Here is a 60,948-nt window from a genome sequence, read left to right on the forward strand (position 1 = left end):
CTTCTAAAATAAAAAAATAAAAATAAATACGTGTCTGTCGAGTAAAAATTAAGTTTAATAATTAGCATGCCCATTTTGTGGAAATAGGATGGTTGGAATATATGTTGGATAGTAATTCATTGTAATTGTACACAAAGATTTATTTAATATTATTATTTATTTTTAGATGCATTACATCACATTTATTTAAACTATATTTTCTAAGGCTTGAACAAGATGATTCACTTTCCCTGTAAAACAAACGAAGCAGTATATTTTCTTAATTTAATTGATATTAAATCATTATTTTTAATTTAATGAATGTGTTTCTATTCAATAACATAAAGATAGTTTATTATTCAAGTAGGCATGTTACAATGCGCTTATGAACGTCAAATAAAGCTACACCGGCTCTAACACTAACGACCCACGGACCCGAGTGCTCCCGAGAGTCGGTCAGGGTCTCCGTCTCCGGCGTGTCTTCGTCGGTCGGAGTGGACCCCAAGGGGACCCGCAGGACTCTCAGCTCTGGCTTGCCTTAATTGGCCGTCCAGAGAGGAGTCGTTAGAGCTATATGCTCCAGGGGTGGAAGTGAAAGATGCATAAGACGCGAGTTGGCACAGTGGCTGGTAACAGCCACTGGGTAGAAAGCGGCGCACACCTCTCGACACCCCTGAGCCGCTCACACCGATGTTGCTCCTGGTCGTCTTCGCGACGGCAGTTTCAGGGGCCCATCTAGTCAGCGGCAAGTCACCACCTGCCTCGATAACAGGTTTTAGCATTGTTATGGCAGGTGTCCGGACTTCTCTACAATAGCCCAGTCTCATTGTCCATCCAAACTTCAATCCATAGACCGGTATACTATTCACTTTTTCTACAATAGTCCCAATGCCTGCTGCGACCGGTTCATGGGTGTTTATTGTTGCGCCTGTGAACGGGTTCCAGCAGGCGTTCTACATGACATTAAAGCTCTCCAAGGGGCCTCTACGTGTTGGATCTATATCCCCACGCAAGCCTATCAAAAGACCGGGATTTGTAGGCCCGTGAATTCCAAAATGGAGAAAAATAAAAAATAAATAATAAATAATAAATGAATAATAAATAAATAAATAAATGTTGCCCCTGGTCGTCTTCACGTCGGCAGTTTCAGGGGCCCATCTAGTCAGCGGCAAGTCACCACCTGCCTCGATAACGTGTGTTAGCATTGTTATGGCAGGTGTCCGAACTCTTTACAATAGCCCAGTCTCATAGTCCACCCAAACTTCAATCCATAGACCGGTATACTATTCACTTTTGCTACAATAGTCCCAATGCCTGCTGAGACCGGTTCATGGGTGTCTATTGTTGCACCTGTGAACGGGTTCCAGCAGGCGTTCTACATGACATTAAAGCTCTCCAAGGGGCCTCTACGTGTTGGATCTGTGTCCCCACGCAAGCCTATCGAAAAACCGGGATTATAGGCCCGTGATATCGAAGGAGATACAAATAAATAATAAATTAATAATAAATAATAAATAATAAATTAATAATAAATAAATAATAAATAAATAATAAATAAATAATAAATAAATAATAAATAAATAATAAATAAATAATAAATAAATAATAAATAAATAATAAATAAATAATAAATAAATAATAAATAAATAATAAATAAATAATAAATAAATAATAAATAAATAATAAATAAATAATAAATAAATAATAAATAAATAATAAATAAATAATAAATAAATAATAAATAAATAATAAATAAATAATAAATAAATAATAAATAAATAATAAATAAATAATAAATAAATAATAAATAAATAATAAATAAATAATAAATAAATAAATAATAAATAAATATTATAGGACATTTTTACACAAATCTTATAATTAACATGCATTACGAGCAAATAACAAAATATACAATTTAAATTACCATAGAATTTATGCAATTACATACAGTAGGTATTTTTCTTTATAGTAATTTGATTTTAAAATATATATGTGCATTAAATTTTAGAAATACGTACTTAGTTCTTTCCGAAAACATATCAAATTCTTACAAAAGCAAGAGAAAATTAAATAAATAAATGATGATATATATAATTACCTATATAAATCTGTCTGATTGTTTTGAAATAGGTACCTAAATCAAATATTATGATTTGTTTTCTTACCTGGGCTGTATCACCTATAACTTTACACATAATACAATAATTTTAATTGCTATTTAAGTTAGGAAATTGCATGTAAATTATTTAAGTAGATTTTAAGATTGACTTTGATTTGTATTTGATGAATTAATAAACTGGATTAGATTGCTATTTGTAAGAATTATATGAACTTATATGTATCTAAAATTACAATATTTAAATTAAAATCTTAACTTACTTTTTTTATTGTCACCTTCACTCTACCTGTAAACAGTAAAAAATCATACATATTTAATGTTCCCAGAAATTATACAAAAGACCTAATAGAAAAATTATGTAATATAAGTGTTTCTACACTTAGGTAGCGAGGCAATAGAGAGTAAGAATAGAGAGAGGCTTGGAGACAGAAACTAGGACCAATGAAACAGTGTTATAGTAATGGATCCAATCAAGAGAATAAATTGAGTATTTTTGATGTTTTGCTTTAGCTTCGACGTGTTTTAAAAATAGCAGAAACTAAAAGAAGAACGACCAATCTACTCTAGTAGAAATTTTAGTTGAAATTAGTCTCCTATTCATTATTTTGAAACTTACCTCGTTTATCAACTGTAAATAACAATTAAATTAAATACCCTGGTGACTTAAACTCGCTTGTGGGCAAACAAAAATATTTATTTATTTAATCTTTATTGCACGAAAGAAAAATCCTATAGTACAAAAGGCGGACTTAATGCCATAAGGCATTCTCTACCAGTCAACCTTAAGGCTAAGCAGAGAGATTGTGAGCGTGTAAATATATAGCTGGGGTTCTAAGGTCCACCACCTTGCATTTTGGAGACAAAGCAAACCGCTTGGAACAGGTGTTCCTGGGGATGATCTGAGCCGATTAAGCCCGGTTGCCAAGAGGTTCCACCCAGCAGGTGGGCAGGGGAGGGGGGGAAAAAGTGGCTCCGGCGCGCCTCACTCTAAGCTATATATCTGCATACATCTAGCAAGTATATCAAGTTTGGTGTCTTTTTCGTGTAATTCGAGGATGAAAAAATCATTTCTGTGACTAAATTTTCACTCTTCCATACAAAAAAATCGAGAAATTAAAAATTCCAAAAAAATCTTTTCACTTTTTTTTTCGAAAATCCTCTACAAAATTAAAACTATGAGGATTTGCTCTAGAAAAAAAATACCTGTGAATAGCCCAGTTATCCTACTATATAGAATAGTAAACTTGTTAAACATTTTTTTTTCATAACTCTGATAAAAAAAATGTTTTGTGTCGCGCGGCGTACCTGCATTGTAAGAGCGGTATGCAGCGTTTAGGATTTTTAAGTATGTTTCGATGGTTTCTGATAAGTTGTTATTCTTCTGGTTGTAGAAAATTACTTCTGGACGTGATATATATACAAATATAAATTAAATGTATAAATATAGATGTTGGGAAAACTTTCGCCAATAGAGTTATTATAAATGTGATAAAATTAACAAAGCAGATGTTGGTTAAAATGCGGGTTAAAATACGAGTAAGATATATATTGTTCGCAATTGCCACTATATGCCCATGGGTCCGTGCATTTTAGTTTTTTCTTAACGCAGTTGCACCTCCCTGCGCATTTTGTTTTGCAGTGGCAACGAATAAGCTCTAAACAAGCAGCAGCCGCCGCAGGTAGGCTTGTACATATGGGCTCCCAATAACCATTTTGTTTGGACCAGCTCCAGTCAGCAGGACATGGAAGCTGTTGCTGAGGGGCTATAATCTGTCCCCAAACATAGCCTCCTTGGTAAACTGCACGGAGAATATGTTTACGTAGGTAGCGCATCTTCCATTGGAGGCAGATTCTCTAACTGAAGATTATTTTTTGTAAAAAGTACTTTTCGGCACTCTTTTACACTTGTACTTGTACCTGATCCGAACACTGTAACACAATGCATAGTATCAAAATAATGTCTAAGGACCAATTCACATCTCGTAATTCAAATCTGTTCAGATTTAATATTGTAAGACTCTTACTTGTCATACAAGACAATAACATTTTTTTCCAAAATTGGCTGCTCAATGTTGTTTTGTTTACCGTATTTAAATCCCTCCAGAACATTACAAGGACCACTAAAACCAGGATTGTCAGATCCCTCATATTTCCCACTTTTCTGTATGCTGTATGTCTCACATGGACACTAAGGGCATCCGAAAAACAGAAAGTGAATGCACTAGAGATGTGGTGCTGGAGACGAATGCTGGGCATATCATGGACTGAGCATCAATTATTGAGGAGCTTGGCATTAAAGAGCGGTTGCTTTCTACGGGCAAAACTCGGTACTCAACTTCTTTCGACACGTGTCTCGTCGAGACGGAACATCTACAGAACGTCTAGTTGTGCAAGAAAGAGTAGGAGGTGACAGGGCTAGGGGAAGATCTCTAATGAGATGTACTGACCAAACCAAATCAGTGTGTCGGTCACAGTAAGCGAATGCTTACGGAAAGCAGCTCTACGGGAGGAATGGCGACGTGTCGTTAAATGAGTCGCTCAAAAGTTTTCATAATGGCCACGACCACTCTATCAAGAGTGTAACGAAGAAGAAGGCCCTCCGTTACAGCAGGATATGCGCTTTAAGCTTGAAATACGCTTTTTTTCCCTTTCCACACACAAAAGAAACTGTGTTGTAACCTGAAAAGGCGTGGAAGAATGGCAAGACTACTATCCTTTCTGGTCCTGTAAAATAAATCATATATCTATGAGTTACAAATAAAATCATATATTTAAAGAAAGTTTGCAGAACGTGACCATTAGCCCAGTTGACCTGTCTCTTATTGCGGTGACATATTTATTTATTTTATTTACAATTAATGGAAGAACTACAAACGTTAGCTTAAGAAAATGCAATAGCATGGCACGAGAGGAACAGGTGATTCTTTCCTGTGCCAATCCTCCATTAATTGTAAATAAAATAAATATGTCACCGCAGTATACGAGACAGCTCACCAGGGCAATTGGTCAAGTGCTGCAAACTTTCTTTAAATATATGATTTTATTTGTAACGCATAGATATATAATTTATTTTACAGGACCAGAAAGGTCAGAAGTCTTGTCATTCTTCCACACCTTTTCAGGTTGCGACACTGTTTCTTTTTTGTATGGACAGGGAAAAAAGCGTATTTCAAGCTTGGAGCGCATATCCTGCCGTAACGGAGGGGTTTAAATACGGCAAACAAGGCAATATTGAGCAGGCATTGCCAATATTGATAAAAATTGTTATTGTCTTGTATGGCAAGTAAGAGTCTTACAATAGTAAGTATGGACAGATTTGAATTACGAGGTGTGAATTGGCCCCTAGACGTTATTTTAACAAAATGCATAGTATTTTGTTACTGATTTTACGAGTACATCAGGTACAAGTACGAGTGCAAAAGAGTGCCGAAAAGTACTATTTACAAAAAAAAATCTTCAGTTAGAGAATCTGCATCCAATGGAAGATGCCCTACCCACGTAAACATATTTCTCCGTGCAGTTTACCAAGGAGGCTATGTTTGGGGACAGATTATAGCCCCTCAGCAACAGCTTCCATGTCCTGCTGACTGGAGCTGGTCCAAACAAAATGGTTATTGGGAGCCCATATGTACAAGCCTACCTGCGGCGGCCGCTGCTTGTTTAGAGCTTATTCGTTGCCGCTGCAAAACAAAATGCGCAGGGAGGTGCAACTGCGTTAAGAAAAAACTAAAATGCACGGACCCATGGGCATGTAGTGGCAATTGCGAACAATATATATCTTACTCGTATTTTAACCCGCATTTTAATCAAACATCTGCTTTGTTAATTTTATCACATTTATAATAACTCTATTGGCGAAAGTTTTCCCAACATCTATATTTATACGTTTAATTTATATTTGTATATATATCACGTCCAGAAGTAATTTTCTACAACCAGAAGAATAACAACTTATCAGAAACCATCGAAACATACTTAAAAATCCTAAACGCTGCATACCGCTCTTACAATGCAGGTACGCCGCGCGACACAAAACATTTTTTTTATCAGAGTTATGAAAAAAAAATGTTTAACAAGTTTACTATTCTATATAGTAGGATAACTGGGCTATTCACAGGTTTTTTTTTTCTAGAGCAAATCCTCATAGTTTTAATTTTGTAGAAGATTTTCGAAAAAAGAAGTGAAAAGATTTTTTTGGAATTTTTAATTTCTCGATTGTTTTGTATGGAAGAGTGAAAATTTAGTCACAGAAATGAATTCTTCATCCTCGAATTACACGAAAAAGACACCAAACTTGATATAGTTGCTAGATGTATGCAGATATATAGCTTAGAGTGAGGCGCGCCGGAGCCACTTTTGCCCCCCCTCCCCTGCCCACCTGCTGGGTGGAACCTCTTGGCAACCGGGCTTAATCGGCTCAGATCACCCCCAGAAACACCTGTTCCAAGCGGTTTGCTTTGTCTCCAAAATGCAAGGTCCCCTTAGAAAACAGGACCTTAGACCTTATGCTAATATAGGATACCTATACAAAAATACAATACAACTGGCTACTTACCGTCAATATCTTTTATTTTCACTTTGTGATTGCGTTCCAAAACTGAAAAAATATTATCTTTAGCAAAAACAGACTGACTTCAAAACACATTTTCCCGCCATTATTTTAAATACAGAAATATGAGCTAAACTATGGCTGTACCGATAAAAGATAATGGTTCGGATTCCACCAAGATCCTATCATCAGATCCTATGTTTACGACATTCGGAACTAATGTAGTGAATCATCATCATCATCATCTCAGCCATAAGACGTCCACTGCTGAACATAGGCCTACCCCTTGGACCTCCATACGTGCCGGATGGTCGTGGTGGATGGGGGTCCGGATGGGGTTTTAATGTACTGAATATCCCCATCTAATATACAGGGTGCTTTTGTCATCACTCACCAAACACTGAGGGGTGAATATATAGGTCATACTGAACAACTTTTACGATGGGGCCAACCCCGAAATCGCGAAAAAATATGACCAGCAGCAGGAACCCAATTGGTGAAAATATCTTACCTTTGATCACAGGCTTGATGTGGTTGATCATGCCATCCCTTGGGTACTTTGATGATAGGATTCTTACGTATCTTTTTAAGTCTTTCGTCCATTCAGGAACTAAAAATACAAGAGTTCGTCAGATATGGACACATATAGGTAAATATATCGATAGATGGGCGGACAAACCTGATAAATCGACATATTATGTCAGTTAAATAGGAACTCTACGCCCATCAGTTTTAATTTCAAAAAACCCATTTGATTTTATCGGGTTTTACCGCCCGCCCCTCGATATAGATGGCACGTGGGCGGAGGTCAGAGGATCTTGATAGAGTTGGAGACAAACAAGCGTCTGGTTCTTCGTATCGCGTATATTGGGAAAGTAAGACAAGTATACAATTACTATATAATGTTCACATAATTTCAACTTTAGTAATGGCTTCCAAAGCGATACAGAAATGGTTACGAGTATATTGTAAAATTTTAATTACCTCCTTTTTTAACGCAATTATGTGGTATTTTATGATTCGAAGGATCTTAATTAATTCAAGAGATTCACTCACACAATTATCAATACACCTTATAATTAGAAGTATAAATTCACTTATCTAAGGGCTCATCTTATGGCTCCTCTACATGATGGGCCAACGCCGGCCACTCCAAGGGACGCAGCCATGCGGTAGAATGAGAGAGCAATATCACTTGCTCCCTCTAACGCATAAATGCGTCCCTTGGAGTTGGTCCATCGTGTAGAGGAGCCATTAGACGATGCGAGAACTCGCATGCAACGTCTGTACTCTTTCTTTGGTTGGGTGGTTCTGGGTTTCTCCTTGATTAAGAATCTTTAGAAATAATAAATTTCTTACCCTTTTTTCTGTCTTCTTTTTTTTGCCTCTGGTAATTATCTGGATTTTCTGTTAATTTTAGGTTTAAATATTTAAATACTCTATTCTCTACTCTTCTCTACTCTTACTCTACTCTACTCTATTCTTTTTCTTACTCTATTTTTACAGTAACTATAAAACTGAAATAGAATTTTCAATCACATTCAGGAATGCCGGTAGGTATACGGACGACTTTTTGTCTTACCCCTCACAAAAAACCCTTTCAAAATTACATTATTCTTACCCCAACCCATCTTACATAATTTTTTTAAACAATCACACTATTTTTCCTGTTGCTCAGATATTTTTTATGCGTTTTTATTGTTAAATTTAACAAACCCTCACTTTTTGTTGAAAAATCTGTGTTACATTTTTTAATAAATGATGCACTGATATATTGTGTGTAAATTTGTGTTATATTGTGTGTGTTATTGTAAAAGCGAGTTGTGAAGCGTTGATGTATAATTAATATTGTGTGTGTTGTTTTATTAATTAGCTTCCTTCGGTTATTCTTTTTTATCGTTTTAGGTACTCACCATCCGAATCTGAAAAGAAACAGCATTTTTATAACAAAATATTTTTTAAGAAAAAAAAACCGACTTCTATGGGGCCCGGTGAAAGAATATGGTAAATGGTGCACTATGTAGAAAAGGAGGTAAAACCAGTACCTACTTTCTAGTAGCATTTCGTTTCCGTAAGGGTCGTAGTTATCTAGCCTAACCTAACCCACTTCTCTGATAGCAGTTCGGTTCTGTGAGGATCGCAGTTCGAACCTAGTCAAACCCACTTTTCTAGTAGCATTTCGTTTCTGTAAGACTCGCAGTTCTAACCAAACCTAACCCACTTTTGTTCGGTTCTGTGAGGATCGCAGTTCAAACCTAACCTAACCCACTTAACGGCGCATGCGGTGCGGTGTACGGGAGTTTGAGCGGGAGGGGTTTGGCATCATCATACCCACATTTTATGGTCGGTAATCATAGTGGTTTATTTAGTTTAGGTATCATAGTGGTTTTCCGGGTCAAGGTCCGGGTTTCTGAGTCAGAGTCCGGGTCCGAGTCCCGGTCCAAGTCCGGGTCCGGGTCCGAGTCCGGGTCCGAGTCCGGGTCCGAGTCCGGGTCCGGGTCCGAGTCCGGGTCCGAGTCCGGGTCCGGGTCCGAGTCCGAGTCCGAGTCCGGGTCCGAACCGGATCCGGGTATGAGTCCGGGTCCCAGTCCAAGTCAAAATCGAAATTCGAAATCACCAAACATGTACTATGCGTCGTTGAAGAGTTCTGTTCTGATCATCATCAGCAGTTCCACTTCATCAAATGCGACAGTTTTTAATGTAAATGCTTGATTTTATGATGAAAATACAAAAAATTCTATACGTATGCCTTTAAGATTTGAGGAGTTCCCTCGATTCCTTATGGATCCCATCATCAGAACTCGAGCTTGACAGAAATGTGGCTTAAAAACTAAACTTGCTTAACAAACATAACGAAGAGGACAAATCGCCAAACGTGAACTATGCGTCGTTGAAGAGTTCCGTTCTGATCATCATCAGCAGTTCCACTTCATCAAATGCGACAGTTTTTAATGAAAATGCTTGATTTTCTGATGAAAATACAAAAATCTCTATACGCATGCCTTTAAAATTTGAGGAGTTCCCTCGATTTCTCATGGATCCCATCATCAGAACTCAAGCTTGATAAAATTGTGGCTTAAAAACTTAACTTGCTTAACAAACATAACGAAGAGGACAAATCGCCAAAGGTGAACTATGCGTCGTTGAAGAGTTCCGTTCTGATCATCATCAGCAGTTCCACTTCATCAAATGTCACGTTTTTGAATGTATATGCTTGATTTGTTGATAAAAACACAAAAATCACCATATGTATGCCTTTAAGATTTGAGGAGTTCCGTCGATTCCTCATGGATCCCATCATCAGAACTGGATTTTGACAAAAACGGGACCAATCTGTATGCATATACATACAATCAAAAAAATAATTTTCAAAATCGGTCTAGTAATGACGGAGATATGGAGTAACAAACATAAAAAATAAAAATAAAAATAAAAAAAAACATACCTACAACCGAATTGATAACCTCCTCCTTTGGGATTTGGAAGTCGGTTAAAAAAGGGATTTCATAAGTTGGCGCCTATAATATAACAAATAAATTATAAAATAATAGTTATTTGTTTTACAAGGGGTCAAGTTCTTGTTTAACCTCTCGTGCTAATATTGATACCCGAGCAAGCGAAAGATTTCAAACTTGAACCACGGGCGCTATGAGTTAACCGATTAACCGGTTAAACCGTTAACCCTGTGTCAAATTGTACCTACTGGTAACCATGGTATACAGGTTTAACCGGTTAACCCGGGTTAGTGGGATGGTGCAAGTGGCTCTGCCTCTTGGTTCGTAACTATGGCAACATTATAATCAAGTAGAAAAGACGTAAATGACCATTGATATTAGTCACTTAATGCTTTTTTACTTTGTATTATTAGGTAGGTATATGGAAAGAATGAGTGAAAGAAGGCTAACAAAGAAAGTGTATGAGGGAGAAGTGGAAAGGGGAGGTGGAAGGGGTAGACCTCGGCGGTCTTTCTCTGATCAGATCGAGAAATGAAGAAAGGCCAGGTCAAGAGCACCCTGAACCGGCGAGCGTGTATGAGGAATGTCATGAAAGTGAAGGAAGCGAAAGAGGTATGTCAGGATCGTAGCGAGTGGAAATCCGTGGTCTCTGGCTACCCCTCCGGGAAATAGGCGTGTGTATACCTATACATATGTGTGTATTATTATATGAGTGTAAGTACCGCTTAAAATACATATTTAAGAATTTTATGAGTGATATTTATAGTTCGTTTTTTTAGCATTAGAAAGTACTTGCAAGAAGGTAAGCGATCTTGACATGTCTTTTAATTGAAAAACGCTTTTTAAAATTCAAAAACTATTACTTATGAAAGCAGAAGAATATAAATGATCGTATTAGATTCATAATTGTTACATATTTGCCGTAAGTTATTTTTAAAATGTGTTTTTCAATTAAAGGACACCTCAAGATTGTGTACCTAATTTCTAATGCTAAAAAAAACGAAGTATAGGTGACTAAAATGTCTTCTTTACCTTCTCGTACATAAGAAATTTGTTCTCCACTAGAATCACCATCTGCAAAAGTAGAAAACAAAATAAATATATACAAGGTGATTGTTAAGTTCGGGACACACTTATCCCACGTACGTTTCTAAGCATACATCTTTCAGGGTTCAGATTGTCATAATGCATTGCATACGTTCCGTACGTGGGATAAGTGTGTCCCTGCCTTAATAATAAATAGTGTAATTTTTATCTACCTTCAATTAGCTTAAGGAGCCATGAGGGTAGATTTTGTTTAGTTTTATTTAAATACCTAAAAATACAGAGTATAGATACATGTGAAAGTTCTTAAAGTTTAACCCCCTTATTCATAAACGTTTACTAAAGTTGACAAGCTGATAATAATCGTTCGTCCCTTTCCATCATACCAATACGTCGGAAAGGGACAAACGATGATTATCGGCTTGTCAATTTTAGTAAACGTTTATGAATGAAGCGATAAAAAGTTAAATAAGTAAGTAAGTAGGTACAAACTATTTTCAGGCGAACTATGTGGCATTACAGTCCGCATGATGGGAAGTCCCTCGTCATCGTCGGATTCTAATAAAAAAACAAAAAGTAGATATTAGACATACCGTAAAATTATAAAACTTTGCCCACCGCATTTTCACTTTCTTCAGAAATCTGTAACTACTTTTAAGTTTCATATTTAGTTATTTCGCTCTTACTGAACTGTGACGCGGTGGGCAAAATTAAGTTAAAGGGCAAAGTTTTATACTTTTACGTACCTATAGTCAATATTACAACCATCTTGCATTATAATTTATAGGTAATAATTCGCTTGCGCTTGAGCAGCGTGCTTACGAGTACTGTCCGCATTAAAAACACAGGGTGGCCAAAAAATAATGGCATGGACAAAATAATCCGTTGCAAGGGAGGTTTTGGAATTAGACTGAGTGTGGAGTGTAGACTGTAACTTTTAGTGAAGGGGTTCGTTGGGTGAAGCGTAGAAACTCGCCGCTGGAACGCGCTGGCCGCTGTGCTGTCTCGAAGTCCGCTATACCTCCATTTACCGGTATATGTGTTGTGTGAAATAAAAACACATATGTCTGATTTTAATTACTGGAGAGTGTTCAGGCAAGTGATAGAGTTAAGCTCTCTGAGTTCTCTGAATATGCTACAAATGGCTCGGGTTTATATAGGAATGGCCGGGCGATATGTATCTCTGAACTAGTGGATATTATATGCAGAGTGAGTTTTATTTATTTCTGCCAATCTCGTTAATTATAAGCACGTATGAAAGGAGCACGAATCCTAGACTTATAAATAGATACAATATTAAGCACGTATGAAAGGAGCATGAATCCTAGACTTATAACTAGATATAAAACATTCCACGCAATTCATTGAACATAATATATGAGCACAAAGTAAAACATAATATACAAAAGTAAAAATAGCAACCTAAACGTAAAGACTAATTTAACACATGCATGAACCCTAATAGCTATTTACGACACTGAGCAACTTTATACTATGGAACCAACCCCGAAATCGCGAAAAAAAAATGGCTGTTTCATACATTTTGGCTGGTCAATTTTCTATGGGAGGGTAAAGTTTTTTTTAAATATGGCTGTTATTTTTTAAATTGTAGCAAAAACTTAGAAATTTACTCACGCTCCGACGAGGATGTTGGCCTTTTGTGGAAATAATCGGCATCTGAGAAAGCGATCATTGTAAATTCTAAGTAAAGCCTGACCAGTGACCAGTACCTAATATATTAAGCACACGCCATATTGCGGAATTTCATTGGAACTAAATTTTTCAATCTGAACTGAACTATCACCACATACATGAGAATAACAGCGCCCTCTTGACAATAATCATGTATTTCTGGTCAGACTTTAGTTTATAAGACATTTCAGCCTAACAGTCCAGAGAAGAAATCTGTGGCCCTAATGAAAAAGGGTACAAGTCTCACGCAGCTAGGAGTAAAAGGGCACAGGTGTTACTTGGAACTTATACCCATTTACAACTGCGCTGCCCGAGACTTATACCTTTTTTCACTAGGGACACAGAAATATTCCAATTTATTTGGCCACTTTGATCGACATTATTTATTTGATGCAGATCTCTCATAGTTTAATTTTGTTGGTGATAAGATAAAAAAAACAGATAGTTACGATTTGTCAATGGGGTCTATTTATTCACTCAAATACAGGGTAAATATATAAGATGTACCTAGCTGTGTTTTTTTTTAATTGTAGCAATAACTTGGAATTCCAGTAAATTTTACTCACCATCCGAAGGAGAGGATGTTGGCCTTTTGCGCAAATAACCGGCATCTGAGGAAGCGATCATTGTAATCTTATAAAATCTATGTAAATCCTGACCAGAGGGGCTACCGCGAAAACCGAAACTCGCAACTTGCGGGGATCTTTCTCTTTTACTCCAATGAAGGCGTAATAAGTGTGACAGAGAAAAATGCCCGCAATTTGCGTACTTCGATTTTCGCGGTTATAGCCCAGTGACCAGTAATCATAGAAGGTAGAATCCTATAGAAGTGGTATACGCGTGCCTCCGTGAGGGACAAAACATACGCAATGCGACACTGTGATTGGTCGAATTTATTTCTTGCCAACCATAATCCATACTAAATTTACGGTGGGGAACAAAAAATATGTGAGACTGTGACAAGGACTAACAATAATAGCGCTTTCGCTGCTACTCCTACTGAAAGATATATAAGACTATCCCGTTCTGTCAGTTATCCCCACCACTCATGCCCAATCCAGTTTAATACTAGATTCATGCCAGTAATTTATAATCACGCGGTCACCCCATACAACCATTTCTAGTCGCCGTTACGACGCGGTGTTGACACATCTTGTGTCGACACCGTCTGTTTCGGTCACAATTCCAGTCGCAGAGTCGTCGCCGTGTCGACACAGTTACCAGAAATGGGGAAGGGTCGACACATGACACAAAGTGACATAAAGTGTGGTCGCCGTGTGCACACATTGTTTCGGGTTTGCGACTACTTTATGCCAAAATCATTCGTTCATTCGTTCATTTCGTTCCTGTCAAATGGAAACTGTCAGATGGAAAAATGCTTAAATAAAAATAAGTGACATTAATACGCCATCTCTAAAACGGATTACAAGACGTAATTATATATTGTTTGCATTTATATTACAATAGGACTTAATTATTATGGGGAATTAAACTGCTCGAGTGATTTGATAAACTAAGTGTAATATAATCAACGCGCCACCACATTGTGTTAGTTTAGCCGGAAATGAAATTGTTTACTTCTCAGTGCCTGTGTTCATAACTATATTATTTGATGCATTTTTAGTACTTCGATGCGTATACTATACTTAAATAACAGAAATAACGCTTTACATACTAAGAAACTTGTTAATTATGATGTATAAATATGGTTTAAGGCTGAGAAATATTGCAGTCACAAAGTAGTCGCAAATGTTTCGACTTTGTGTCGACTCTGTGTTGACACATGACACGCGCTGTCAAAAGTAATAACAAAGTTACTGGATTTGCAAAATGGCTCCTTGTGTTCATTCGTTTTCAGATATTCTCAAAGTGTAAGAGCCATGCCGTGGAATAAAAAAAAGTTAATCCTCATATTTTAATCGCGATTAATTTAGTCGACCTAACATAGATTGAAATTGCATTAATCTGAATATTAATCGAATAAATTATCGATTAAATCTCGATTGAAAGTTGACAGGGGGACATTTTTGTACGTAAATGGAATAGGATTTGCATGTAAATATTTCCCACCTTTTCGGGGCGGGGACAAATGGGAACACACAATTTTTGGATGTATTCCCATTTATTCCCGCAGGGAACAGATGGAATAGGATTTGAAAGTAAATATTTCCCATTTTTCCCCCCTTATCGGGCTGGGGACAAATGGGAACACACAATTTTCGGATGTAATCCCATTTATCATTTATCCTCGCAGGAAACAGATGGAATAAGATTTGCATGTAAATATTTCCCATTTATTCCACCTTATCGGGGTGGGGACAAATGGGAACACACAATTTTCAGATGTATTCCCATTTATCCCCGTAGGGAACAGATGGAATAGGATTTGCATGTAAATATTTCCCAATTTTCCCACCTTTTCGGGGTGGGGACAAATGGGAACTTACAATTTTCAGATGTAATCCCATTTATCCACACAGGGAACAAATGGAATAGTATTTGCATGTAAATATTTCCCATTTTTTCCCACCTTATCGGGGTGGGGACAAATGGGAACACACAATTTTCGGACGTAATCCCATTTATCCTCGCAGGTAACAGATGGAATAGGATTTGCATGTAAATATTTCCCATTTTTTCCACCTTATCAGGGTGGGGACAAATGGGAACACACAATTTTCGGATGTATTCCCATTTATCTCCGTAGGGAACAGATGGAATAGGATTTGCATGTAAATATTTCCCATTTTTTCCACCTTATCGGGGTGGGGACAAATGGGAACACACAATTTTCAGATGTATTCCCATTTATCCCCGTAGGGAACAGATGGAATAGGATTTGCATGTAAATATTTCCCAATTTTCCCACCTTTTCGGGGTGGGGACAAATGGGAACTTACAATTTTCAGATGTAATCCCATTTATCCACACAGGGAACAAATGGAATAGTATTTGCATGTAAATATTTCCCATTTTTTCCCACCTTATCGGGGTGGGGACAAATGGGAACACACAATTTTCGGACGTAATCCCATTTATCCTCGCAGGTAACAGATGGAATAGGATTTGCATGTAAATATTTCCCATTTTTTCCACCTTATCAGGGTGGGGACAAATGGGAACACACAATTTTCGGATGTATTCCCATTTATCTCCGTAGGGAACAGATGGAATAGGATTTGCATGTAAATATTTCCCATTTTTTCCACCTTATCGGGGTGGGGACAAATGGGAACACACAATTTTCGGATGTATTCCCATTTATCCCCGTAGGGAACAGATGGAATAGGCTTTGCATGTAAATATTTCCCAATTTTCCCACCTTTTCGGGGTGGGGACAAATGGGAACACACAATTTTCAGATGTAATCCCATTTATCCCCGCAGGGAACAGATGGAATAGGCTTTGCATGTAAATATTTCCCAATTTTCCCACCTTTTCGGGGTGGGGACAAATGGGAACACACAATTTTCAGATGTAATCCCATTTATCCCCGCAGGGAACAGATGGAATAGTATTTGCATGTAAATATTTCCCATTTTTTCCCACCTTATCGGGGTGGGGACAAATGGGAACACACAATTTTCGGATGTAATCCCATTTATCATCGCAGGGAACAGATGGAATAGGATTTGCATGTAAATATTTCCCATTTTTTCCACCTTATCAGGGTGGGGATAAATGGGAACACACAATTTTCGGATGTATTCCCATTTATCTCCGTAGGGAACAGATGGAATAGGATTTGCATGTAAATATTTCCCATTTTTTCCACCTTATCGGGGTGGGGACAAATGGGAACACACAATTTTCGGATGTATTCCCATTTATCCCCGTGGGGAACAGATGAAATAGGATTTGCATGTAAATATTTCCCAATTTTCCCACCTTTTCGGGGTGGGGACAAATGGGAACACACAATTTTCAGATGTATTCCCATTTATCCCCGTAGGGAACAGATGGAATAGGATTTGCATGTAAATATTTCCCATTTTTCCCCCCCTTATCGGGGTGGGGATAAATGGGAACACACAATTTTCAGATGTATTCCCATTTATCCCCGTAGGGAACAGATGGAATAGGATTTGCATGTAAATATTTCCCAATTTTCCCACCTTTTCGGGGTGGGGACAAATGGGAACACACAATTTTCAGATGTAATCCCATTTATCCCCGCAGGGAACAGATGGAATAGTATTTGCATGTAAATATTTCCCATTTTTTCCCACCTTATCGGGGTGGGGACAAATGGGAACACACAATTTTCGGATGTAATCCTATTTATCCTCGCAGGGAACAGATGGAATAGGATTTGCATGTAAATACATATTTCCCATTTTTTCCACCTTATCGGGGTGGGGACAAATGGGAACACACAATTTTCGGATGTATTCCCATTTATCTCCGTAGGAAACAGATGGAATAGGATTTGCATGTAAATATTTCCCATTTTTTCCCACCTTATCGGTATGGGGACAAATGGGAACACACAATTTTCGGATGTATTCCCATTTATCTCCGTAGGGAACAGATGGAATAGGATTTGCATGTAAATATTTCCCATTTTTTCCCACCTTATCGGTATGGGGACAAATGGGAACACACAATTTTCAGATGTACTCCCTGGCGTGACAATGTGACGTAACGTGACAGGTGCGACATTTCGACAAGTCTCATTGTTGCTGACGTCACAGGCATCCATGGGCTACGGTTATCGCTTACCATCGGGCGGGCCGTATTCCTGTTTGTCACCATCATTGTATTATTTTTAAAAACTTTATTATATCGGCAAAAACATGTATTTCTTTTGCGATGTTTATGATGATAATGATGGAAATTGTCACAAGATTTCAAAGAACTTTCGGTAATTCTTGAGTTCTGTGTCGGAATTTCGTGACAATTGTCGTATTTCTTGTGACAAATGTCATTAGCTTCGCAAAATAAGTATTTATTAACTGGCGATATGGTGGAGTTTTTTTTTAATTAACATGTTGGTGGCAAACAACCACACCGCCCGTCTGATGGTAAGCGTTTACCGTAGCCCATGGAGGCCTGTGACTTCAATTACAGTGATGTAGACAATAGGGAATATTAGGCAAAGCTCTGCGTAGGTGGCACTAGTAGTACACATACAGTAAACAAACATGCGTCACTACGTCACTCACATATCGCCTATCGTGAAACACGACAATCGAGGGTTCGGTTTCTGCCTCTCTATCACTCTCGCATATTCGAGCGATAAAGAGGCGGATAACTAAATTTCGATTTTCGCGTTTACCGGTAGGCACTTGTTAACAAACCGCCTTGATGCATCAATGTCATATTTAGGGTTCCGTACCCAAAGGGTAAAACGGGACCCTATTACTAAGACTTCGCTGTCCGTCCGTCCGTCCGTCCGTCCGTCTGTCACCAGGCTGTATCTCACGAACCGCGATAGCTAGACAGTTGAAATTTTCACAGATGATGTATTTCTGTTGCCGCTATAACAACAAATACTAAAAACAGAATAAAATAAAGATTTAAATGGGGCTCCCATACAACAAACGTGATTTTTGACCAAAGTTTAGCAACGTCGGGAGGAGTCAGTACTTGAATGGGTGACCGTTTTTTTTTTGCTTTTTTTTGTTTTTGTTTTTTTTGGTTTATGGTACGGAACCCTTCGTGCGCGAGTCAGACTCGCACTTGCCCGGTTTTTGTATTGTCTTTGAAAACTTGACAAAAAACAGTTTAAGGCACAGTATGTATGCAATGGTCATTTTTTGGGTATAAAATCAATTTGTTTACGTTATATGTCCGTCTTTGGGTCTCTAATTTACATATATGTACCAAATTTCAACTTAATTGGTCCAGTAGTTTCCGAGAAAATAGGCTGTGACAGACGGACAGACATACAGACGCACGAGTGATCCTATAAGGGTTCAATTTTTTCCTTTCGAGGTACGGAACCCTAAAAAAATTGTTTATAAATTTTGTGGAACACGGCCTAGCACCTTCACTGATGTAGAGATCAAGATAAAATTGAGAGCCCTAAATAAAGTTTCAAGAGCGGATATCTCAAAAACTATTCAATATATGGAAAAAATTGACTAAATAAACTTGTAACAAATTAAATTAACTTTCATTTTCTATAAGTGGCCATGTCGCTACGATGCATAGTTTCCGAGATATAATCGAAAAACCGGAAAATGGGACCTTCAAAGCCCCCTCAAAGCCCCCCCCCCCCCCCCCCCTCAAAGGCTACGGCCGAGGACTTTTGATATGTTCACCTCCTAACTTGTCCAAACCAAGTTAAGGAGCCAAAAATTGTGTTCTGAGCATTTCCCTCTACAACTTTATTGAACTTTCGTTGCCTGACCTAGTAGCGTATTGCATTTCTTTAAAAACTTTTCTGTAAAAGGTTGACGGGTGTTGGGTGTTTATATGGTTTTGGTCGATTTTTATCATTCGCATCGCCCATCGGGGGGCACGGCAGTGCCCCCGCCAAGTCGAGCGCGAAGAAGAAGAAGAAGAAGAAGAAGAAGAAGAAAGACATTTATTCCATAAAACACACATACACAGGACAATAATATGAAAGAAATAAGATAATTAGAACAACAAAACAAAGAAATTATGTACACATTAAAAAAACAAAACGGAAAAAAAAAATTACACACTTGGGTCCAGCAATGTGTGGCGTAGGGAAAAGGCCCTGTCTCAGCATATTGTTGCAATTTGCAAACGAGGCAAATTCCAACGCTGTTATTCTGCCAAGGCCTTAGGGAGTGACATTAAATATTAGTAATATATAAAAAAATGATATAATATATATATACAGAAAAATAAAAACCATAATAATAAAGTAAGTGAAAAAATAAATTAATAGTTATTTTGAGTTTAAAAGCAGCATAAAAGAAAAAAAGTGGCATAAAGAAAAAAAATATGAAAGCGGCATAAAAATAAAGAATTAAAATGTTTGTGATTTATTTACCGATATTTTGATAATGTGCAGCGGGTCCAGATTCAATTTGAGTGTTAATAAGTATTTCACGCAGTTTCCGTTTGAAACCGAATTTGGAACCACAGTTTCTAATAGGAGGTGGCAAGTCATTCCAGCACTTGGTAGCTTGGAACCGGAAGCTGCCACGGAATGCAGCACATTTATATTTCGGTGCGATGAGCGGCTTCAGGTTAGCTGTAATACGATCGGTCCGCCTTTGTTGTCGCCAAAGTAATTTCTCCAAAAGATAGGTAGGCTTGCCGCATTTAATTACACCAAACAGAAGAGAAGCTAAGTGAAGGTGTCGCCTATGTTCCATCTTAAGCAGCCTTGCACTAGATAGGTAAGGTGAAACCGATGTTCGAGGAGGAATGTTGAAACAATAACGGGCACAGGCATTTTGAACCCTTTGGATCAGCTTTTGAGTTTTCTTGTACAAACACGGGCCGATAACTGTGTCACAGTAATTAAATTTGGACAGTACCAGAGCTTCACAAAGTTTTATTCTCAGGTCTACAGAAATGAATTGACGCAACCCGTAAAGCACTTTCAGCCTATAGAAACAGTTGCGGACCGTGTCCATAACATGCTCCTCGAAACTAAGGTGACAATCCATTAAAATACCAAGATTACGAGCTTTATATACTCGCTCAATTGGAATACCAGTAATTTGAACATTATCGTCACACTGCACAAAACTAGAAATTTGTTTTTTACTCCCAAGCAAACGCTGCCGAGCAAACACTGCCGTACCATCCTTTACTGGAACCATTTCGCCGCATTTTCAGGCCCCTATTAAAGAACCTCTGGATAAGACCAGAACGCAGAAATTTTGGTCATCCAGTAAGCTATAATCACATACTTAAAATCCAAAATTTCAAGTCTGTAGGTCATTTAGTTCCGAAGTTAAGCGAAAGCAAAGTTTCGCATTTATGAAACTCACTCATGATCATCAGAATAGAACTAGTACTTCCCATAAACTCAGAGAGCTGAAATTTGGTACAGAGTTAGGGTTTAATGGCCACATAAAGGGAAAACCTAAAAATATTGCAATATCAGTCACGTTTTAAAGATATAAGAACTGCATAAGTAAGTTTGTAATCCCATATAAATATATGATATTACAAAGTTACTGTTGCAGTTTCTACAAATAGTTGGTAAAGTAAAGGTACACTACGATGTACGATGTGAGTATGAATGAAGATATGTTTAGTTATGATATGTGTATACATAGTATGGGTATGAGTACCCGAAAAGAAGGACTGCCTACAAAAAGAGATGAGATCCCATCAAAAACATTACATGTAAAAAGGTGCAAGTCTCGCAACGCTTTTACTACAAAAAAGTTTTGAGATGTAATATGAAACCAAGTCGGTTATTTTAATCAGTGCCAGGGGGTTTCTACAAAAAGAAGTGAAATCCCACCAAAAACATTCTGTAAAAAACTAGCCAAGTCTCGATGGAGCTGCTTGTTTATCTCTAAAAAGTAATGAAATCTAGACAAAGTCGTGCCAAGTCTAAGGTTCCTTACTGCGATTTCTTTATTATTATAGTTAATGTTGTGTGACTTGGCCGTTGAAGGGTACACAAGGGTACAAAACCAGGTGCTCCATGACACCATTGCACCAATCTATCGCCAGAACCGCTACCCATTGACGATGGAAAATTGCCACTTGGAAAACGTTGATTCAATAACCAGTCAATTGTAGGCTTGATAAAGCTGGGTATTTCAATAATACTTATGTATGGGCGAGCCTGAAACAAACACTTCTTTTTGGTGCAATGGCAGATTGGTGCAATGGTGTCATGGAGCACCTGGTTTTGTACCCTTGTGTACCCTTCAACGGCCAAGTCACACAACATTAACTATAATAATAAAGAAATCGCAGTAAGGAACCTTAGACTTGGCACGACTTTGTCTAGATTTCATTACTTTTTAGAGATAAACAAGCAGCTCCATCGAGACTCTGCTAGTTTTTTACAGAATGTTTTTGGTGGGATGATGACTTACTAGAATTACGAGCACACGAGACACTAATAGTAGTTTGACAAACCTTGGTTTTCAAGAGGTATTTTATATTGACATTTGCTGTCACAAATTTGCTGTCAGATTTAGTCGCAAACCGCACGCAAAGTGCACACAAATGTGTCGACACCTTGTTACGGAAAAGTGTAGACACGGCGACGACACTTTGTTTCGAAACAATTCTAGACACATTGTGTGGACTCTGTTACGACACATCTGACATTTAGTTACCACTTTGATGATTCTGCGACTGGAATGGTTATATGGGACGCGCCAGATTACGGAATTTCATTGGAACTATTTTTTTCAATTTAAACTGAACTGTCACCACATACAGAACAATAGCGCCCTCTTGACAATAATCGTATATTTCTGGTCAGACTTTAGTTCACACTTGAAGACATTTTAACCTAACAATCCAAAGAAGAAATAGATTAACGATGTATTTCAATTTATTTGGCCACTTTGATCGACATTATTTATTCGATGCGGATTGCAGACTGTACCTTACTTAATTAAATAATTAGAATTTTGTAAGTTAAAAAGAAACAGATAATTACCATTTGTCAATGGGATCAATTTATTCACTCAAACACAGGCCTATACCACCTATAAGTAGCTGTTATTTTTTAATATGTAGCAAAAACTTGGAAATTTACTTACCCTCCAAAGAAGATGTTGGCCTTTTGCGCAAATGATTAGCATCTGAGAAAGCAATTTTTGTAATCTTATAAAATCTAAGTACCTAGTTTATATTTGAAGACATTTCAGCCTAACAATCCAACGAGGAAAAAGATTGGCGATGTGTTCCGTTTTTTTTTGTTATTTGGCAACTTTGTTCGGTATAATTTATTTGATGGCGCCGGTCGCTGCTGCAAAGGCTGCGTTCAGCTTATGATATGGCCGTGTCGTACGGCTGCGTTCGTGGCCCACAAATGGTCTCACCGGAAGATCAGCGCTGGCTCTCGGGTCAGTAGGTATTACGCTGAGGCGAGCCCATTTCGTGGTAAACTTTAACGCTTACCAACTTTATTAATATTTGTAGTTTTTAGTTATACTCTTGTATGTAATCTTAGTTTTAAGTTTATCACGAATAAAATGCTTGATTCTTATTCTGATTCTGATGCAGAATGTACCTACATATTTTAATTTTGTTGGTGTTAAGATGAAACAAAAAAACAAACAGATAATATTAATAACCAGCATTTGTCAATGTTATCTATTTATTCACGCAAATACAGGCTGTTACTTATACATATTATTTTTTAATATTTAGCAAAAACTTGGAAATTTACTTACCCTCCAAAGAAGATGTTGGCCTTTTGCGCAAATGATTAGCATCTGAGAAAGCATATTTTGTAATCTTACAATTTCAGGCTGTTATTTTTTAACTGTAGCAAAAACTTGTCAAACTTACCCTCCAAAGATGTTGGCCTTTTGCGAAAAAATTCGTCATCTGAGAAAGATAATTTTGTAATCTTATAAAATCTAAGTAGTTTATATTAGAAGACATTTCAGCATAAAATCTAAGTAGTTTATATTAGAAGACATTTCAGCCTAACAATCCAGCGAGGAAATAAATTAATTTAGTTACAGTTATAAGGTAAGGTGGGGTAAGACTAACATAGTTTATTTTGCTCGGGGTAAGATAACCCCGGTGATAGTCTTACCCCAGCTTACCTTAGTTGTAGTTTATAGTAAGTAAGGTATAGTTTTGGATGAATCAAGAATTTTAATTCTATTTGTATAATGTGGTTTTATTTCTTCTTTTACATAGACTAAACAATATTAGAATTAAGTAATTTAAAATTAAATAAATAATTTTATTGTAATTAGGTACTTACTTTGCTGCATGATTTCATCATCTACAAAAAAGTACAGATTTTATGGTAGCTAAAACAGGAAGGTTATTGCAAAACTTATCAACCTTCAAGTTAGGTATTATAGCCTAGGTAGATCTAAAGAGATAATATGTTTAATACAGTATAATCTACCTGGTACCACTTGATGAGAATCTTGATCGTCTGAAAAATTAGAAATACCAAAATGTAGGAATAAAATAAAAAAATAATATTTATTTAGGGACAATAAAAACAAAACATTTATTTGAAGCTACAATTAAGTGTTGTAAATAGTTGTTATAATATGTCATTCCTGAAATACTGTACATAAAAAAATCACAAATAATAATTTAAAACACAATATTACACAGACGATCTATTCTCGCACCAAACTACGAGTATACAAACTACAAAGCCTTTTGGGTAATTGGGTACCTACTATCCGTATACATTTATTTTTTCATGGCTTGACTTTTATGTAGATTCTACAATCTACATAAAAAATTGTGATTTTTTTGTACCTAGTACAGTACAGTATTTCAGGAATGGCATATTATAACAACCTTCGAGCAACACCGGCTTCCGACTGTTTACAACCAATACTTGCTTGAAATAAATGTTTTGTTATTATTGCCCCCAAATAAATATTTGTTTTTTATTTGTACTTACGTACAAATTTCACTTACTTATTTGTTTTTCTTTCGGTTGTAGCCGTACATTTATGTCAACATCCACGTCTGTCAAAAAATAAGTAACGTTTTCCGATAAATATGTACGTATAAAGTTTTCCCCAGGATTATCTTATTTCAAACACAGACATAGAGAATCATACTGTCTTTGTCTTAAGCTAGTACTAGCACCCGAAAGAAAGGAATGCGTATAATTTTCCTGGTTCTACTGATTGACAAGGTGTGTTTGCGAGACTATAAATACAAAATACTCGATATTTATTACTAATAATATGTAGTGCTTACCTGCGAGCAAATCGTCTAGCCCTCCACGCAAAGCTGGTCGCTTGGTAGGAGGATTAGAATCTGTAAATTAGTTTTTTTAGGGTTCCGTACCTCAAAAGGAAGAAACGGAATCCTTATAGGATCACTCGTGCGTCTGTCTGTCTGTCTGTCTGTCCGTCTGTCACAGCCTATTTTCTCCGAAACTACTGGAGCATTTAAGTTGAAATTTGGTACACTTGTGTAAGTTTGTGACCCAAAGACGGACATGTAACGTAAACAAATGAATTTTGAATATGGGGGCCACTTTTGGGGGATAAATGAGAAAATTTAAAAACAATGTTTTTCAAACTATATTGTGTTGTGTTGTGTGTCAAATTAAAGAGCTCAATGTGAGAATTTCAAATATATTTTATTTATAATTTTAGAATAAATATTTTAGAAGTAATTCAAGAAAATAGACAATAAATGACCATTCCCCCCCCCCCTTTTTATCTCAGAAACTACTGTGTCTAAAATTTTGAAAAAAAAATACATAAAATAGGTCATTACCTATTGATGACAGGAAAACCTATTAGAAATATGTAGTCAAGCGTGAGTCGGACTATTTATTTAATTTTTGATTTGATTTTGATAAAAAACCCGTAGGGGTCGGCTACGGGTTTTTTAAAGGCAGTTCACTCGCGTTTTACATATATAAAATATATTGTTAAAAATTTAGTAATGTACGGAACCCTTAGAACGCGAGTCCGACTCGCACTTGACCGGTTTTTTAAATTACATATCGGATTTTTTATTGTCAGGAGTTAGGAGAATTTGTTGTTCGCTCCTAACATTTTATCTTAAGAGGCCCACTGATTAACAGTCCGCCGGACGGTATCGGCCTGCCAGTTAGAACAACATTTTGACAGTTCCGAACAACGGACAAGCCGATACCGTCCGGCGGACTGTTAATCAGTGGACCCCTTTACGCTAGCAGTACTAGTATGTACCCGACAGAAAGGAATGAGTATAATTTTCCTGGTTCTACTGGTTGACAAGGTGCTTGCCAGACTAAGTATGAATACAAAATACTAGATAACCAACACTAATAATTATTTCTAACAGGTAGTGCTTACCTGCGAGGAAATCATCTCGGCCTCCGCTTAAAGCTGGTCGCTTGGTAGGATTCGAATCTGGAAATTAGGTTTTTTTTTTTAAATTACACATCGTTTTAGAGTTCCGTACCCAAAGGGTAAAAATGGGACCCTAATATAACACCGCTGTCCATCTGTCTGTATGTCTTCCACCAGGCTGTATCTCATGAACCGTGATAGCTAAACAGTTGAAATTTTCAGAGATGATGTATTTCTGTTGTTGCTATAACAACAAATGCTAAAAACAGAATAAAATAGATGCCTATTTAAGTGGAGCTCCCATACAAAAAACGTGATTTTTTTGCCGTTTCTTGCGTAATGGTACGGAACCCTTCGTGCGCGAGTCTGACTCGCACTTGGCCGGTTTTTAATAGCTACAGTGCTTACCTGCGAACAATTCATACCCTCCACGCAAAGTTGGTCGCTTGGTAGGATTAGGATCTGTAAATTAGTTTTTTTTAAATTACATACAATTATATCGGTTTTTAGGGTTCCATACCCAAAAGGTAAAACGGGACCCTATTACTAAGACTTCGCTGTCCGTCCGTCCGTCTGTCCGTCTGTCTGTCACCAGGCTGTATCTCACGAACCGTGATAGCTAGACAGTTGAAATTTTCACAGATGATGTATTTCTGTTGCCGCTATAACAACAAATACTAAAAACAGAATAAAATAAAGATTTAAATGGGGCTCCCATACAACAAACGTGATTTTTGACCAAAGTTAAGCAACGTCGGGCGTGGTCAGTACTTGGATGGGTGACCGTTTTTTTTTTTGCATTTTTTCTGTTTTTTTTTTCATTATGGTACGGAACCCTACGTGCGCGAGTCCGACTCGCACTTGCCCGGTTTTTATTATAATCAGGAGTTAGGAGAGGAGAATCTCTTGTTCGCTCCTAACTTTTTATCTTACGCTACTATTAGGTACCTACCCGAAAGAAAGTAATGAGTATAATTTTCCTGGTTCTTACTGATTGACAAGTTGTGTTTGCCAGATTATAAATATAAAATACTCGATAACCAATTACTAAAGTCGATGGGGCATAGCTATGGTTAATATTAGGCCGCGTAGCCAAGATGCCAATCGCTTACGCTCCGTAGCGATCGAAACGCAACTGGCACTGTCGCACTAATATGGAAGAGTGATAGAGAGACATAAAGCTTTTCGTTGTCGAAGCGATAGCGATTGTAACCTTGGCTAGGCCGGCAGAATAGCCATTTTTTAAATTAAGGAAGTGCTTACCTCCGAGCAAATCAGCTAGCCGTCCATGCAAAATTGGTCGCTTGATAGGGTTAGAATCTGTAAGTTAGTTTTTTGTTTTAATTGCATTACAGGTTTTTTAGGGTTCCGTTGCCAAATGGCAAAAAACGGAACCCTTATATATTCGTCATGTCTGTCCGTCTGTCCGTGTATGTCACAGTCACTTTTTCCGAAACTATGTGAACTATACTGTTGAAACTTGGTAAGTAGATGTATTCTGTGAACCGCATTAAGCTTTTCACAGAAAAATAGAAAAAAAAACAATAAATTTTAGGGGTTCCCCATACTTAGAACTGAAACTCAATTTTTTTTTTCATCAAACCCATACGTGTGGGGTATAGGGTATAGATAGGTCTTCAAAAATGATATTGAGGTTTCTAATATCATTTTTTTCTAAACTGAATAGTTTGCGCGAGAGACACTTCCAAAGTGGTAAAATGTGTGTCCCCTCCCTGTAACTTCTAAAATAAGAGAATGATAAAACTAAAAAAATATATGATGTACATTACCATGCAAACTTCCACCGAAAATTGGTTTGAACGAGATCTAGTAAGTATTTTTTTAATACGTCATAAATCGTAAACCGCAATTATATTATGTTACTTGCTGTTACGGAACCCTTCAAGGGCGAGTCCGACTCGCACTTGGCCGCTTTTTTATTAATCAGGAGTTAAAATTGAAAAAAGTAGAGGGGCATAGCTATGGTTAATATATAATTACCGTCAAATCACTAATGTAAAATTACTTTCCATAATATCTAGAAAGTTATATTTATTTTTTAGTATGTAGATAGGTTCATTATTAATAATTTGTAATTTTAATGTCACTAACCTTAATTAATTTTAAGATTTGTTGTACCTACTAACAATATTATGGATCTCTGGATTTGAAATAAATAAATAATTGAATTGAATAATTGAATTGAATTGAAAGGAAAATGGGGACTACGTTTGTAAGGAGACGGCGGGGGTCGTCCACTCTCCTCTTTAACAATTTTTGGAAAAATGATGTTTAATTTTCGCATTAAAAATGGTACTCACCCATACTACCGTCATACATCCCCCCTCGCAAAATGGGACGACCATCGGAGTTTATATCTGTATAAGTTAAAAAAAAAAACATTTAAGTACCTACAAGACAAGTTTTTATCACCGACTATACTTTTCTTTTCACAGTCATGTATGTACTAACCACTCATTGAGACGATTGTAACAAATCCAAACTTAATGAGGTTGTATTTTTATCACCTGCTTCCTAAGGCCATCTTCACTCTCCATCATCAGATCACGTCATCCTAGTAGGTATATCTTTTATTTTATACGGAGATACACCAGTGGCGTAACTAGGGGGGGGGGTTGGAGGGGGTACGTGCCCCGGGCGCCGTCCAAGGGGGGGCGCCAAAATGGGCAAAAGACTACCTCTCCGCCTTGCCAAAGGCACAGCAGGGATACTTTCGTCAGTCGTATTTACCACCACTGTGAAGTGTGAAATGCGGATGGTAATCTGGCCCTCCGGCAAATTTGGTGCCTGCCCCGGGCGCCATATCCTCTAGCTACGCCACTGAGATACACACACATTACATTATTTATATACATTTGAGGCCAACTGAATATCAGGGAGTAGATATAATTTAGCTTTCATAATATGACCCACATATATTAACTAATTAATAGTAAATAACTAACACGCAAAATGATAACAGTAAACACGCAAAATTAAATCATCATCATCATCATCCCAGCCATAAGACGTCCACTGCTGAACATAGGCCTCCCCCTTGGACCTCCACTTCAAAATTAAATACTTAAGCTTATTTTTAATTTTTAACAAAGACGTCTGTGAACGATGCTATTAAGCTTAGAATAAATTTAAAAGTGGAAAAATTACGGTCTTGGGTATGACTTGAATTCACGGCCTCTGTATCCGGCAGCTTGTAAACAAAGGACGCTTAGCACGAGACCGCGATCCAGAGACCGTCAGTTCTAGTCTTACCCCAGACAGTATTTTTATCCACTTTTAAATTTATTCTAAGCTTAATTAAGCTTGTAAACGGCTGCTCAATGTACGAAATGCCTCGTGTTAGGCGTCATTTAAATAATAATAAATAGTTACCGAAACACAAATTTCAGTCGATACAAATTAAAAAGCTTACCTGACCGGAAACTTGCAAAATCGCTCATTCTTCGTATTTCAAAATGATTTATTCTTTATTTAATAATAAATAAGTTACCGAAACACAAATTTTGGTCAATATACATTAAAAGCTTACCTGACCGGAAACTTGCATAATCGTTTATTCTTCGTATGTCGAAACGGTTTATTCTTCGTAATGCATTAATTTCAATAAGAATTACGAATATCTGGAAATAATTTATGTGAGTAGGTAGGTAGACCGGTACTTACTATAAAATATCTACGTCAAACGGTCTCTGAGAAAAACGCATTTAACTGATTTGCAAGACCGAAGTGATCCCATAAGTGTTCCGTGAACAAAGTTTTGTACGGAACACTAAAAAACGAATTCATTTTTTTAATCACTAACAGACGTACTTTTATTAGGATATAATATCTGGAAAACCAAGCTTTACTCGGAAAACATATAAAAACTCAAAAATGCGCGCGAAAACCCCCATATAGAAACTTTTATCGAAATCGTTAGAGCCGTTTCCAAGATCCCCTAAATAGGTATATATATAAAAATAAACAAAAAATGCTCGATTAAAGGTTTTAGATAGATTAGGGCGATTCCGCAATGCTAATAAATCAGAAAGCCGTAAATTTTAACTAAACACTCCATTCTCTTGCGTGACTTGCCAACATGACAATGTATGTAAATGTCATTCGCTCCAGTCGCTAGCTGTAAGGGGTATCCAGACGGGACTGACGAAATCAGTCGATTTGTTCAGGAAAATAATTTGTCAATCTCATCTAGCGTCCACACTTACACAAATTAAATCACTGATTTGCATTCTACTATGAAAATTGGCATTTTTGTGTCTGCACCTGCTGATGTGATCGGGGAATCAAATTGGTATTTGCGTCCGCACGGCCCTGTTCGATCGGAGAATTTCATCAGATTGGCGAAAAATTGTCTCGTCTGGATACAACTGTCGGTACATGTGTTGTGATCAACCCAAAATATAATAATCCTATCGAGTATTTTTATTCAAATTAACTTTCATAAATTTATTCCACGGTACCTATCCGGATTTGTTTCGTTTCCGAAAAAAGATAATTTCACAGAAAAAAAATATTTAATGAAACTACACAACGGGACATAATCGCGTATTCTCTCTCTGAGACCACGGGGACGACGCCGTCCTCGAAACGTCGGAGGTAAATCTTAAAACTTTAATACGCGATTAAGTCCCGTTGTGTAGTTTCATAATGTTAAATAGGTAATCGTGAAAGTTTAAAAAAAATTCTCAGAAATAAAAATAGTTACTTTTTTTACAATTTAGGGTAAATTAAAGAATAAATAGTAAACTTACTGTAAAAAAACACAAGCACACACCCGTCATTATCATTAATTTTTTTCGACGAATGATTTTACCTTTATTACGAATAACAAAATGACATGACTACAATCCCTGAATTTAGCGTTAGAGAAACATTGTTTTAACATTGCTTATCTAAGAAAGTCATAAAAGTTAATTTCTTTACGCTTATTTCACATCCAATTCTAGCTATAAAATACAATGTACCAAAATGTCCGAAAGGTATTGTAAGTGTCAGGATGGTTCGCTTAAAGTGACCACCCCCATACATGAGGCGGGGGCAAATGGGAATGATTTACATGGATGTACCTATTCCCATCTGTGCCCGGCGGCAACAAATGGGAATACACCGTCATCTACTTACAGAGCGACATAAAGTAGTAGAAATTAAAATAAAAGGATTTAAAAAAACCATACTATATTGTTGCCATGTTTAAGTATTTTACGTCATATATATGTTACAGTCACGTAGGAAGTGGCGCCCTGAATAATTTTATACAATTTCTTGTCTAACTATAAGCGAATTTTAACATTCATACATTGCCAACCCGGCAAACAAGACATCCGCGCCAGGCCACAACAATTTCGTCTTATAAAGCAGTAGTACCACGATCCCGATTATCGGGTCGTCCGGCCTGGGAACGAAATCATAAAATACCCGATAGTCGAGTTTTCCGCATTGAATGTGTTCCGTGCTTTCTTTGCTAGCAGAATGAAAAAATCTTAGTGTATTATTAGTTTCATAATATGTTTCGTCGTTATTTATTTATATATATATACATATATATGTATATATATATGTATATATATATTATAGTATATGTGTACAGTATATTTGTATAGGTAATTAATATGTTATACGTAATTTATTGTTCGTTTTGCTGTTGTAATTATAGCACCGCTCACAATCTCTCTGCTTAGCCTTAAGGTTGACTGGCAGAGAATGCCTTATGGCATTAAGTCCGCCTTTTGTACTATAAGATTTTTCTTTTGTGCAATAAAGATTAAATAAATAAATAAATGTGTTAATACCACATTACCTGTATTCATAGTAGTCATAGTTGACACCATGTTTATTGCTTACTTATGTATCTTTAGGTAGATTATAATGCTGTCGTTAAAAGAAACAAATGATTATTGAAATCTTTTAATCTCAACTCAATACATACTTATAGATACGTAACTAAATTAACAATAAAAAAAATATGCCTTGCACTATAAAAAACTATTTACAAAATATATAAATCAGGCTTAAAAAATCATGGATGTGAAAACAACGGTTACGTATTAATAAAAGGTAGCTACATATCATTTCGTGAAAACGAAATATGGCAGTGAGGGTTTAATATTACATTCTTAGGTTGTGTGTTATATTCTCCTGCAGCCCAGCCATTCAAATGTAAAATCCAAAATTTGGTACCGAAAATTGAACCTACAATGTAGGAAATAGAGTTGATTTTACGTTGTTCAAAAATTTTAAGAAACAATAGAATATGAACTCAATTGAATATTACAATTGAATATTATTTAAATTACATCGAACTGAATATGTATGGTTAGAACCTTGGACTTTAGGAGGATATACCTAGGAGGAGGTACAGTACACTACATGTTGGGATTTTTAAATATTAATTACAAAAGTAATCACCAGAGCTCGGCGGGGGTGAGCTGTTTTCAGAGTTTGCAGAACATGGACATGCCTTGTCATTCGATGGTATATGTGGTGTAATTTAATAACTAAAGAAATTATTTTATTTAGGCTGCCTTTCCGCTACGATCTTTACGTCGCCATTAAAACAAATGAATTTTATTGCAAGCTTTTTTAGTAAACCTCTTCAAATAATATGTATATCCATCTATATGCTACTATTAAAGTTTATTTGTACATAAGTCATCATCATCTCAGCCATAAGACGTTCACTGCTGAACATAGGCCTCCCCCTTTGGGGGGTGTATGCCATAATCGCCACGCTTGGCAGGCGGGTTGGCGATCGCAGTCGAGTACACCGAATTTGAGGGACGCTGCTGCCCGTGTACATAAGTATTTTAGTTTAATTATAATTAATAAAGTTTTATTTTAATGTTGCTTTCTAAGGTGTATCTATATTAATATCTACACTTGACGTAAGTGACGTCAAAATGGCTCACCCCTGCCGAGCTCTGGTAATCACATACTAAATAAACAAGTCAAATTGAATTGCAGATTTCTAGATCTAGACAGTTTGACTGTCCCTACCTCCATCATCTATTTTTATTTTGCTGTTATTTTTTTTTGTCTGGTTTAAATTTCTGATTATCAACAAAATACACATTTACACAGTTGTGTTTAATGTTATTGTAGTTTAATTTGACAGTTGAACTATATACCTTCATCTATTTAGTCTAATATCGGTTTTAGATTTCGGTTTCGGCTTGTAATTTTGATTTCGGTTATTGATTGGTTTCGGTATAATTCTATTTTCGGTACATTCCGTTTTAAATGCCGTCTTATTTTCCAAGCCTAACGTTGTATAACTATTGTCAATGTTGTTCCGGAGTGACAGTGAGAGCCAACCGCCCTCTCCCTCTAACGACGTCGATCTTGAGCAGGCCGCTGCTGTTTTCCAAGATGGCGTACACGTCGGTCGCTGTCTGAACGGGCTTTCCGTTAATATTGGTCACTATGTCGCCTGGTTGCAGGCCGCCACTGAAAATAAATTATTTATAAAACATAATGACGTCCCACGGGTAAAGGTACCTTATGGCCGTTGGCGCTTACGCTATTATTAACGCCGCTCCAATACTATCGCGGCGCTATGCGACGTAAGCGCCAGCTGCCATAAGGTACCTTTTGCCGTGGAACGTCACATATTATCATCATGTATTAATCCGCTATCCAAAGTTGTCTAGAAGAGTTCAATCTTTAGGAATAGTACCACCGATTGTGAAACCTTTATTTTTAACTTTATTACCAGCGCGAGGCGAGTTCTCTGTCCGTAGACGCTTTCGTTACAAAGCGGAAAAGACGTGTTATAGGCTACGAGCGTCATTTGTATCGTTTTCTTTTATTGAGTTGTGCAGTAAAGAGTATTCTAATATTATGTTCTTATTATCTTCCGTCCACTCCGTTCTTTATAGGGTAATTCGCCAGTAACTGGCCACTGTTATTAATTGGCCACCAAATGAATTCTATTCACCTATAAACAGAGTTCATTTTAGTATAAAGTTTCAACAACTGGCCAGCCTCTTTATACTAAACTGAATTCTATTTATACGAGAATAGAATTCATTTTTAGTTCAGGGCGGCCAGTTACTCAAACCGGCCAATTACTGGCGAATTACCCTATAACTATTAGTAGTAGTTACATATGTAGGACTTTCAAGAAATGATTTTTAGTTTGCGTGGGTATTAGGTAGGTACTTACTTGTAAGCAGGCGATCCTATGATAACTTTCCACACCAGAATTCCATGATCTATGTCTTTGGGCATCTGCAAAAAAAGTTTACAATAATTAAACTGTTATAATTAATTCAGCCGACATTTTCGAGACACTATTTAGACTTTATTTTTGCAAACTTTTATTTAGTTTGCAATGTGTGTACCTACTTATGTTCGGGTCTAATCTTGCAAACTGAATTAGACCCCTTTCCTATTATTCAATTAAGACGAAACAGGAGCTGAGTTTTAAATATTTTAGGTAAATATACCCATCTCGCTAACGGAAGCGGCTCCTAAAACTAGTGCGATAAGGAGAAGGCCACGCCAGACCACTCCTGTTGGCTCTTAAGCTAAAAATTCACGTACAATCGGGGACATTCGTGGACCACCTCGTGAACCACCTAAACTGGAAATCGTAATTCAAGACCAAAAAAAGTTAGACAATGTTGCCACTGCAATAATTTGTTTGTAAAATAGTAAATTACTTTTTATAAATAAACTCGCTAAGATAATTTATTAATTGGTCATTTTACTCCTACGATTTAAAAAAGTACTTTTATTTTAATTATTTTTACATAAATACAAGACGCGCTAGTAAAAAGTGGCAACATTTTCTTACTTTTTTTGGTCTTGAATTACGATTTTCAGTATAAGGGCTAAAATCGTTTAAACGTCTTGCAGACGGTCAGGCGATATCATAAGCATGGCACTTAAAAATGTGGGTGTAGCTCAGGTAAAATTTATTGCCTTGCATCATAGACTAGGAATCCTCTAGACCGAGTTTAGAGCAATTTCATGCAACCGATGCTGCCAAAAATGCGGGGGTGAGCGAAGTCCCGTTCCGTGATTGGTCCGTTCAAAGACACGGACGTCACACAAAGACACTTTCGACTCGAACATGGAGTAAAATTACCGTATGCGTGGCAGAGGGGGTAGCACGACTATGCTATGTCTGGAGGATGTTTTGTCTTGCATTGTCTTTGTGACGGACGGCATTTGCAAATTAAGATGAGGAATCCAAAATCTATCTTAAGGTGGTTCGCCTAGGTTACTCAAAACTTAACTCTCGCTAGATGGCACCACTTTTGCAAAATTTCAGATTAAATGTTTTTGTGAAATGGTCTTGGTATTTGTATACTTAAAAGTATGTTTCGCGCACTCTTTAAGTAAATATTGAACAATTAAAATAAACATTGAATACTTCATTGTGCAAAAACCACCTTTTTAATTCGACGGAGTGTTGCTGTCACGCTTTTTCCTACTATTACTCACACATGCAAACAGTGTTTCCGTGATCCTTGTAGTAGACAATTTCACACAACGTAAGTATGTTGCAATAGCGTAACGGTATGTTCGTGGAAATACGTGCAAGAGGATTGGGGTTCAAGACTGGTGCGAGTAGGTAATTTCTTTTTGTTTCTCCTTTGTGTTATCTTACCTTTAAACGAGCAATTATTAGATATATAATTATTTATTTATATATTTGGATGGTATCAGAAACGGCTCTAACGATTTCGATGAAATTTGCTATAAGGGGTTTGATCTCTTAGCTAGGTCTATGAGAAAACGCGCATTTTTGAGTTTTTATGTTTTGTAAGCTTTGGTCGGTCTCCCAGATATTCAATCTCCGCTTGGCAACTAATCCCAGAATTGGCATGCGCACTAGTTTTTACGAAAGCGACTGCCCTGACCTTCCAACCCAGAGAGTAAACTTATTTGGATTAGTCCGGTTTCCTCACATTGTTTTCTTTCACCGAAAAATAGGTATCGGTGTATAAATAGGTAGGTATCAAATGCTATTTCGTACAAAAGTTCGAAAAATCATTGGTACGAGCCGGGGTTAGAACCCGCGACCTCCGAATTGCTTTCCGCTAGGCCAGCAGCGCTTCCCCCACATACTCAGTGTTATCAGGTTTTTTTAAAATCAAAAACGATTACTTATGAAAGCAGAAGAATATAAATGATCGTATTAGATTTATAATTGTTACATATTTGCCGTAACTTATTTTTAAAATGTGTTTTTCAATTAAAAGACACGTCAAGATTGTTTACCTTATTTCTAATGCTAAAAAAAAACAAACTATAGTAAAATTGTGTTTTTCATTCATAGACAAAATCCATTATTTTTAACCACAGGAAATTTTATACACTTCTTTTTAGGGTTCCGTACCCAAAGGGTAAAACGGGACCCTATTACTAAGACTTCGCTGTCCGTCCGTCCGTCCGTCCGTCCGTCTGTCACCAGGCTGTATGTCACGAACCGTAATAGCTAGACAGTTGAAATTTTCACAGATGATGTATTTCTGTTGCCGCTATAACAACAAATACTAAAAACAGAATAAAATAAAGATTTGAATGGGGCTCCCATACAACAAACGTGATTTTTGACCAAAGTTAAGCAACGTCGGGAGTGGTCAGTACTTGGATGGGTGACCGTTTTTTTTTGCTTTTTTTTGTTTTTTTTTTTGCATTATGGCACGGAACCCTTCGTGCGCGAGTACGACTCGCACTTGCCCGGTTTTTTTGCAGTGAGGATGTCCTGATTGTAAAAATCAGAGAGATTAGGTATTAGAGTATAATTTCTAATTATCTTTGTAAAAATAAAAGAATACGTGTAGCCCATACTTAATAATCGATTTATGATAATAAGAAAAATTAAATAAAAATAAAAAAACAATACGAAATTTAGGTGTAACAAAAATACAAAAAGTTATGTTCCAGCATACAATGACTGGGGATCGAACCGGGAATCTTCCGTTTGCAAGCAAAAAAGCGACTGTTTGCATAACACGCCATGATAGTTCTTAGCTAAGCTGACGAACTTCTCGCTTAGGTCAATTAACTACCTGTCAAATATCAGTGTCAACAAAATTGCACTAAACATGACGGCACTCCAAATTCGAGCCGTGGTCAGCCCGGCAACGTCGGAAATGGTATGGCAACGTCGCAAATGTATCTGTACACGACATTTGTGACGCACACATACGTAAAATTGATGAAAAGTTAACTATGATTTTTGCATGATTTCTGTATGAAACATTGTTTTCCTGTTAATTTCGCGCAAACGAATATTCGAAAGAAGATAAATGCGGAAATATTTGTGTACTAATAGTGTGTAGTTACTTAATGAGCTTTGATTGAATTTTGTATGAAAAGCGAACCACCTTAATCGGTTATCTTTAAGGGGAGAAGCTTAGCCTAAACAAGAACAAGTAATAAACTGTCCTTACTGCCTATGTTTGTCTCATTATACATATGTACTTCTCATTTAAAATGTCTTATAATATTTAAGAAGGGGCGGAAAGGTTATCGAGTGGCGACCATGTACCGGAAGGCGCAGCGTAGACCCCCCACAAGGTGGACTGATGACCTGGTGAAGGTCGCGGGAGTCCGCTGGATGCGGGTGGCGCAAGACCGGTCATTGTGGCACTCTTTGGGGGAGGCCTATGTCCAGCAGTGGACGTCCTCTGGCTGATATGATGATGATGATGATAATAATATTTATTTATTTAATTCAAAGGTTTAGCAAAGGTGCCATGACGTACCTCTGGATTCCTCATCCTGAGCTCCATCAGTATGTTGGGAGTCAGCGACAACATGGTGATGCCGAGGTACCGCCGGGACACCTGTGGGGACTTCGTTTTCCCTGGAAATTTGAAAAAAATATCCATCATCTTCGCAAAAAACGGCAAAAAAAGTCACGTTTGTTGTATGGGAGACCCACTTAAATATTTGGGTGAATCAACTTTTTCTTGTCACTAGTTGCCATGGTTACAGTATCCTGACTCACTCTTAAAATACTAGTTTTAAAAAAAATCCATTACCTTCGCAAAAACGGCAAAAATATCACGTTTGTTGTATGGGAGACCCACTTAAATATTTGGGTGAATCAACTTTTTCTTGTCACTAGTTGCCACATGGTTTGAACTGAATTGTTGTTTAATCAACCCGGGTGGCATTTATTCCCTAATAAAATTAGCCAAAAGCCACCCCTACCATGAACACGCAGAATATTATGGATATTTGTAGCGAGATTCTGCCCACTGCGCCAATATGATGTGACTATTACCAAAAAGAATAGATAGTAGAGGGTCCTGTCATAGTAAATTTTGTAGTCACTGTAAATATACTGCCATCTATCGACACACGACTAAAACTCAAAATAAACACGTATAAAATTATCAAAATAGTGTAAATGGATAAATGATTTTATTATTTTTATATCATTTTGACCCATGTTCAATCACTGATATCAATGAGTTAATATTGTTAAATATGAAACGGTGTCGTCACGCCATCTAGCCGAGCATAGGCCAAAGATGTGTGCGCCATCTATCCGAGAATGACTTTTTCTTGATTTCCGAGGCACGTTTTTTTCTTAGACTTTATTCATCTTATACGAATTTACATATGTTTTTGATAAAACTTACGTTTCTCCAGAAACTCCTTGACATAATCGATGGGTATAGCGAAGGAGATGCCCGAAGTGACCTTCATACTGTTAATACCGATGGCCTCTCCGTCCAGGTTGACTAGAGGCCCGCCGCTGTTGCCGAACGTTATGGGCGCGTCGGTCTGTATGTACACCATGTCTTTGCCTGAAACAATTTAGTGTTATACTTATAGAAAAAAAAAATGTTGGAAAAAGGTAAACATTTGACTACAATTTCACCTGATGGTAAGTGCCGATGCAGTCTAGGATGGAACATGCTAAATGACCACAAGCTTCCAGAAACTAAGAAATACCAAAAATAAATTGAACAACAACAATCTTTATAAATCTGGAAGAGGCCTATACCTCTTAGGAGGGTTCTGGAGTAACTTAAGACACAGATAAATGAAGTTAAAACCCAAGATTAAGTTTTGTTACCCAGAAATATTAAAGGCTTTTACAATTTACTTAAGCTACAACTATTTCTTGTCAAAAATATATTACATTTTGAACAGAGTTCAAATATTTTCAGTTTGGTAGATTAGCATTGCTGACTCCTGATAGAACCTGCAAAGTAACTGCCTAATAATACTAACCTCGCAGGCCGAGCTCCTCACTCCCTCTCTGAGTAGAGCTCACTACACCAGCGGTGACTGTATTGCTGAGAGCCAGGGGACTGCCCATGGCCACAACCTGAAATCACAAGAAATTTCATAAGGGCATCTATCATCTAACTCTACCTACTATTAGGACCTAAGTTCATTACAAAACTAAAAAATAAATTAAAAAGAAAACCGGACAAGTGCGAGTCGGACTCGCGCGCGGAGGATTCCGTACCATTACGCAAAAAACGGCAAAAAAAATCACGTTTAGTTGTATGAGAGCACCACTTAAATATTTATTTTATTCGGTTTTTAGTATTTGTTGTTATAGCGGCATATCATCTGTGAAAATTTCAACTGTCTATCATGGTTCATAAGATACAGCCTGGTGACAGACAGACAGACGGCCAGAGTCTTAGTAATAGGGTCCCGTTTTTACCCTTTGGGTACGGAACCCTAAAAAGAATGTGGTGCATATTGAACCTAAAGGAGATCTACATAGAGCACACTATACAAACCCACTCGCCAGGCTTGAGGTCCGCAGAGCATCCTAGCTTCATTATAGGCAGCCCCCGCACCGGGATCCGGAGTGTCGCCAGGTCTGACTTCATGTCTACATCTTCTACTACACCAAAGTGGACAGAGCCATCCTGGAAGATTAAATATATTTAAGTACATTATACATATATATGTAATCATCTGTGTAAATTAATTATCTGTGTGTGTGTGTAATTATCTCTGTGTGTGTATAAGAAACATATCATATAAATTGGATCAGTTTTAATTAGTTAAGTAGCACATACAGAGTTTGTATGTGATAAGATGTCAAAATTATATAAAATAGACTACACAGAATTCTGACACCATTGTAACATTATAAAGAACTTAAGTTTTTTATCATATTTAAGAAAAGCTACACTACAAGCAGTGTTATTGATATACAATCGTAGACAATTTTATTTATATTACAGGCAACTGAAATATATTAAGTCAGTGGTGGGCAAAGTATGGCCTACTTCGGCCTGCGAAAAGATTTTATCCGGCTCTCCACTGACCCTTGGAAATAATTAGTATGACCCATAGTAAAAATGCATTATTCCTGCAACTCTGAATTTTTAAAGCTTTCTGGCCTACCCTGACGAAAGTTTGCCCAACACCGTATTAAACAGTCACTCTCCTGTACAAAATTAGTACCTATGGTACACCCTAAGTGTAATGGTCACAGGGGCTCCATCTAGTTCGTTTTTTTTAGCATTAGAAAGAACTTGGAAGAAGGTAAGCGATTTTGGCATGTCTTTTAATTGAAAAACGCTTATTAAAAATCAGTAACTATCATTTATGAAAGCAGAAGAATATAAATGATCGTATTAGATTCATAATTGTTACATATTTGCCGTAACTTATTTTTAAAATGAGTTTTTCAATTAAAAGACACATCAAGATTGTTTACCTTATTTCTAATGCTAAAAAATACGAACTATAGTTTTGTTGAGCAATAAATAGATCTACCAAAAATGGATCTCACAAATGCAATACAAACTAATTGAATCTACTAGGGCTGCTAGTAGGTTCAATTAGTTAGCGGGCTCGATTTTATACAGTTTAAAATAACACATTGCTTGTTGCTGTTATGGAATAATATTAACATCAATAAATTGCTCTGATAATTAGATTAAGATAATAATATATGTAACTATTCGCAAGTGCTTGTTCCTAGGCCTACATGAATCAGAATCAGAATTTTATTGGTAAAAGTCACAGAATTTTACATGTCAGGCATAAAAATATATTATAACTAATTATAACATGAATAAAGTATATTTTGACTTTGACTATGTACCACATTTTAGGCAGATTAATGATTTACTTAACATTGATTGTTTCATACAAGTTGCATCATCAAACTATAAAACCAACACTTACCGATAACTTCACTCTCACACTCGCATTCGGCTTATTCACCACCACATGAGCGTTCGTTAATATCAGTCCATCCTCCTTCACAATGAAACCAGAACCATTCGACAACGTTATCGGCTCCCCAGAAAACAAGTCCATACGCCGGCTGTCTTTTATCTCTATATAGACCACGGACGGCGCCGAAACAGCCACCACATCAGAAATAAAGTTAAACTTGTCCCTTCTCCCTTGCAAACCGTTATTAGAGACCGTAGCGGCCGAAATTCGCTCCTTTAAAGATACATAACCTACAACGCCCGTTGCTACCGCCAAAATACCACTGAAATACCTATTTCTACTATCATCTTGCTTATTATATTGTGAGAATTGAACTACGCGACATGAACATCGATAACTAGCGTTGGTTAGTGATTTTATTGTAAAATATTTGGAAAACAATCTCCGTGAAATCATTGTTGTGCAAGTGAGTTGTCAAACTTGACGTTTGGCGTTTGGTTGCAACTGACGTTTCTAGTGCTTGCGTAAATACGAAACTGGTAATGTAAGATACGGTAACGGTTAAGAAACGGTTAAATCTAAAGAAACGTGTCGTTATCCGGTTGACGGTATTATATTAGATTCAATTGTAATTTTCTTTGATGTTTGTCAGTAATAATTGGTATAAGTACACATAAATGCATAGTGTGAGCACGCAGTAAATTTATTATGAAATAGATAAAACGTTTGTAGAGTCTGTGCGGAAAGGGAAGAGTCGTAAAATGTCATTGTATGGGGTCCAATACATTTCTTTCATTCTCTTTCCGAACAAACTTTAGGCACGGTGGTAGTTTCTTTCCACTACACGGGAATATTTAATATTTTATCGTCATAATTTTGTATGTTAAGGAATTAAATTAAATAGGTTCTAGGTAACAATAAATAAAATATACCTATAAATAAAATCATTTTAGTCGTAATAAAATTTATTCTACATATTTACATTTTTAATCACTTATTGCTACTAAAAAAAAATGTATTCTATGGATATGTTTCAGAAACTATACCTACTTACTTCTTATCTATTATTATTTTTACATATTTTATACATGTAATGACAGGTAAAGTGACACCAAGAAAAGTCTGTAGCGATTTTGATAGCCCACGCAATGCAAGTGTTATTTATACGTCATAATTTTACAGAAGCATGATGTTTAAAATAACACTTGCACTGCGTGGGCTATTAAAGTCTCTGCAGACTTTTCATGGTCTAATATTAGGTATTTCTTACAGGATAGGGATTAATTATATGATTTTTTTTTTATAAATTTTATCAGATCTTCTAAATTCATTCAGATCATAAATTATATACAGGACAATAACGTTTCTAAATAGCAAATTTAATTCAACAACCATGTTTATTAACATAATAAATAATAGCCATTAAAATTACAAGGTAAATTTATTACGTTATTGTCAATAAATAAAAATGAAGGGGGTGGGGGTAATAAAATGCATTACCTACCATACCTCGATGTAAGTCATCAATAGGGTGACAAAAATAATACAGTACATTCATTCCAACAATTTTTCATATCTAAACCTGCAAGGAGCACAGTTGTCTATGACCTATAATATTCATATTTTATTTTCACATCGTAGTTTTTATTCTCTCAGCAGTTAGTATTGTAGAAAGGCTTTTATGTATTTTGACATGAATATTGCCCTTGCCTCTACTGCAAATATCTTTACACTCTTCACCTAACATCCACTATGGCAGATCTAAAACTAACTCCAATTCATCCAATCCTGACACCCACAGTTCCCACTAGTCCCATTCATCTTCCCGTTGCCATTCATGTGGTGTTCGGGCGTGTACGTGTAGAAGATCTCGCAGAAAGCTGCGTCGTCTCGGGGCAGCTCGTAGTCGAGCTGCTTGGCTGCTAGCCACGCGGCGCCCATGGCGCTTGAGACTCGGAGTCTGACAAGCTCTAACTCGGGTTTTACCTGGAAATTAGGTTAGATGGTGAGCAAAATATAAGTTTAAATTTAAACACACAAAATAGCAACGAAACACATAAAACTAAATACCTATTAGACGTAATAAATAATTTGCGGGGAATGCAAAATATATCACATTCAGAAAACTTATTTATTTTTGGAGCCTGTGCGGCCTGGCGATAAGGCGTATTATCTTCCAACTATCAAACTGAAGGTTTTAATCACGGCTCGTATTATTACCGCGCGTAGGTATTAATCGAATTATCCGTCACAATTGTTATACATTGGAAGGAAACCTTACTCTTACTAGTGTACTTCCAATAAGGTCTTGATTTTGTAAAAAAGTTCCTTCTGACTTCCTTATTGTATTTTTACATATTATATTATAATACAACAAGAGAAAATTGTATTATAATATATGTAAAAATACAATGATACCGATAATAAAATAAATTGGGATATAAAAACACATACCCTCCTAATATTAAGCTCTTTCAGCGCTCCAGGCTTCAACAACTCCCAGCTGTTCCACACAGAGCCAACGCATACGACTCGCACATGCCTCGCATTCGTCTTCGGGACAAGTGCGGCCACGTGCGCTGCAAGAGCACTGCCGGCTTCAGCGAACAGGTGCCGCGAGAGAGCGTCGCCACGGAGGGCGAGGTGGGACAGTTTCATAGTTAGACCTGAAAAAGAAGAGGTAACGATTCACTGGATATTTAATAAAAAACGTGATACTACAGTACAAACCAAAATGTATGTGCATAAGGGTGGTATTCCATTTGTACAGTTTCTTTGTCCAATTTGTATTGCGTCTCACACATTTTACTTAAGGAGAGAGTGAGACGCAATGGACAAAGAAATTGTCAGATGAAACATGAAAACAAAATAATAAACTAAACAACGTCAGTTAAACTCACCGGCAAACTTGGACTTATCAAAATTCTTATAAGCATGAGGTAGTAGGTCCACTCTGTTCTCTGTTCCGAAGTGTTCCTTGATGACCTCCCAGACGGCGTGAATGGGATGTGGTGAGGGACGCAAGCCATCTTCTTCGTCGAAGATAGTCTTTACAGCACGGTGAGCTATCCAGTAAGCTGAGAAACGAGGAAAAAAATCAGAAGAATAATGGCTGCATAGAAGAGTTACAATGTTTGAAAGGATATAAAGATCTAGGAAGGAAAGGACCCCGCAGCAAACATAGGGAAAAAGTGGTTTCAGTTAAATGTCACGAAATTTTAGTATGATGTTGATTTGGCTCTCCTGATTATTTTTTTGTATGGGCACAACTCTCTCAGAAGTAAACTTTCAGAAATAATCAGTGTAATTGTTTTATACAAAATATGTGTTTGTTAACCATTTTTACGTAATTCCTCCTCCTGACAGTTGTTGGCTGCACCTTATAACGTCAATAACTGTCAGTGCGTGTCATAACAATATATCGATTTTAGAAAACATGTCGTGTAAATAGAAAATTATATTCTTCTTGATTATTTCTGAAAGTATACTTCTGAGAGTTGCGCCCATACAAAAAAATAATCAGGAGAGCCAAATTAACATCATACTAAAATTTCGTGAGATTTAACTGAAACCACTTTTTCCCTATGTTTGCTGCGGGGTCCTTTAAACTTATACGCAACGTTATATTTGTGTCATATTCATTAGAAACATGAATTTGTCTTAAATCTTACATCTTATGCATAAAAAAATCATAACTAAATGCCATACCATTTGTACCTTTTAACGTGGAATGAAATTTAAATAAATAAACTAACCTCCTCCTTCATCTCCTAAGAGAAAGCCCCAACCGCCGCACCCATACTGTTGTTTTCCATTGTACAACAATGCGTTTGATCCCGTGCCTGTAATAGAAAAAAATACGTGTAATTTATAAAATAATCATCGTTAATGCATGTTAAAATTACCTAGGTATAGACCGACCGCTTAAACCGACCGCGTAAATGAGTCTATGTAACAATAAATATGCCAAACGGTATTTGCATAAACAGAACGATAATAATCGATCGATAAATTTTGCCTATTGAAAAGCTGCATTGTCAATAGTAATTCATAGTTCATTTATTTATTGCTTTTGTGGGTTTACAATAGGTCTTATAACTAAAATCAGTACGTTTACCACAAACCCTGTTAGGGCACCGCATTATTATGTACTTATAAACTATTAAAAATAGCATGCAATATTTACAACATATGTATCATGCAGAAGGTTTACATGTGTATAGGCTCTTAATATTATTTAGACTCCATAAAGTTGTAATATTCGTTAATATCATAAAAGCAATTGGTAACAAGGAAATCTTTAAGCTTTTTTAAAAACAAAGTCTCTTTTTCTATTATTTTTATATTTTCTGGTAGTCTATTATAAATGTTTACACACATATGATGTGTGCCTGCACTAACAATTTGTAGTAAAATCTATATTAATAATTATTAAATTTAGTATACTAATTATACTAACCTAAGCCAAAAAACGTAAATGAACCATTAACAAAAAAACTACTTTCTACAAACCGTTTTCAAAAATGATAACCTCGTTACTTAAAACTTAACTCAGTTAAAAACATATACCTAATTATAATATTTTCCTACTTATTTATGTAATACCTACTAGGTAATCTATTATCGTCAAGTGAACTGTTATTCAGTGGGCCTCGTATTGTTCCTGTATTAGCAAAATGTATTAAAGTACCTATCCATTTTATTTTTGAGTTAACAATCTAGTTTGTGCGAAAACAAAGCATAAATTTGCTGATTACGAGATAGCTTTGATGTGTGTAATGAAAAACCGTCAGATAACAACTGCAATAAGCGGTAATAATATTGATGGGGTTGTTGACCTATAAATAACTCACAAGTAGTACTTTGTTTTTATAACGTTTTTTACTGGAAACCAAATGTTTTATTTATTACATCAAAACTTGCCAAGATAATTGTAAATTTGATTTGTCATAATAAAGAATTAAAATATCATTTCAAACAGAGATAATCATACCTACTGTTTTTTTACGCTAGTTAAGTTATAGCCAAGGAAGTTAGAATCTTGTTGTATTTTCAATTAGTATAATTCCATTTGTTAGAAAAAATTACGGGACAAATGAAATGCTACCGACTTTGTTTTTAAAATTTTTATCACAATCCAGCTTTATTCAGTGTTACGAGTAATAACGTACAAAAAGTTTTTAAATAGCAACTTTCCACTAACATCGAAAGTCGTTCCCTCTCGCACCTATGAAGTGTAAAAGAGACGTCAAACACACGTCACAACATCCCGCTTATCAGCTGAACCTGCCTCTTGATACATGATACTTGGCCTACATTGTTGTGTCAGAGGTTATCCAGAGACCTTCGGTTGCCCTAATTTCTGTCTGTTGACCAATATCCTGAATTACGAGGTATATGGAAGGCATATAGGCCTTAAGTATATGCACATAATATATGTACATGAAAATTGAGATGAATATGATGATGGTATGAAAATTTGAATATGTATAATAATATTGCGAATATAATAAAGAAGGAATGAATTGTAAATTGAAGTTTTAATAATTAACAAGATTTGAATTAATATTAAATTCATTGTGTGCCTTGATTTATTCACAACATTTATAAGAATAATATTGATATTTTTCAAATCATCATATACCTTAAGTATCTCGTAAAGAAAAGGGGATATTTCTACTTAATAATTGTTTATTAATTGTTTTGTTTGTTTGTTGTGTTATTATTTATTTTGTCTTAACAGGATCTACGTTACGTTGATATCGTAAACAGCGTCTGTGTTTTGTCTTTATTTACATGAATAGATAACACCACAGTGAGGAAAATAAACAAAATCTATACTTTGCTTACTATAACAATATTTATTAAATAAGAAAAACAAAATACTTCCCCTTATCTGTAACTGCATGGCCTACATAAGGGACCAAATTATTCAAATCGATGTCTGATAGATACTACACCGTCTAATACTATCACTCGTAAGTACATACAAACAATGAAATTGCATGTCAACCTATTGATTTCTGGTACATAACTGGTTCTTAAGACAACAATTTAAATGTAATTACATACTTAAATAAGAGAATTCTGAAGGATAATTAAAACTGCCTAATTTAAGCTCTAATTTCCATCAAAGTCACAATTAAGATTAATGTATTGACACTACTTATCACTTCCTAAGTATACAAACTAAAATGCATTAGCATTTTCGAAACAAGGCAGCGAAGTAAACAGTACTATTTCAATACTGTTTGCGCGCCAACCCATACATTTGTCGTTGGAGAAACGTAGGGTTGGTTGCTATTCAGGGTAAATTGACGTCATTATGGTTTAGCTTATACTTTATGGCTCCTCTATACGATGGGCCAGCGCCGGCCACTCCATGGGACGCATTTATACGTTAGAAGGAGCAAGTGATATTGCTATCTCATTCTACCGCATGGTTGCGTCCCTTGGAGTGACCAACGCTGGCCCATCGTATAGAGGAGCCCTTAGCTCTAGTGTATAGGTGAAAACACGATACACGGCGAAACCCACTTAGTTTAGCCAGTAGAAAAAAACTTGTAATTATGTTGTAAGTATGTTCTGATTTGACCGTAAAAATATTGAAGGTAGTGTTACAGCCAAGTTCGGTGGTTGGTACAGATAATTCGTAAAATTAAAAATTTGTATCTTATATCTTAATAAACTGCTGAACTCTTTTCATTTTAAAATTATAAACCTTCTTTACTATTTGGCAATCTTCCCGTTAGAGGGAGAGAGAGGACGCGACACAACCTTAATATAAATTTCGTGTATAAATGAGAATATAACCATAACATTACTCACCAGCTATAAGCACCATTCCTCCATTAGGAGCGCCAGTGAACAGCGAGCCAGCTGTGTCTGAAACTACATGGACTGTTCTAGCACATGCTGGGTCTTTCTGTCTCACTCGCTCCGCCAGCTCTTTGTTACTGCTTTCCTGCTCGCATCCTGAGAGGGTGAGGCCCTGGTGACAATTGTGTCAACATTCAAAATAAGGTCAGGCGTATGATGGTTGATGGATGCAGTTATTTAGAAAATCTTAAGATGGTCGTAAGCAGCAGAATTTGGATGTAGGTAGCAACGAGATAATGACCATACATCGTTATCGCGGGAGCAAATATAAATTTATTAAAGAAGTGGTAAAACAGACTGCCCGTTTAGTAAAAACAGACCTTTCTGCCTACACATTATAAGCCTCCAAGAAGTTCATCATACATAGCACGAAGTTTTTGTTGCATAATGTTCATAAATCTTGCTTTACACTCTGTTAGTAAATAATGACCCGGAATCGACATATCAAATAAATATTCATGATTTATTTTGTACAACATTATTTAATTTTTGTTGATCTTAAGTGATTTTCGTAATATACGACATAAATTTTCTCTATGTTTTCTACTCTTAATCTGCGGCGTCGTGCAGTAAATATCCATTTTAATTGGCTAAATGATCTTTCGACTGCTACTGTTGTAATGGGTGCGTTTTTAAAACGACGGAAGTAATCAAATGTAGAACGATATATCGTTGAATCTAGTACTATCTCCTTCTCCGATATCAGTTCACACATTTTTTTCATAACTTCATATCCGGCATTTTTCTGCAAAACCACTTTGAACTTTTTTAAAATCTGTTTTCCATCTTTATTCAAAATTAATTTGGATATATGTTTGTATGTATTTTGTACTATGGTCAAACTTTCACTAAGAGATAGATTTTGGCACTGCAGTTTATTTATAGCATCTGGTATTACTTGCAGATACTTTGCTATGAAATTTACATCTTTTCGAACTTTTGCACTGAGTAAAGATTTTTTTGCTTTGACGATGCACTGTGCGTCTGAATTACGAAATGTGTCTATAACGCTTTTTATTTCATCAAAATACTTGTTGTAGTAAGTGGTAGCCTCGATCCATGTTCCCCAGCGAATAATTGTTGGGTTTGGAGGCAAAGGAATTCCATTAAACATTTCTCTTAATGCTTTTACTCTTTTCGGAGATTTGCGAAATACTTTCTTTACATTTGAAATTAATAGGTTAACTTCTGGAAAAAGAACACGAACTTGATCGGCAACTCTGTTAAGAGCATGGGCTAAACATGTAACATGGACAATGTTCGGAAAAAGTGTTTTCAAATATCTGCCAGCTTTCAACATATACCCCACACCATCAGTCAATAACAACAACACCTTGTCATGCTTATTGTGACCAGGGCCCCACAAATCATCCAGGGCATTTTTTACAGTATTAGTTATACTGATATTGTTCGTTTCATTTAAACATTTGCTTGACAGCACGTGTGGAGTTCCAACATCATCTTCAAGCATAGCACCTACTATAACGTTAGCGATTTGACGACCTATAGCATCTGTGGTTTCATCAACACTTACATATATATACGCGTCTTTTAATTCGTCTCTAATTATATCCATCTCTTTGTCGTATAATTCATTCACGCAAGTCTGCCTCAGCAAACATTCTGAAGGGACCTGAACAGTTTTTTCAAATTTTCCAGATACACAATCTTCAATGAAATTTTTAAATACAGGGTTCTCTATTTGAGACCACGGTATGTTACAGCTTACTAGAAATTTTGTCAGTTCCAACCTAAAATCTTTTTTGAGAGAAGTGTGTCTTTCAGAGTTAAAATGACGTTTCACGGAAGATTTAGTTTTACAAAAACTAATATTGCACTTCGAGCAAAATAGATTTGTATCGCGAGCCTCTAGCTCAGGATAATCCTGTATAAACAACCCCACAAATTCATCACATGTTATTTTCCTTCGAGGCATTTTAAAGGCAACTTCTATTTGATTATGTTGTTACAAATAAAGATCAGTCAAGATTGACAAATGTCTAAATTGACTGATAAGGTTGCGTACCTAATAGGTAATCTTTTTAAGTACCAATCAAGTCAAGTATGGAGGTAAGATAGCATTGATATTCAATAAAATAATTATACATTTTAAGGTCGTAGGTATAAACGTTTCTCTATACGAATGTCATTTCTGTTTTTGACTGTTTTTTATAATCTTTCAGTATTGTCAAATCGTATTTGCTCCCGCGATAACGATGTATGATAATGACATAGAAAACCATACAATGCTATTTACAAAATGTACACTGCTTTGCTTCTGCGTTAGTATTAATTAATATAAGTCAAAACTTCAACTAAATCGAAAGTAAATTTAGTAACTTTATCTTTTCTTATCTAATATTATCTACATGTTGTGTATGTTTGTGTACATTACATCTGTGAAATGTGATAAGTACTGCATGATGATTATAATTATGTTTAAATAAAAAACTGTGTGTGTTTGAGTGGATACAAAAACAGATCAGAAAGATAGAAATTTATGGGCTAGATCCTACATCCTACTTTATGTAGATTGAACAACAGTTGTATTATTATTACACATTGTCTTATTACAACATAATTTACAATCATAAATACGTATTTCTTTTTATATTTACAGTTCTCTTCTACGCATAAATTATGTATATCCGTACACAGCACAGTCAATTGCAATCTATTGGGTATAGCCATTGATACCACTAGGGGACATTGAAGGTCGGTTTCATTAAAGTTTAAAATCGCCTGACGTCATTTATTGGGTATACGGTGGCTAATTTAGATCATTGAAGACAAGTGGGTTGACAATCTCTGTTTTACTTTGTTGTAACTAGTCTATTATGTGCAATTGGATCGTGCGAGCTCTCTTGTGTTACTTTGTGTGCGAATCGGTAACAGTATCAGTATGTGTACCAAAATCATAATATGTAGGTACCATAATGCGTTACGTCGATTTAGAGTTTTAACAACAGTATTGAAAATCATTATACGGGAATTAACCTAATGTGACCAACAGTTTCAGTTGTCTGCTATTTGATACTACTAATCGATACTATGTACTGTATCGTTTTCAGTACAAATCATACGAAGGCCAGGTGGCCTTACAGCTATTGATTTGACCCCTATGTTTGTTAAGCGAAAATTAATGGTTTGGGAGAAACCGTTCGATCGAAAAACAAAATCTAGGTATGTTATGACACTGAAAAAGGCCATTCACTTTTATTAGCACAGAGTGCAAATGTTCCTATAATTTAGTGAGTTCATAGCCTCTTCCCCAATAAACTAGGGTTTCTGGTTTCTTGACCTTTTTAATTTCTCGAGGCACGGGAATTCTCGACCAAGATTTCTCGAGTTTCTCGAGTATCTCGAGAAATATTGAAAGCTCCGAAAACCACCATGTTATTTTTTTTTTTGCTTTCTTACAAATCGGACTTGTAGGAGTCGTAGGTGAGATCAATAATCAAACATATGGTACATTTTTAATCACCATAAATTGCACTTAATAATCAAAAATACAACAACAAAAAAAAAACTATAGGTGCAGGCGTGCGCACCGGCGATGTGTTATGCTATAGTGTATTTCTTTAGGTATTCAACAAAATGTAAACAAACTACAATATGGTATTTTATTAGGCAGCAAATATTCAAGTCAATAAATTTAACTCGATGTGACAAAACTTACAGAAGTATTGCTACGTAATATTAACTACTCGTAAGTACTTACTCAACGTAACAATAAAGCTGCTAAAATTGTAATATTTTGCTAAAAGGAATATATTGGGATGATTTGATTTATCAATAGTAATTTAGTTTTGTAATATTTGTTATTACACTTATTGCATGGTCCTATAATTCGTAACAATTTTTTTAAAGCGTTTTTCAATAAAAAGACACTACATGAATGTCGTGAATCATGATAGTTCAAAAGTTTCAAAACATGATAACCGGTTAAAGCTTTCTAGCTAGGGATAGGGGACGGATCGGATCAAGGTAGTTTTTATTTGGTTGGTAATAAATGTTTCAAGGAGGTTCCTACCTGAAAACGTAACAAAAAACATTGTTAATATTTATTTAACTACCTAAAGAAATACATTATAGACACATCATGTGTTATACGCGTGTTATCTTTTTACTTATCACAAGAGATTTATTTCTCGAGTTCTCGAGGCATTGAATATTTTTTTCCCGTCTCGACTTAGGACAAATTTCTCGAGATTTCTCGCCTCGGGAATTCTCGAGCAGAAACCCTACAATAAACATACTTATACACATATTATACAATTCGTTATTCATATATTCATACCACGCTCTGAGAAGAAAATGAAACGCGTCGCGTGACTTATCACGTATACAATGAACATATACGTTATACATAATTTATTAAAATAACACGCTACATCATTCTACTTGTTAAACAATTACTAATAGCTTCTACATTTCTTTCTTATAAGCACACTCATAACCAACGATAACGGGTCACAATGCACAGAAATCTCCATAAGGTTACCCGGTCTCATTGCTATCGAGAGTGATAATTTTCTTGGGCATTCTTAAGCAAAAATACTAAATTATTGTTGCAAATATGTAGCTGTCCTGTCTAAGGCCATTTTAATATACAAATGGTCTCTCAGCTACCAGAGTTACCAGTTATTATAACTTAACTTAAAATAACTTACTTACCACGGAATCTAAAGGTTTGTCCAACGGGAACCCAGCATCTTCCTTAGCAGCATGTATCATGTCTATGATTCTTGTGGCACATTCTTCTATACCAAGTTGCCAATGATTCGTACCGGGGCCTTTAGATGTGCCAACTACTTTGCCAGTTTCGTCGCAGATGACCAGGTTTGAATGTGTTGCGCCTCTGAGGAATTAAACAATTACATATAAATTTATTCATGGTCGTTTTACAAATTTCAATAAAGGTCCTAAGAGACAATTTATTTATAAGGGATTTATTATGTCATTAGCCAATAACAGTACAGTGTATAAGAATGTTTCATAAAAGGGACTTCCCTGTACTGCCAATTATCGCAAGATTATCAATACAAATGAATGTACCTACATAGTTCAAATCAATAGAAATACAAATCGATAAATATAAATTGCAACTGATAATGTCAAGCTATCACCGATAGGCAGAAGTGTCACTTTACCAACTGGTATTAGTTTACTTTTATATTCTATGCATGTAAAAAATATTCTATTATTTATTTATATTTAGTCTATTAGCGCGCTTATAACATGACGAAATAAAAACACGATCTCATTTTTGAGAATGCCAAATTTCTTTTTCACATGAAAAACATTTAATTATTCAAAAATCTAAGACCGATTTTCTATCGTTAGAATTATTTCATTTAAGGGTATTTTTTATTTTTTGGTGTGATTTTCTATTTAACCTAATTCTTCCTTAATGATATGTTAATAATAAAAAAAACTATGAGCTGATAACATTAAGTACGTTTCTAATTTTATGAAAGGGTGTCAGATGAGAACTGCAGTTTCACTCAAACAAACACGTGTATCAGTCAGTAGGCACTACGCATCGCATATTGATTAAGAGATAAGAACGTTCGATAAGATATTAATAGATCGTGAACTTGGCCTTTTGAAGACGGTTTTATTTGTATGTATATTAATTTGACCGAAATGAGTTCAAGTTCATAGTCATACTTCATAGATACGTGTAGTTTTTTCATGAGTAGGTATTTTTATGTAACTTACGAACTTAAAAATAACTCAATATTTCATTTATTTCGGCCATATTGAAAATATGGTCTGCGTTAATTTAAACAAACGAGGAAAGTATTTGTAAAGTACTATGTAATTAAAAAAAAAAATTTTTTTAAGTTTTTTTTTATAGAGAGAATCTAGAGAATTTATAAAAAACTGTTTCAATCCTTGCTGACATTGTGAATTAAGAAGAGCTAGTAAAACTCATGTTAAACTACAATTACAAGATATTAAAACGTAAAACATAGCGCTTCTATTGTAGGTATATAACCCAGCAGTTAATGACAGCTTTCGATACGCAATTAGTTATCCATATTTGACTTGGAGCGAAAACAGGTTTACGTACTAAAGCATTTTACATTAACCAGACCTGGAAAATATCACCAATATAGCACTTGTGGTTTCCTATAATGGACTACAGCTAATTATGATTTAGTTTAGTATCCATTATGATGTTTAAATTGTAATTGATATGGTTCTACATATTTCATTAATGTGACATGTTTTACTGATATTGATAACGATCTTATTACATTAGATTTTATTTAATTATTAAAACTATATTTTGATTATTTCAAAACTTGGCTTTTACACTACGCGCCCTAAGTAAGGTAAGGTGGTACCCGTGTTAAATATCATAACATTTTTTTTCTGACAAATCAGTTAGGTACCGTTTTATTGTAATTTTATTCAGCAAAACTACTATCATAAAAGAGAATTATCAGAACTTCAACCGAAGCCTTTAAAATAATAAAAATTCAAGGCAATAGGTACTTTCAACCGTTCAATGAGTAAATTGTTAACATTCCATTCACTTCAACTACATTTTACATTAGCTCTTAAGGGCTTATATTTTAAGAGCAAATTGCAATATTCTGAAATTTCAGGCGTGACTACCGTGCCGCCTGTATTCTTGACTCTGATTGGTCGATTTATGCATATTTGATATTATCATTGGATTCTCGTTTTGCTGGTTTGTTATGAAAACAATGTTACGTTAGGTATTCCCCGGACGATAACATATAAATACTTAATATTAATGATTCAGTTATTTTACACTGTTGTTTGACTGACAATAATAAATTTACTCTCGTAATATTTTTGCATCTAGTTATTAAATTCGAAGGTCAGCTGTAAGATGTCCCTTACAGGGATAAGTTCGCCTTTGTACTTCCATTACTGTAATTTATTTGTGTATTGTGTACAATAAAGTGATTAGTACTACTAGAGTCTGTTTGGAAAGTAAAGCCTCATACATTCCACGCCACAACTCTTCTCTTTCCGCATAGACCTACTACTAATTCCACTAAATAACTTAAGTCTGCTTATTTATAAAAAAACGGGATAAATAATCTTGTTACTAAAATATTAAATATTTAAATATTACTATGTTATAAAATAAAATACCTTTATCATATTCTAATTTGGTAAATAAGCCGAAAATAACATAAATATTTATAAACGAATAATAATAATCACATTTAGACGACATGCGTTATAATAAATATCAATCTATATTTTAAATACAGTTGAATAATTAAACCATTCAATTTTGCTAAGTACCTACGACATAAAACGTTTCGAAACACTAGGCATGCCAAGGAGAACCTTTCTACTTTCAACAATACTGCTAATAAATATAGTCTAAAATAACGTTAAATAGATCGTTACTCACCCTTCAACACCGCCGAAGTACATTTTGTTAACCATGCTTATTTCAAAGTACACTATAACAAAAGTTCCGGTGTGAAATCAAAATAAACACGATTGATCGATAATTCCGACAAAAAACACTCTCTCGCCACGAATACGGCGACTTGACTGATCGCCAGTCTGATCTGTCAGAACGCTGTCAGTATACGTCACGGCTGCTAGTGCTGTTCGTTTTTTTTAACTATCGTTATTTTGTTTAGTTAAGTAACGGTATCGTTATCTCTGGTTTTAACGGTTATTTATAAATGACATGTTTTAGTTGTTGGATCTGTAGCAAGGCTTTTTGTGGTAGGTTTAGAGCGCCATCTAGTTACTTGTATTAGGAACTTGGTTAGTTATTCAAGTTCATCCCCTAAAGAAAAGATGGCGTTATACTTAATAATGCATTGACCTTCCGAAAATGGCGAAAATCCAAATGAATGTTTAAATTTCGAGTTATTATAATTATATTAATATACACCGTGAAATTTTAGTGGTTGTTTTCCCGCAACGAAATGATTCTGCTATCGATATACAGTCGACGTGTAATCTTTTTTTTAAATAATGTTAAGAAATGCCAGATTTATAAATGTGTCGAACGAAACTCGAAAGTGACCTAACACCAGTAGTAGCACTGCAGTAGTACCTACCTAATTCTTTTGAGTGAATGAAACATAATAACCTAAAAAGTAGTTCCATTTATTTTTCCTTCACACATTTTACGTGCAGTTAGTTTGCAGATCCTTAAAAGTAAACATAACAAGTTAAGATCAAGTTTTTAATGACCAAAAACTTAAACAAACACTTAAACTTCCCGATACCGCAATAATTGTTCGAACTGCAATCCGCCACGTTCAATACACAATCACCTCTGCCCTGTGCATGTGCTGGCGTTTGAAACTGCCCGTGGTTAAGCAGCCGCTGTGTTGCGGCGACAATTGTTCGTCCGTGTGGAACTTGGGGGTTTAAAATCCCCCGAAGACGCAGCGACTGTAAATGGTCCGGTTCCGCGTAAAGTCGCCGGGCGGCGTGGGAGTCGTTGTTAGCCCTAGCGTACAGCTACACCATCGCGACGTACTCTAAATTAGAATATTCGTAATGTCGATCCATTTTACTAGAAATAGCAGTGATGACATTGACAGGATCTCTTATCACATTAGTTTAATAAGCGAAGAGGATGTAATTATTCGATTTACCAAAGTTGACACAAAGTAATGGCAATCATCAAACTAATAAAAAGGTTTTATTTCGACTTTTAATCGTGAAGGAACAGTCTAAGTAAATTTTAATTTCAGTTGTCAAACAGTAAAGCACTCTAGCCTGTTACAACAGTTTAAAAAAGTAACATGTGCTTGTTTATTTGTTTATCTGTTTACAATATCGGGAACTGTCGTCGACTTGCAGTTTTAGTGTGTTACTATTGTTTTTCACTTGTTCGAGTTTAGGTTATTTTTTTGTAATTATTTTTTTTGGAAAACAGTTTATTTGTAAGTTTGTCTATCATAATTCGAAAGTACTACCGATAGTAAATCGCCCTGCCGCGGGAAAACAACCACTAAAATTTCACGGTGTATATCTTAGTTGGAAATTCAACGATATAAAAATAATACAGATTCCTGTAGGTTATTAGTGACGTATGGCAGCTATGAGCTATTACCATTACTATTATTACGATTATTTATGTGAGGTTCCAATAGGTAAAGGTTCTTATGGCGGTCGGCGCTTCCGCCATTACTAGAGTCTGTGCGGAAAGAGAAGAGTCGTGGCAGAAACGGGAACTAACATTTTAAATTTTATATGGCAATCAAACCTTTGACACCTTGTCATGTAAAAAGTAAACAAACTTCTGTCATTGTATATTTATTAACAAAAACCGCAAGTTTTATGTATAAAATATTTACAAAACACGATAAAAGCGTACATAAAACCACAAGGAAAATTATATTTAACATTGTTCGGTTTTGTCAGCGGGAAGAAAACGGCTAAAAGCCGACTATCGACTTACAAAAAGTCGCGGAACGTGTTTCCGCTATTCGCGGGTATTGATGTTGTATTTAACATTAAATAATGACAGCGTTTTACACAAAAATAAAACGCTAATTAAATAACTTACCCTATTCGGAACCTAATAATAATATTGAGAGTGGCAACTCTGTTGTCGGTCGTATTGTCCTTTTCTAGCATATACGTCCCTCTCTCTCCCACACTCCCACCACACAGCAGTTTGCTTTTTGGCGGTTGTCGCAAAAACAAATTTCCAACTCATTGTCTCAAAATTATACATATTTACACCAGGCAGGATTAAAACTTTAGGTTCCGAATAGGGTAAGTTATTTAATTAGCGTTTTATTTTTGTGTAAAACGCTGTCATTAAACAACTGTACCGCTATTCGGAACCTAATAATAATATTGAGACGTGTTTGTTATCGCCTGGTGGTGGGAAGACGCCAAGCCAATGTGATTATACATGTACTTATTATGTATATGTAATATTATTATATTATGAGTGTTTAATTAATTATGCAGTACACCCTTTACTTTAACACCTGTGAGGAGAGAGGTATTTAGTAAAGCATCCAATTTGATATTCCATTATATTACGAGTATGATACTAACTTAACATTTTATATACGTACTTAATGTACTTATAAATGTTCAAAAAGAATAAGTGAGTCACCACAAGGGTGCTATACTTAATTACTTAAATGTATGTGAAAACTAGGTAAAAAGAAGATGTGATAAGTCAGTCTACTCTTCAAGGAGCATACACATCTGTTATAAGGAGTAATGTAATTCAAGTATGAAAAGATAAAAATAATAAAGTACTAGAGTAGTTTTTATTTATAAGTCGCAATTATTATCAAATTTGATAATAATTATCTATAATAGTAAAGTAATCAGTTGCAGGAATATAACAAGGACAGGACATTTCTTATTTCCAGAATCCCTCGGGCTTAAGTAGACGAATATTTTAATTATTCGTTATATCACTATCACCACAAACAGAGTTAATAAAATTAGGTACTTATTGAAATGTCATAGGGAATCACTAAATTTATTTAATGACTATAAGCCATATACTTGGTTATAGGTTATAGTTATAGCTATAAATGCATTTAACCCTTTTAAACGCTTTACTAACGAGAACGCAAGTCAGTGTACATAAATAAACCTTGCTTAAAAGTGTGAAGGTTACTATGAGAGCTTAAGCCACAACACTCATGTGTTCACTGCGCTGTGGCACTAGTTATGACGCTTTGTGGTGTTCTTGTGTAGAATTGCTACAGAACTTTATCAATAATATTCTAATTAAATTCATGTTTAGCTATCATAACCTTAATTTTACTAAAAAGTTTGTATATATGTAGTAAGAGTAGTTTCTTAGTGGTTTACTTTATCTGGTGCCTACTGGTAGACATAAGCCTTAAAACTTTATTGGTTCTGACCGCTAAAGTGGCATAATTTCTGTAAACTATTCATAGACATTGCTTAATTCTGAATATTCAGTTTTCTCTATTCAGTGTGTAAATTATAAGGAATCAGATACTTGATTCGAAACCCTAGCTCATCGCATAGGTGCTTTTAACCGAAATACAAATTTATGTACTTATTTCGTGATTTTACATTATTTGCTGTGGGAAACCAGGGGGTTCCCTACAATTTGCCGGGCGCCTGTGGCCCCAAAGCCAACAGCGCAGAGGCCCTTTAAGAGGCAGCTATTTTATCCAATGCTAGAATCAACAGTTTGTCGAATCTATTAGATATTTAGGTATACTTATCCTCCTTATGAACTAAGGATAATTGTTACTTGTTTATGTTTCAATAATAGCAAGATTGTAAATTATTTTATATTCTGAAATATAATATTACTTAATTTGGGCCAGTGTACTTTTGTATACTATATCTCTGGCCTACTACCTACTATAGGTTAGTCTAATAACATCCCGCCTCCTGGGAGGCAATATACAGAGTTCTTGGATATATATTCACGATATCGCTAAGTGTGTGGACCTAGTTTTCCGACACTTCACTGCATGAAATTATTGTGTACATTTTTTACAGGTCTCGAGCAAGAAGGGTACCTATATATAGGTTGACGTCCTTAACTTGTGGATTTGGTAATAGGAGCAAGACACAGACGGGGTGTAAATTAATTGATCCACCATGTTTCAAGAGATTCATGTGCATTGATGTCTTCAAGTTACACTGTACAGACAGACTATATAACTCTTTTGCAGAGTTTTGCCAACATATTATAATAAATGACTGCATTTGTTTGGGTGTACTTGTTCCACGACAAAAACATATTTTTATATATTACCATGTATTTTTGAAAAGTACTCGCCTTTCAAAATAGCTTCGCCTTTTCGCAAGGCTTGCTGCTGTTTCACATTGTGCAAAGCAAACAGTATCGCAATGCTATAATTTTGTATAAATTGAGAACTAGAGGGTCATGCCCTAGACGTGACCGCCCAGAAGTTATACTAGAATCGTTCTTGCAAACCATTAAGTCACTGTTTATTAAAAACCTTATGACTGGGTACATTACATTCCACGGTGGGTACATTTGTTAAACGTATAGTATCAAACTATGACGAATAATGATAAGTGAATTAAGTGATAACAATATTTGGTCCGTGCATAGAAGCACGTGCCCTTGAGATTAGCATGGGTAGTTTAAAATAAACTTAATCTGTGCATAGGAGCACTTACGATCAAGGTGATTCGAATCCTCAAGGTTCACAAGGCAGACATAAGGGTGTAAAATAAAGCATTCATAAACGCCCCGTTAGGTCAGTTTTGTATATTTTTATTTCCAACATGCTTGTGCAGCACATGACAATTTTCCTATACCATGCCAGTCAGGGATATAATAATTAAATAGGTAACCTTGGTTATGTCGTGTACCTACATAGGTAGGTACTCGTAAAAATGTTAACTGAAAGACTAGTGCTTTCGAGGCAAATATAATTTATATTAATTTCTAGTCTGTCATAGCAGGCATAGACTTCAAAAGTTTTTAGATACTTATTCATAGGGCCGCTAAACGGAACCCTTTGTACACCTTGAGCAGGCTGTTTGTGCTCTTGTAATTTTATTTTCACACCATGAGTGATATTAAACATAGCTTATTTCAGAATTGAACCGTAAGCTATGTTGTGTCGTGAGCTTAAGTGAGCCTGATTTAATTAGAGTCCACAGATTATATGGACCTTGGAGGATTGACCACACCTTATTCTAAATATCAATATTCTGCCTGGGCTTATGGTCGAATTTAGGTGACTAAATCTCTTAGTATTATCCATGCCACCCACGTTATGAGGCTTAGCGTCTCCAGACCACAATTTTATATTAGGGTGCAAAGATTTTTTCATCTTTAAAATAAAAATGAGTCGAGATAGGCCTGGAATCTTAGGTTATTTTATACCTGTTATATTATAATTTTAGAAATGTTAATTAGTCCAATTTTGGGTTTAGCCAATAGGGTGTCCGGGACCCTTAAAATAGATTGGTAAACAAAAATAAAACCTCGAATAACGAAGCCTATTTCGACTGATTTTTACCCAGAACATTATTTTGTTAGAACCCTTTTCACTTGTCCTTTGTCCAAAAGGAGGTATTTACATATTCATCTTTGTTATATTTTTATGATTGTGGCCTACTCGCTCGCCTGTGTTATAAACATATCATTTAATTTCTAACATGCCTTGCGCAGGCTTATATAGGTTGTAATATCATCATCAATAA

At 35.9% G+C, this 60,948-nt stretch overlaps 1 protein-coding gene and 2 long non-coding RNA genes across 3 annotated transcripts; all 3 read right to left on the bottom strand.

The window, feature by feature from the left end:
- Nucleotides 1–6,642: 6,642 nt before the first annotated feature.
- On the bottom strand, nt 6,643–8,058 carry LOC134675287 (uncharacterized). The gene is made up of 3 exons (XR_010099716.1): nt 8,010–8,058; nt 7,162–7,260; nt 6,643–6,698 (listed from the first exon to the last, which is right to left on the bottom strand). It is a non-coding gene; the product is annotated as an uncharacterized LOC134675287 (long non-coding RNA).
- A 20,022-nt stretch (nt 8,059–28,080) lies between these two features.
- On the bottom strand, nt 28,081–30,634 carry LOC134675116 (uncharacterized). Its single transcript, XR_010099698.1, has 3 exons — nt 30,522–30,634; nt 29,300–29,390; nt 28,081–28,127 (listed from the first exon to the last, which is right to left on the bottom strand). It is a non-coding gene; the product is annotated as an uncharacterized LOC134675116 (long non-coding RNA).
- Nucleotides 30,635–32,690: 2,056 nt separating this feature from the next.
- LOC134675265 (uncharacterized) lies at nt 32,691–55,330 on the bottom strand. The gene is made up of 14 exons (XM_063533485.1): nt 55,184–55,330; nt 52,453–52,636; nt 47,725–47,887; nt 44,652–44,738; nt 43,797–43,973; nt 43,351–43,562; nt 42,690–42,882; nt 40,903–41,201; nt 39,498–39,629; nt 38,974–39,070; nt 38,376–38,543; nt 37,491–37,591; nt 33,932–33,996; nt 32,691–33,213 (listed from the first exon to the last, which is right to left on the bottom strand). Exons 1-14 carry the CDS (start codon nt 55,216–55,218, stop codon nt 33,048–33,050), a joined length of 2,079 nt encoding a protein of 692 aa, XP_063389555.1. The 5' UTR covers nt 55,219–55,330; the 3' UTR covers nt 32,691–33,047.
- Between the last annotated feature and the right edge of the window lie 5,618 nt (nt 55,331–60,948).

The sequence above is a fragment of the Cydia fagiglandana genome, chromosome 21 (assembly GCF_963556715.1).
Source record: "Cydia fagiglandana chromosome 21, ilCydFagi1.1, whole genome shotgun sequence".
In the NCBI taxonomy this organism is placed as follows: domain Eukaryota; kingdom Metazoa; phylum Arthropoda; class Insecta; order Lepidoptera; family Tortricidae; genus Cydia; species Cydia fagiglandana.

Coding starts and splice junctions, on each gene's coding strand:
- LOC134675265 (XM_063533485.1), bottom strand. CDS start 55,218: ATGGTTAACAAAATGTACTTCGGCGGTGTTGAAGG. Junction 44,739..47,724: donor AGGAATGGTGCTTATAGCTG/GTGAGTAATGTT, acceptor TTTCTATTACAG/GCACGGGATCAAACGCATTG. Junction 33,214..33,931: donor ATAGGATCGCCTGCTTACAA/GTAAGTACCTAC, acceptor ATTTATTTTCAG/TGGCGGCCTGCAACCAGGCG.